At 39.3% G+C, this 72,089-nt stretch overlaps 4 protein-coding genes across 6 annotated transcripts in view; all 4 read right to left on the reverse strand.

Annotated features, from left to right (window-relative positions):
• Positions 1-4,238: 4,238 nt before the first annotated feature.
• Positions 4,239-47,398, reverse strand: LOC133590355 (alanine aminotransferase 2-like). Of its 2 annotated transcripts, XM_061942979.1 has the most exons (12): positions 47,163-47,398; positions 40,823-41,009; positions 25,067-25,156; positions 24,864-24,972; positions 19,550-19,683; positions 19,228-19,471; positions 16,051-16,130; positions 15,846-15,982; positions 15,604-15,778; positions 15,368-15,523; positions 6,369-6,481; positions 4,239-4,751 (listed from the first exon to the last, which is right to left on the reverse strand). In XM_061942979.1, the coding sequence occupies exons 1-12, from the start codon at positions 47,225-47,227 to the stop codon at positions 4,661-4,663; spliced, it is 1,581 nt and encodes a 526-aa protein (XP_061798963.1). In that variant the 5' UTR covers positions 47,228-47,398; the 3' UTR covers positions 4,239-4,660. The 2 variants fall into 2 exon arrangements, with proteins under 2 accessions (XP_061798963.1, XP_061798956.1); XM_061942972.2 differs by lacking the exon at positions 47,163-47,398 and having other exon boundaries at positions 40,823-41,391.
• Positions 44,640-47,147, reverse strand: fuz (fuzzy planar cell polarity protein). Its single transcript, XM_061942992.2, has one exon. It carries the CDS (start codon positions 46,770-46,772, stop codon positions 45,477-45,479), a length of 1,296 nt encoding a protein of 431 aa, XP_061798976.1. The 5' UTR covers positions 46,773-47,147; the 3' UTR covers positions 44,640-45,476.
• A 4,454-nt stretch (positions 47,399-51,852) lies between the features above and the next one.
• On the reverse strand, positions 51,853-55,956 carry LOC133589840 (guanine nucleotide-binding protein G(I)/G(S)/G(O) subunit gamma-5-like). Its single transcript, XM_061942370.1, has 3 exons — positions 55,790-55,956; positions 52,210-52,352; positions 51,853-52,142 (listed from the first exon to the last, which is right to left on the reverse strand). Exons 1-2 carry the CDS (start codon positions 55,868-55,870, stop codon positions 52,227-52,229), a joined length of 207 nt encoding a protein of 68 aa, XP_061798354.1. The 5' UTR covers positions 55,871-55,956; the 3' UTR covers positions 51,853-52,142; positions 52,210-52,226.
• Positions 55,957-56,130: 174 nt separating this feature from the next.
• The window catches only part of ssx2ipa (synovial sarcoma, X breakpoint 2 interacting protein a), a 16,357-nt gene continuing 398 nt past the window's right edge, over positions 56,131-72,089 (reverse strand). For both annotated transcript variants that reach the window (XM_061943003.1, XM_061943011.2), the window contains exons 2-14: positions 70,410-70,543; positions 70,125-70,288; positions 67,142-67,339; positions 66,881-66,991; positions 66,684-66,819; positions 63,404-63,479; positions 63,144-63,324; positions 62,938-63,085; positions 61,025-61,152; positions 60,732-60,905; positions 60,540-60,657; positions 58,882-59,023; positions 56,131-56,483 (exon numbers count right to left, since the gene is read on the reverse strand). In XM_061943003.1, coding sequence (XP_061798987.1) covers positions 56,345-56,483; positions 58,882-59,023; positions 60,540-60,657; positions 60,732-60,905; positions 61,025-61,152; positions 62,938-63,085; positions 63,144-63,324; positions 63,404-63,479; positions 66,684-66,819; positions 66,881-66,991; positions 67,142-67,339; positions 70,125-70,288; positions 70,410-70,452 — 1,758 coding nt within the window. In that variant the 5' untranslated portion in view covers positions 70,453-70,543 and the 3' untranslated portion in view covers positions 56,131-56,344. The remainder of the gene's footprint in view (positions 56,484-58,881; positions 59,024-60,539; positions 60,658-60,731; positions 60,906-61,024; positions 61,153-62,937; positions 63,086-63,143; positions 63,325-63,403; positions 63,480-66,683; positions 66,820-66,880; positions 66,992-67,141; positions 67,340-70,124; positions 70,289-70,409; positions 70,544-72,089) is intronic.

Consider the following 72,089-nt stretch of genomic DNA (forward strand, 5'->3'; position numbering starts at 1 on the left):
CATTTCAAAGATTGACGGCAAAAAGTAGAAAGGACAAAAGCAGTGAAGTTGTCAGGTTGTGTAAATGGTCAATAAAAAGAGAATACAACAAATCCTTTTCAACTTATATTCAATTGAATAGACTGCAAAGACAAGATATTTCATGTTCACACTGACAAACTTTCTTCTTTTTTGCAAATATGAGCTCATTTGCAATTTGATGCCTGCAACATGTTTCAAAAAAGGCATTTTTACCAGTGTGTCACATGGCCTTTCCTTTTAACAACACTCAGTAAACATTTAGGAAACTTAAGTTGTTCAACAGTCCGGGGGTCTCTGTTGTGGTATTTTAGGCTTCATGATGCACCACACATTTTCAATGTCTGGACTACATGAAGGCCAGTCTAGTACCAACACTCTTTTACTATGAAGCCACACTGTTGTAACACGTGGCTTGGCATTGTCTTGCTGAAATAAGCAGGGGCGTCCATGGTAACGTTGCTGCCTTTTCAACAGATGCTGCTTTTTCAACTTTGCGCCTTTAACAGTCCGGATGGTTCTTTTCCTCTTTGGTCCACATTTTCCAAAAACAATTTGAAATGTGGACTCGTCAGACCACAGAACACTTTTCCACTTTGTATCAGTCCATCTTAGATGAGCTCAGGCCCAGCGAAGCCAGCAGCGTTTCTGGGTGTTGTTGATAAATGGCTTTGGCTTTGCATAGTAGAGTTTTAACTTGCACTCACAGATGTAGCGACCAACTGTAGTTACTGACAGTGGTTTTCTGAAGTGTTCCTGAGCCCATGTGGTGATATCCTTTACACACTGATGTCGCTTTTTAATGCAGTAGTGCCTGAGGGATCCAAGGTCTATAATATCATGGCTTATGTGCAGTGATTTCTCCAGATTGTCTGAACCTTTTGATGATATTACGGAGCGTAGATGGTGAAATCCCTAAATTCCTTGCTTGAGAAATGTTGTTCTTAAACAATTTGCTCAGGCATTTGTTGACAAAGTGGTGACCCTCGCCCCGTCCTTGTTTGTGAACGACTGAGCATTTCATGGAATCTGCTTTTATAGCCAATCATGGCACCCACCTGTTCCCAATGAGCCTGTTCACCTGTGGGGTGTTCCAATTAAGTGTTTGATGAGCATTCCTCAACTTTATCACTCTTTTTTGCCACTTGTGCCAGCTTTTTTGAAACATGTTGCAGGCATCAAATTGCAAATGAGCTCATATTTGCAAAAAAGAAGAAAGTTTGTCAGTGTGAACATGAAATATCTTGTCTTTGCAGTCTATTCAATTGAATATAAGTTGAAAAGGATTTGTTGTATTCTCTTTTTATTGACCATTTACACAACCTGACAACTTCACTGCTTTTGTAGTTTAGTACAAAAATCCTCTCTGTTGCAGCAGTGCACTGCTCTTTTAAGGACCTTTAAAGAAACAAAAAGCTATTTAAAGATTGTCTATTGACAGGAAGGTTATTTCAGTATGAGGGGACCAGCAATTCAAAGATTCTCTATATGACACGATGCTTTTTCAAGGAACTAATCAAAGATCTTCAAAGATGTATGACAGGAGCACTCTGCTCTTTTAAGCAGCTTTGGAAATAAAACTAAAAACTAGCTTGTCAAATCTAATCCAATCTGCAAATGTGAAGTTGAGTCTGTCAACAACACAACTACGACCGTACTACATCAGTCAACTACGACCGTACTACATCAATCAACTACGACCGTACTACATCAGTCAACTACGACCGTACTACATCAGTCAACTACGACCGTACTACATCAGTCAACTACGACCGTACTACATCAATCAACTACGACCGTACTACATCAGTCAACTACGACTGTACTACATCAGTCAACTACGACCGTACTACATCAATCAACTACGACCGTACTACATCAGTCAACTACGACCGTACTACATCAGTCAACTACGACCGTACTACATCAGTCAACTACGACCGTACTACATCAATCAACCTGCAAAGTGATGATGAAAGACTTTCTAGCACACTCTATTATTTTCATACATACATACACACACACACACACACACACATATACATATATAAGTATATATATATATATATATATATATATATATATATAGATATATATATACATATATGTATATATATACATACATATATATATATATACACATATATATATATATATATATGTATACGTGTGTGTATATATATACATACATACATATATATATATAAAATATATATATATATATATTTAAAATATATATATATATATATATATATATATATATATATATATATATATATATATATATATATATATATATCAAAAAAAGGTCATTAATGTACTCTTAGCATCTTGACAGAAAAAAACAGAAATGTAGAATTTCTGGCAAATGCATTAAAAATGTAAAGAACTTAAAAATGAAATGTATGTAAATATTATGCAAAGAAACAAAGAGTAAAAGAGTGAAAGAGGTCTGAAAATGTTTGTTTGAAGACTCTTTGGACCAGAGAGAACTGCCTCAAAGTCTCACCGAGGTCTGAATAATCTTACGAGTGATAAAGAAACCTTGGAATGCACGTCTAAATCTCTTCCAAATGTTGATTGGAGCAAACACACTGACCTCATTATGAATACTTCATATAGTTACAACTACTGACCTCATTATGAATACTTCATATAGTTACAACTAAATGCAATATTCCATTAGCGGAGGATGCATGTGCATTTACGAGCCAGTCTTCCCCACAATAAGAGGAGAAGGCACTTATGGACGACAGCGTCAGACTACAATGGTGAACTCTTGGAGTAAAACCTTAACATTAATGAATAATCTGCTGAAGTCCCAAATGGTAATAACATCACCCATGGAGCAAAGAAAGGAAGCCAACATTGAAAACTGCAATGCTTCAGTTTGTCTTCACATTTTGGAGACTTATGCAGATTGCAAATAGACAACAGTAAGTAACAACAGTAAGTACCAGAAGGTAAGTACCAACAGTAAGTACCAGAAGGTAAGTACCAGAAGGTAAGTACCAACAGTAAGTACCAGAAGGTAAGTCCCAACAGTAAGTAACAACAGTAAGTACCAGAAGGTAAGTAACAACAGTAAGTACCAGAAGGTAAGTACCAGAAGGTAAGTACCAACAGTAAGTAACAACAGTAAGTAACAACAGTAAGTACCAGAAGGTAAGTACCAGAAGGTAAGTACCAACAGTAAGTAACAACAGTAAGTACCAGAAGGTAATTAACAACAGTAAGTACCGTATTTTCCGCACTATTAGCCGCACCTAAAAACCACAAATTTACTCAAAAGCTGACAGTGCGGCTTATAACCCGGTGCGCTTTATATATGGATTAATATTAAGATTCATTTTCATAAAGTTTCGGTCTCGCAACTACGGTAAACAGCCGCCATCTTTTTTCCCCGTAGAAGAGGAAGTGCTTCTTCTTCTACGGTAAGCAACCGCCAAGGTAAGCACCCGCCCCCATAGAACAGGAAGCGCTTCTTCTTCTACTGTAAGCAACCACCCGCCCCCATAGAAGAAGAATAAGCGCGCGGATATTACGTTTCATTTCCTTTGTGTGTTTACATCTGTAAAGACCACAAAATGGCTCCTACTAAGCGACAGGTTTCCGGTTCATGAAAAGACGCAATCTCTCCATCCGCACACGGACTACTATTTCACAGCAACTGCCTAAAGACTTTCAAGAAAAGCTGGCTACTTTCCGTGCATATTGTAAAAACAAGATAGCTGAAAAAAAGATCCGGCCAGAGAACATTATCAACATGGACGAGGTTCCACTGACTTTTGATATTCCTGTGAACCGCACTGTGGATACAACGGGAGCACGTACGGTGAATATTCGCACCACAGGGAATGAGAAGTCATCCTTCACTGTGGTTCTAGCTTGCCATGCTAATGGCCAGAAACTTCCACCCATGGTGATATTCAAAAGGAAGACCTTGCCAAAAGAGACCTTTCCAGCCGGCGTCATCATAAAAGCTAACTCGAAGGGATGGATGGATGAAGAAAAGATGAGCGTGTGGTTAAGGGAAGTTTACGCGAAGAGGCCGGGTGGTAAGGTAAGTATCAACAGTAAGTACCAACAGTAAGTACCAGAAGGTAAGTACCAGAAGGTAAGAAAATGTTTTTTGTGCAATAAGTCCCCTTTGGCCTGTAAGTGTTGACTGTTCAAGGCAAATGATGTATTTGTCATGTTCTGAATTGTCCAGAAAGTACGAGAGTTTCATTGTCTTTTATTTCTATTTTATTCAACTGTCATCAAATCCAAATAAGACATTTTTTGGTCTCTGCCTATTTTTGAGGTCAATGCCCTTTCAGCTATGGATTTGTCACATTTATGTTGTTTTTTTAGCAGCATCATCTTTTCTTCACTTGTAACTTCATTTTGTTTTGTTTGTTGTTTTAAATGACATGAAAAGTTTGGCACATTTTCTAAGAATGTCTTCCATTCTTATTCTTACACTTCACTTGCAGAAAACATCATTTCCAGTTGTCATGTTTCCAACACAAGAGAGCAGCCTTCTTCTCTTTAGCAGCCAGGAGGAGGCCCAAGTGTGCACGCTGACAACATTCCACATGCAGGCACTTTTCAACGTGACCAGGAACTTGGGATTGTGGCAAAAGTTCTTGGAGCGCGTTTATGAATACTGCTGAGTGAACTTGTGGTGGAAGTCCTTGACTTTGCTCAGGAGGATGTTGAGCTTGTCTGCAGGCGGCAGGATGGTCATTCTGCACACATTTCATCACAATTAACTCCTCATAGTGCAAAACAAATGGTGCTAAAGAAGAACCATTTTATAAAGTACTGAAGTTACAGGAAAAAGGGACACATTTTACCTGAAAAAAAAGTCTAACAGTTAGAACGTATTAAGAAAAAAATTCATTTTACAAAAAAAAGTAGAAATGTCACGCAAAAAAGACATTTTTTTCCTTTCCTAAAATATTGTTCAAATTCTACAAGAAAATAAGTTTTTGTCTAACAAGAAAAAGTACTCATTTGACATGAAAAGACGATGAATAAAACTTATGTTTACAAGAAAACTGTACTAATCTCATAAAAAGAAGCTTTAGTTTTATCATTAAAAAGTGGTCATTTTACAAGAAAAAAAGTAGTTTGAGGAGAAAAAAAGGCAAACGTTTCCAAGAAATGCTGCAGTGACTTGACAACAAGAAGATGAAGTTTGATCAGAACACCAAAGAAGCTCATAGTAGAAAATCACTTGAGGTTTGACAAGAATACAGTTGCAATTTCACAAGAAAAAAAGGTGTCATTCTAAAAATAAAAGTATACGCTTTACGAGCAAAAGTACACATTTTACAATTAAACTGTAAACAAAAAACTTGACAAGAATACAGTTGGAATTTTACAAGAAAAAAGTTGTAATATTACTAGAAATAGAAGTCATTTTACAAAATAAAGATTGTACATTCAAGAAAATGCCGCAGTAAGTTCACAAAATAGCTCAAGAAAAATATTCAAGATTATAAAAGAATACATTTGAATATTACAAAAGTAAAGCCATCATTTGACACGACTCGAAGGTTAGAAGTCAAATGAAAAAAAAAAAGTCATTATTATATATATTATACTGCTATTTTGACTCGGAACTTCACGCAAAAAAGCCACATTTTAATGATGTCTTTTATCCTGTTTGAACAATCATTTTTATATAACGCATCATCATTGTCTTATTTGTTGGATAGTAAACATTCTTAAAGTCTTACACTACTTACTTAATAACAAACAGCAACAGTTGGACTCATCATGCAAACAATACTTGTTGTCAATACTTGTTAATACTTGTTAATACTTGTTGTTAATACTTGTTGTTAATACTTGTTGTTAATACTTGTTGTTAATACTTGTTGTTAATACTTGTTGTCAATACTTGTTGTCAATACTTGTTGTCAATACTTGTTGTTAATACTTGTTGTTAATACTTGTTGTCAATACTTGTTGTTAATACTTGTTAATACTTGTTAATACTTGTTAATACTTGTTGTCAATACTTGTTGTTAATACTTGTTAATACTTGTTAATACTTGTTGTCAATACTTGTTGTCAATACTTGTTGTTAATACTTGTTGTCAATACTTGTTGTCAATACTTGTTGTCAATACTTGTTGTCAATACTTGTTGTTAATACTTGTTGTCAATACTTGTTGTCAATACTTGTTAATACTTGTTAATACTTGTCAATACTTGTCAATACTTGTTGTCAATACTTGTTAATACTTGTTAATACTTGTTGTCAATACTTGTTGTTAAAACATGTGTAGAAGAGAAGAGTGTATGCATGGAATCATGGATGATGTGTTCATTCCAAAAAGAGAAGAGTAGCACACCTGAAATGGAAAGTTCCATCCTTCTGGCCGAAGCCACTGCCAGGCACCAAGCAGATTCCAGTCTCCTCCAGCAGCCTCATGCAGTAAAACATGTCCGCCTCTTGCCCTTTTTCCTGCAACATCACACATCTTTCTTGTAACATCTTTCTTGTAACATCTTTCTTGTAACATCTTTCTTGTAACATCTTTCTTGTAACATCACACATCTTTCTTGTAACATCTTTCTTGTAACATCACACATCTTTCTTGCAACATCTTTCTTGCAACATCTTTCTTGTAACATCACACATCTTTCTTGTAACATCTTTCTTGTAACATCTTTCTTGCAACATCACACATCTTTCTTGTAACATCTTTCTTGTAACATCTTTCTTGCAACATCACACATCTTTCTTGCAACATCTTTCTTGTAACATCACACATCTTTCTTGCAACATCTTTCTGGTAACATCTTTCTTGCAACATCACACATGTTTGAACATGGTATCATCCCAGCAGCAACATTGAGGCAGGTGAAAGACACATCTGTGGCTGTAGGCAACTTCTTGGTCTACTTTTTCTTTGGAATTAAGCACACAAAATGAAGTCAGCTTCCAAACATTTCCCTCGCTCTGCATGCGCTGTAAAATGCTGCTGGTGAGAAATTATGTTGTTTACAATGAGGACTTTTATTGTTGTTTACAATGAGTACTATTATTGTTTATAATGAGCACTATTATTGTTGTTTACAATGAGGACTATTATTGTTTATTACAATGAGTACTATTATTGTTTATAATGAGCACTATTATTGTTGTTTACAATGAGGACTATTATTGTTTATTACAATGAGTACTATTATTGTTTATAATGAGCACTATTATTGTTGTTTACAATGAGGACTTTTATTGTTGTTTACAATGAGTACTATTATTGTTTATAATGAGCACTATTATTGTTGTTTACAATGAGGACTTTTATTGTTGTTTACAATGAGTACTATTATTGTTTATAATGAGCACTATTATTGTTGTTTACAATGAGGACTATTATTGTTTATAATGAGCACTATTATTGTTGTTTACAATGAGGACTATTATTGTTTATAATGAGCACTATTATTGTTGTTTACAATGAGGACTATTATTGTTGTTTACAATGAGGACTATTATTGTTGATTACAATGAGCACTATTATGTTGTTTACAACGAGGACTATTCTTGTTGTAATAGGTACTTTGTAGAGGTGGTATAGTACTGCATATGATACTAATATTAGTATATTGTACAAGTCTACTTCAGCCTGATTTCATTCTGCTGAAACACACTTTTGCTGATAATGCTAAACTTTCATGGTGGCTAAAAAGGCAGCAGCAGCTGTCGAGACTCTGTGGTATCACTGTGGTATCACTCTGTGGTATCACTCTGTGGTATCTCTCTGTGGTATCACTCTGTGGTATCACTCTGTGGTATCACTCTGTGGTATCAGTCTGTGGTATCAGTCTGTGGTATCTCTCTGTGGTATCACTCTGTGGTATCACTGTGGTATCACTCTGTGGTATCACTCTGTGGTATCACTCTGTGGTATCACTGTGGTATCACTCTGTGGTATCACTCTGTGGTATCACTGTGAGATCACTCTGTGGTATCTCTGTGGTATCAGTCTGTGGTATCACTCTGTGGTATCACTCTGTGGTATCACCGCTGGGTGGCAAAGAAAGCGATAGTGTGCAGCTTGAAGTCCAGTGTGTCACGAGGGACGTTGTATGGATTGACACTGTGGCTCCACTTTAATACGTCCCACAGTGGGCTCACTAAACAAGTGAATACGTTCCACAGTGGGCTCACTAAACAAGACGATAGCTTCTCTGCTGGCTGACATCCCAACGCTAAGAAAAGTTAGCCAAGATCAATGTGTGGGTCAGCTGACCTTTTGTGAGGCTCATCACATTCTCAACACTCGCATTTTCTCTTTTTGCTTTGAGGAATTTATTTACATCAGCACAGGAGCATGTGTGTATTCATTGTAATTGTCTATTAAACATGTACTTTGTAATTGTCTATTAAACATGTACTTTGTAATTGTCTATTAAACATGTACTTTGTAATTGTCTATTAAACATGTACTTTGTAATTGTGTATTAAACATGTACTTTGTAATTGTGTATTAAAGATGTACTCTATGGTACTTTTTAAGGATGTTCCAGTGTCGCAGGGGACAATAATTCAAAGTGCACTTGGGATGTAAACAATGAAGAATGAAGGGACCCCCACCACGCCTTCAAGTGTGCTTCAAACAACACACACACACACAGGGGAAATAATACTAATAAAATATCATGTTGTGAGCGTGTGCTGATTTGAAAGACAACACACTGGAACCTACATTTACAAACTCCTCTATTTGCAAAGTGTTCAGTTCATCACGCTACACATGGTCTGTGTGTGTGTGTGTGTGTCTGTGTGTGTGTGTGTGTGTGCGTGTGTGTCTGTGTGTGTGTGTGTGTGTGTGTGTGTGTGTGTGTGTGTGTGTGTGTGTGCGTGTGTGTGTGTGTGTGTGTGTGTGTCTGTGTGAGTGTGTGCCGACGTTTCTATCACTCACTTTTGCTGCCATTTTGATGACATCACTTCCTGTGCAGTAGAGAAGACACGGACATTTCTATGATTTAGGCAACATGGTTGTTAACGTTTGTGAGAGCACCATGGAGACTTTGTGTACGTGCACGTGTTGTTGTGTACGTGCACGTGTTGTTGTGTACGTGCACGTGTTGACAACTCAACTTCTCATTCCATCTTTATGTTCAGGACTATTTACTTTGTAGATTGTCACATCAAAACATGTGGAGTTATGTACTTAACAACAAAACATGTTTTATATTCTAGTTTCTTCAAAATAGCCACCCTTTGCTCTGATTACTGCTTTGCACACTCTTGGCATTCTCTCCATGAGCTTCAAGCACACCTGTGAAGTGAAAAGCATTTCAGGTGACTACCTCTTGAGTCACCTGAAATGCTTTTCACTTCAATTTGAGAAGATTCCAATAAAGATGTTAATGCATTAAACACACTGGGCTTTTCTTGTTGGACTCAAAGAACAATCTACTATTTTACAAATATATTAAATGCTTCATGATTCTTGCCACTTTTGGTGTGAATAAAATCATTATTAAATACTAAAAACAATACTATGGCTACAAGTACAAATATAAAACATGTAGCAGGTAAGACACATATTGTTAAAGATAAAACACAAATTGTAGCAATTGTTACAAAATGGAGTCATTTCACTTGCATTAGTTTGCGCTACACGGCTGCTTTAAACTCTGCTAATATGTCTTCACACCAAGCAGCTGTGTGTGCACAGCAGGGGGCTTGTGAACTACATTACCTTTAAACCATGTTTACCTAAGTTTGGAGCAAATATTGTAATACTTTAATCCTGCCACCTTTGGTGAGGCATGTTTGAAATACTTTAATCATGCCACCTTTGGCGAGGCATGTTTGAAATACTTTAATCATGCCACCTTTGGTGAGGCATGTTTGAAATACTTTAATCCTGCCACCTTTGGTGAGGCATGTTTGAAAGCAGAGCGTCACTTCCGTGTTTAAAGCGTCATCTTAAGCAATAATTTAGGTCTTTATTAACCAGTAGAATTGGCTTTATTTGCCATTTTTCCTCCCCAGGGTGTTTCTCCTCGTGCGCTATGTGAGTGTGTGAGTGTGTCAGTGCGTGTGTGAGTGTGTGTGTGTGTGTGTGTGTGTGTGTGTGTGTGTGTGTGTGTGTGTGTGTGTGTGTGTGTGTGTGTGTGTGTGTGTGTGTGTGTGAGAGTGTGTTGACTCACTCAAGATGGATGGATTTATTTTAACATGAGAATGCGCTGAAAGGGTTGACAACACTCCTATCCGCACACGTGTGACTGCTTTTCTTTTTCAGGTAGCACGGTCTATTTTAGGCACATTTGCGAGCTAATTTGTGTCACGGCCATTGCACCTGTCAATCCTGCCATGTCTGGCCGAGGGAAATCCCACTGCGTCTCTGCATCCACATACCATGGAGGAGTCGCTCCTTTTTAGGAGCAAATGTGAGCAGACATCCTTGACCATCTTAAATTGGTTGTCAGAGGAGAGAAAGCGGCTCTCTTGGAATCATTCCAGAGCATTCTCTCATCCCATAGCGGGGCCATCGCGAGCCTGGAAATGGTCGCTAATGCTAACGAGCTGACCGACCTCCGTGCTGGCGTCAACAAGCTAATTGCTAAACATGCGATGATTTGGAATGTCGCTGGTGGTGTAATATTTTCCAAGTGGTGGTCCTCCCTTAACGCATCCCACTGAGTTCAGCACTCACTTCTTTTAGGATGTGCAGAAGCTGGAAGACTAGCCCATGTTGAATGGAGTTCTCTGGAGCCATCCAATGGGTGTGGCATTGGTTTTAACTGGGAGGAAGTTAATAATCTTAGAGAGGGAAGGACGGTGGGTGATATACCATCTTCACCATAAAGGCGCTCCTCTCATCTTTCAGCAGGAGACTCATTTTAAAAAAGTGTTGACCACTTGAAGTTGAGACGAGGATGGGTAGGACGGATCTTTCATTCTTGTTTTTTGGGTCAATTATGGGGTGTCGCTATTTTCCTGCATACATCTGTTCCGGAAACAACATTTCTGAGCCCATTGGGAGGTTTGTTACCTTCACTGGTCAGATGTCAAACACTCCATTAGCCCTTGCAGATGTTTATGCCCCAACTTTGATGCTATCTTCTTCAAACGCCTGATTTGTCAATGTACTATTTAATATTACTTCAACTGTTGGCTTGATCCTTCATCACTAAGATCGGCTAAGGTAATCCAGTCCTTCATGGAGGAATTTTCTGGCGCTTTATGAATCCCATTAATTGCAATATTCATTATTTTCTCACGTCCATCAGACCTTCGGCCGCATTGATTACTTTTTAGTTGATAACAAATTCCTACATTTCTATTACTATTACTATACCTAGAGCAAGAGCTACCTGGGATCATGCTCCAATTGGAATGGACATACACTTTAAAACCCAAACAACCACACATGCTCTGCGGCGTTTTAATAAACGATTACTTTTAAATGAGGACTTTGTGGATTTTGTTTCGCGTCAAGTAGATTTCTTTATGTCCTTTAACAAGACCCCCGGAGTGTCGGCCTCTGTGCTGAAGGCGTACAATAGAGGGGGGGGGGGACATCATCTCTTATAGCAATTATGAGAAAAGACTGAGGAAGAATAAATTGACAAAGCTGTCACACCGCATATCCTCACTAGACAACTCTTACGCTGGCTCTCAAAGCCCAGATGTTTACAAGGAAAGGCTTTCTCTCCAGGCACACCTGCATGTTCTTACGTCCGATCGCACAACTGAACAAATGCTCCGCTCAAGATTGCACTTCTTTGAAGATGGCGATAGGGCCAGCAAACTATTAGCGCATCACTTACAATGTACTGTACATCGGCATCCCATCATATTACACATTCAAACTGATGGAGACGTAACCACTGATGACCTTGAGATAAAGAACGTATTCAAGGATGTTTATACAATCCTGTACTGTACAATGTTCTACCCCTGAGCTGGATGACTTTTTAAATCATCTGGACGTCCCCTCAGTTCGTCAGTCCGTCAGTCCGTCAGTCCGTCAGTCCATCAGTCCATCAGTTCATCAGTTCATCAGTTCATCAGTCCATCAGTCCATCAGTCCATCAGTCCATCAGTCCATCAGTCCATCAGTTCATCAGTCCATCAGTCCATCAGTCCATCAGTTCATCAGTTCATCAGTCCATCAGTTCATCAGTTCATCAGTTCATCAGTTCATTAGTCCATCAGTCCATCAGTCCATCAGTCCATCAGTCCATCAGTCCACTGCCATGGAATTTGAGCGACTATCACTACAAAGCGCTAACTCTTCGTGACTGGATGGTTAACTGGATGGTTAACTGGATGGTTACCCTTGCAAATTTTTAAAACCATTTTGGCATAAGCCTGCGCCTTTATTATTGGATATGTAGAATTAATCATTTAAATGTGGCCACCTCTCACAAACACTTAACCAAGCGTCAATTTCTTGAAAAAAGACAAAGATCCCTCTTTGTTATCCTGTTGAATGTGGAGTTTAAATTGTCTAAGCTTCTGTCTCCACACTATTCTTCCTTCTATTATTAATGCAGATCAAAAAGGGTTCATTTGAAATAGGCACTCCTTTTCTAATATCTGACGTATTTTCAATATATTGTGCAATTTGCCTGCCTCCAACACCCAAGAGGCTGACTTACCGACTGACTCACTTTTAGATGCGTTTAAAAGGCTGAACAAAACGTATCTATAACCAATGTTTTCTTTTTGCGCCCTGACATGTTTTGGCTCTGCCCGCGTCTGCACAACCATTGGAGAAACACTTTTAACACTTGGTCTGTGGTCACTGGCCAAAGGATTCAACCCAATCCTCCAAGTGTAACACATCAGTCATCTACCCTGAGCAAATCCAAAATGAATCTTGTAGCATTCACTACTTTATCGGCTAGAAGACTCATTGTGTTAAATAGGAAGGCAGCAGCGCCTCCTTGCCACACCCGCTGGATTAAATACCTTCTGTATGTTCTCTAACTGGTAAAGATCGCTGGATTAAATACCTTCTGTATGTTCTCTAACTGGAGAAGATTAGGCTGACATTGAAAGGTTGTTCTGCAAAGTTTCAAAAACTGTGGGGTGCTATTCTCAGATATGTAGGAGAAACTGATCTCCAAATTAACCCTCATTGAATCACAATTTAAATGTGGGTGGTTGGTGAGCCTTTTGTGTGCTTGTGGGTTGCTATATCTCTGTGAGGCCATTCATTAATCTGTGCTCTTAGTTCATTTGATTGACATGTTTTACTAAGCACATTGGATGTATGTTGGATAACTTCTTTCAATTATGTGTCTGAAAACCTATAAACAAGTGTTCAAAAAAAAAATGAAGTCAATAATGGCATTTGTTTGTGGTGCCTTTTACTTTGAAAAGTATTGAAATACATTCTGGTGCCGGTATCAAAATATTCTGAATATTCATGAAGGAAAACACGCTAAAATTCATCACGCGGGTTGATTTTCAAATAGTCCTGCGAGGCCGTTGAAATAAATCCCGGGCCAGGAGATTGACAGCTGCATACTAACAAGAAGAATACAAAGCTGGTTCATGAGCAGCAAACCTGAGAGAAACATCTCTTGTCTGCTGTGCTTTTGAGAGAAATACACTAAGTAGTACACTTAGCAGGTGTTCATGACAACCTGCTTCTTCATGGACATGACCTGCCATTAGCTTGTATACGCCCCCCAGAAAGAAGCAGGCTTTGCTACACATCTTAAAATAAATCTCTGTACTGTCAGTCAGCTCCAAGTGGAGGAGATCATTTTCCTTTTCTTCAGTGAACATGCTAACCTAGCATGACGTTGCTGTTAAAATGTGAACGTAATGTTACTGTATTACATCGATCAAGTTATACTGTATACGTAATGTTACTGTATTACAGTGGTCAAGTTATACTGGATACGTAATGTTACTGTATTACATCGGTCAAGTTCTACTGGATACGTAATGTTACTGTATTACATCGGTCAAGTTCTACTGTATACGTAATGTTACTGTATTACATCGGTCAAGTTCTACTGGATACGTAATGTTACTGTATTACATCGGTCAAGTTATACTGGATACGTAATGTTACTGTATTACATAAATATCCAGTAGATCATTTTCCTTTTCTTCAGTGACCATGCTAACCTAGCATGACGTTGCTGTTAAAATGTGAACGTAATGTTACTGTATTACATCGATCAAGTTATACTGTATACGTAATGTTACTGTATTACAGTGGTCAAGTTATACTGGATACGTAATGTTACTGTATTACATCGGTCAAGTTCTACTGGATACGTAATGTTACTGTATTACATCGGTCAAGTTCTACTGTATACGTAATGTTACTGTATTACATCGGTCAAGTTCTACTGGATACGTAATGTTACTGTATTACATCGGTCAAGTTATACTGGATACGTAATGTTACTGTATTACATAAATATCCAGTAGATCATTTTCCTTTTCTTCAGTGACCATGCTAACCTAGCATGACGTTGCTGTTAAAATGTGAACGTAATGTTACTGTATTACATCGATCAAGTTATACTGTATACGTAATGTTACTGTATTACATCGATCAGTCAAGTTCTACTGGATACGTAATGTTACTGTATTACATCAGTCAAGTTCTACTGGATACGTAATGTTACTGTATTACATCGGTCAAATTATACTGGATACGTAATGTTACTGTATTACATCGGTCAAGTTCGACTGGATACGTAATGTTACTGTATTACATCAGTCAAGTTCTACTGGATACGTAATGTTACTGTATTACATCGGTCAAATTATACTGGATACGTAATGTTACTGTATTACATCGGTCAAGTTCGACTGGATACGTAATGTTACTGTATTACATCAGTCAAGTTCTACTGGATACGTAATGTTACTGTATTACATCAGTCAAGTTATACTGGATACGTAATGTTACTGTATTACATTGATCAAGTTATACTGGATACATAATGTTACTGTATTACATCGGTCAAGTTATACTGGATACAAAATGTTACTGTATTACATCGATTAAGTTCTACTGGATACGTAATGTTACTGTATTACATCGATCAAGTTCTACTGGATACGTAATGTTACTGTATTACATCGGTCAAGTTCTACTGTATACGTAATGTTACTGTATTACATCGATCAAGTTATACTGGATACGTAATGTTACTGTATTACATCGATCAAGTTATACTGGATACGTAATGTTACTGTATTACATGGATCAAGTTCTACTGGATACGTAATGTTACTGTATTACATCGATCAAGTTCTACTGGATATGTCAACTCTTTGGAGAAGCCCATTTAGTGTGAGAAAAGTGTGAGCAAAATACTACAATCAGTTTTAGAGCTGAAGACTTACCGTTGCTTCTTTGATGGCCTTCTCTGGGATGCTAATCCGAGGGAAGGAGTACATGGCGCCCTGTACTGGATTACAGCTGATGCCAGGCACAGTGTTGAGAACCTCCTGGGTCAGTTTGGCCTTCTCTGCTAAGGCACTTAGCGTAGATGTGCGCTCCTGGACGTAGAAGGATGAAACAACCACAACACCTGAAAGACTTGTGGTGGATTGAGAATATTTAGTTGAGATTGACGTACCTTCAAGAATGTGTCGTGTGAGGGCTCGCCAGGCCGTGGCGGGTTGACCACCAGGTCCATGAGCACCTGTCCGGGAACGGGGGGGCACAGTCGGACCGACACCAACTTGGTCAGCTGGACCTTAACCTCGCTGTCCATGTTGATGATCTCCATGTAGCCACCGCGTAAGCCACACCTGGACGTGGAATATTAGGACTTCACTTGGTGGGAGAAGCGAGTTGAAGGAAGTCATGTGAACTTACTCTCCCATGTAACACTTGGAGGTGGAGTGGAAGGAGGCCAGCTCCACCGTGTTGGAGTACTCGGGCCCCATCTCAAACAGGACCTTTTTAAAGGAGTGGAAGTGGCAGCCTTCCGCGTACACGTTATCCTGGTAAACCTGACAAAGGTGGAGGACAATGGCACGTCACGTGACAGGATGTTGGGAGTCACATGATGAGATGTTACCTCATCGGCCATGAGAAAAAGGCGCTCCTTGGCGGCGAATCGGATGACATCTTCAATGCACTTCCTGCTCTGAACCTGACCTGTGGAGGAGAGGTCTGTCACTGGTGTGTTGCTGCCATCTAGTGGCTGTACTCTGTACGCCAACATGTTGTGTGTTGCTGCCATCTAGTGGCTGTACTCTGTACGCCAACATGTTGTGTGTTGCTGCCATCTAGTGGCTGAACTCTGTACGCCAACATGTTGTGTGTTGCTGCCATCTAGTGGCTGAACTCTGTACGCCAACATGTTGTCTGTTGCTGCCATCTAGTGGCTGTACTCTGTACGCCAACATGTTGTGTGTTGCTGCCATCTAGTGTCTGAACTCTGTACGCCAACATGTTGTGTGTTGCTGCCATCTAGTGGCTGTACTCTGTACGCCAACATGTTGTGTGTTGCTGCCATCTAGTGGCTGAACTCTGTACGCCAACATGTTGTGTGTTGCTGCCATCTAGTGGCTGAACTCTGTACGCCAACATGTTGTCTGTTGCTGCCATCTAGTGGCTGTACTCTGTACGCCAACATGTTGTGTGTTGCTGCCATCTAGTGTCTGAACTCTGTACGCCAACATGTTGTGTGTTGCTGCCATCTAGTGGCTGTACTCTGTACGCCAACATGAGGAAAATACCACAGCAAATCCAAAGTGTTGCATGAATGGCAACAACTTCATTATCTACCTTCTGCAATGAAGTGGAAGAGTGTTTCATTGTTGTTGGCATAGATAGACAAACCACCACACACAATTTAGAGGAGGGGTGTCAAACTCCTGTTCATTGAGGGCCACATCGCAGTAATGTCTGCCTTCGTAGGCCCACTTTTAAAAAAATCTAAATTCAAATGTGATTTTTTTTTTTTAAACATCATTTGACAGCATTGATATAAATGTGTACCAGCAATCACCTCATATTATTACATTATTGCTTATGCCAGGGGTGTCAAACATACGGCCCTAGGGCCGGATCAGGCCCACAAACAGGTTTTATCCAGATCGCGAGATGAGTTTGCTAAGTATAAAAATGAACCTGAAATTTTTAAAATGAAAGAAACTGCTGTTCTAAATGTGTCCACTAGGTGTCACAATAGCAATTCTTTATATCTTTGTAGATGATGCTACATATGTACAAAATAAACCACATCAGTCGAGGAAAATGACCAAACTACATAAACAACATCCTGTAATTTGATTTTGATATCATTTTTTATCTTGATAGATTGAAAATGAACAGCAATGAGTTGACTGAAGAACATTATCACAACATTTATTCAGAAAATATAAATAACGACAAATAAAGATAGAATACTATTAACCACAACATGTAAGTGGAACAAAACCAACAAGATTTGTACATTTTCAGAATGTGCTTGTTCTATTTTTAAACAAAGAAAACAATCTGAAGTTGTCTTTATTTTGAAGTTATCGTGCCGTGATTTTACCAGTCCGGCCCACTTAAATGAGTTTGACACCCTGGCCTATGCACTTGATTAGTAGATGTTTCCATGTACAAATGCATGGATACATCATACGTAAAGGTGACAAGCAAATATTCAACTGTTTATTTTTCTCTTTACTAACCTCTTTTTGTAATACACTATATAATATTTGGTATGATTACATAATAACGTTTAGAAGATATGCATTGTTTCCTGTCAAAATCTAAATAATTATTTTCATTTAGTGAAAAAATGAATTATTTTATTAACACACATTTCGCGATAAGGTCCAAAATGTCTGATTGTAAATACACATACTGTTAAGTTATCTTCTGTAGGTATCCTCTCCACTAACCACGTTAAACCCAGATTCCCATCTAACAAAGGTCTTAACTCATTCTCCTTCTATGCCACATCAATATGGAATGCACTCCCAACAGGTGTAAAAGAAAGGGCATCTCTATCCTCCTTCAAAACCGCACTAAAAGAACACCTCCAGCCAACTTCAACCCTAAACTAACACCCTCCCTCCACATCCCACCTCCCCGGATTGTAAATAATCAAATGTATATACTTGGTCTTATGCTTTCTGATCTCTCTCTCTTGCTGTACATATCCTACCAAGTCACACCTACACTGTTCCAATGTCCATTTCTCTGATGATGCAATTGTTGATGACTGAAGTGTTGATAACAACCAAACCTAACACCCCCCCCCCCCCCCCCCCCCCCACCCCCCGGATTGTAAATAATGTAAATAATTCAATGTATATACTCTGATGATTATCTTGTGTGATGACTGTATTATGATGATAGTATATATCTGTATCATGACCCCGACTTAAACAAGTGTAAAAACTTATTGGGGTGTTACCATTTAGTGGTCAATTGTAGGGAATATGTACTTCACTGTGCAATCTACTAATAAAAGTTTCAATCAATCAATCAATCCAATATGTTGGTCCTGGCCCCCCCACCAGAGAGTCTGAATGGTGGGCTCTAACAAAATTACCAAAGACTCTTTTTTTGTAAGTTTGTTCATTTGAGCGGGGGCGTCAAACTCATTTTAGATGGGGGGCCACATGGAGAAAAATGTACTCAAACTGGGCCAAACTGGTCAAATCACGGCACCATAACTTAAAAATAAAGACAACTTTGGATTGTTTCCTTTGTTTCAAAATAAAACAAGCACGTTCTGAAAATGTACAAATCATAATGTTGTTTTTTTACACTTACAGTATTTTATCTTCTTTTGTTGTTATTTACATGTTCTGAATAAATGATGTGATAATGTTCATCAGTCAAACAGGTGGAATTGAGTCTGGCAGAGTTTTAAAATGCTCTAATTGGTGTTAATTTTTAATCCATCAAGATAAAAGATTCATATCAAAATTCAATTACTGGGTGTTATTTATGTAGTTTACTCATTTTCCTCAACTACTGTACTAACGTGTGGTTTATTCTATAAAGATACAAAGAATTGCTATAGTGACATCTAGTGGACAGATTTAGAACAGCAGTTTCTTTCATTGTAGGATTTCTGGTTAATTTTCATACTTAGCAAACTCATCCCTCGGGCCTGATCCGGTCCTCGGGCCTTATGTTTGACACCCCTGCCATAGAGAGACCCCCAAAATGATCACATTCATGTGAGCTCAAAGTGAGAAAAAGATGGTCTTTTTCTTCTTGAACAGAGAGGGGGGGCATTTACCTGTGGGGTTCCCTGGGTTAATGATGCACAGGGCCCGGGGGTTGCAGTAGCGCCTGGCGTCCTCTAGAGCTCGCTGCAGCTCACTGATGTCCAGACTCCAGCACTTGTCCTCATTGAGGTAGTAGTTGATCTGCACGGCGCCCAGCTCGGCGAGGGCGGCCGAGTACAGAGGGTACTGGGGGATGGAGATCATGACGCCGGTGCGAGCTGCACCTTCGCCGCACACCAGCAGCTTGAGCATGGTCTGAGCAGGGTGGCAAAATGGCAAAATGTTAAATGTGCCTTTGTTGACTTTTTGAGCTTGTTTTATTTCTATCTTTACCACAATGCCATCGCTGGCCCCCGTTGTGAGGTAGATGTCATCCGGGTCGCACTCCACGCCGCCGTCCCTTTGTTCAATGTAGCGGGCCACGTCCCAGCGCACACAGTCGATGCCTTGACTGGCAGTGTAAGAGCCTAAGAGCAACAATAAAACACGTAGAGCCTAAAGGAGGGGTCAGCAACCCGCGGCTCTAAACCTCTTTCAGAGATGTGTGACAATGGAAAAAAAAATATTTTCTGCAGGAGAAGAAAGATGACACAAAGCTTCCTAATTGTTATAAATGCCACTTTTTATATTAAACATGCTTCACTGAGGAGAGGATTTGGCAAGCACTGTTTTGTCCTACTCATTTCAGCCATCCTTGAACTCATCGTAGTTTGTTTACATGTACAACTTTCTCCGATGCTGCCACAGAAAGACGTGTTTTATGCCACTCCTTTGTCTCGTTTTGTCCACCAAATGTTTTATGCCGTGCGTGAATGCACAAAGGTGAGCTTTGTTGATGTTATTGATTTGCTGGAGTGCATATTTGGTCAATCCATGACTGCAAGCTAATCGATGCTAACATGCTATTTAGGCTAGCATTATGCCTTGCTTGTAGCTATATTTAATTTCCTTTACTTATGTCCTCTGTGTATTTCATGTATATTTGCATGACACATTATCTCTATGTAATATTGGCTGCATTTCTCATAGTTGTTAGTGTGCCATGTTGTTCCAGACCACAGCAAACGTTACCCAGCTTGCAAAGATTGTAATAAATCCATTAGAAGAAGACAGCCTGCCGTTACCTTTAACTGGGACACACACATCTATACCTTTAATTGGGACACACACATCTATACCTTTAACTTGGACACACACATCTATACCTTTAACTTGGACACACACATCTATACCTTTAACTTGGACACACACATCTATACCTTTAACTTGGACACACACATCTATACCTTTAACTTGGACACACACATCTATACCTTTAACTTGGACACACACATCTATACTTTTAACTTGGACACACACATCTATACCTTTAACTTGGACACACACATCTATACTTTTAACTTGGACACACACATCTATACCTTTAACTTGGACACACACATCTATACCTTTAACTTGGACACACACATCTATACCTTTAACTTGGACACACACATCTATACCTTTAACTTGGACACACACATCTATACCTTTAAGTTGGACACACACATCTATACCTTTAACAGGGACACACACATCTATACCTTTAACTTGGACACACACATCTATACCTTTAACTTGGACACACACATCTATACCTTTAACTTGGACACACACATCTATACCTTTAACTTGAACACACACATCTATACCTTTAACTTGGACACACACATCTATACCTTTAACTTGGACACACACATCTATACCTTTAACTTGGACACACACATCTATACCTTTAACTTGGACACACACATCTATACCTTTAACTTGGACACACACTTTAACTTGGACACACACATCTATACCTTTAACTTGGACACACACATCTATACCTTTAACTTGGACACACACTTTAACTTGGACACACACATCTATACCTTTAACTTGGACACACACATCTATACCTTTAACTTGGACACACACATCTATACCTTTAACTTGGACACACACATCTATACCTTTAACTTGGACACACACATCTATACCTTTAACTTGGACACACACATCTATACCTTTAACTTGGACACACACATCTATACCTTTAACTGGGACACACACATCTATACCTTTAACTTGGACACACACATCTATACCTTTAACTTGGACACACACATCTATACCTTTAACTTGGACACACACATCTATACCTTTAACTTGGACACACACATCTATACCTTTAACTTGGACACACACATCTATACCTTTAACTTGGACACACACATCTATACCTTTAACTTGGACACACACATCTATACCTTTAACTTGGACACACACATCTATACCTTTAACTTGGACACACACATCTATACCTTTAACTTGGACACACACATCTATACCTTTAACTTGGACACACACATCTATACCTTTAACTTGGACACACACTTTAACTTGGACACACACATCTATACCTTTAACTTGGACACACACATCTATACCTTTAACTTGGACACACACTTTAACTTGGACACACACATCTATACCTTTAACTTGGACACACACATCTATACCTTTAACTTGGACACACACATCTATACCTTTAACTTGGACACACACATCTATACCTTTAACTTGGACACACACGTCTATACCTTTAACTTGGACACACACATCTATACCTTTAACTTGGACACACACATCTATACCTTTAACTTGGACACACACATCTATACCTTTAACTTGGACACACACTTTAACTTGGACACACACATCTATACCTTTAACTTGGACACACACATCTATACCTTTAACTTGGACACACACTTTAACTTGGACACACACATCTATACCTTTAACTTGGACACACACATCTATACCTTTAACTTGGACACACACATCTATACCTTTAACTTGGACACACACATCTATACCTTTAACTTGGACACACACGTCTATACCTTTAACTTGGACACACACATCTATACCTTTAACTTGGACACACACATCTATACCTTTAACTTGGACACACACATCTATACCTTTGGTCATGCTGAGCCACTCATTTCATTTCCAGGAGTTATCTCATCCTGTGAGAAGCCTCCATTTTACTCATTAGTTCCAATGTTGCAAAAATGTGTAGAATACAAATTATAATACAACATTTATGTCAACGAAGATTTGCCTCAGCCTTTGATAGTAGGCTAATATAACTAATATAGACACTTACATCATGTGTTGCCTTCATTATAACACTTATATAAGACTTTTAAGGTCATTTTGATAGTAGGCTAATATAGACACTTACATCATGTGTTGCCTTCATTATAACACTTATATAAGACTTTTAAGGTCATTTTGATAGTAGGCTAATATAGACACTTACATCATGTGTTGCCTTCATTATAACACTTATATAAGACTTTTAAAGTCATTTTGATAGTAGGCTAATATAGCTAATATAGACACTTACATCATGTGTTGCCTTCATTATAACACTTATATAAGTCTTTTAAAGTCATTTTGATAGTAGGCTAATATAGCTAATATAGACACTTACATCATGTGTTGCCTTCGTTATAACACTTATATAAGACTTTTAAAGTCATTTTGATAGTAGGCTAATATAGCTAATATAGACACTTACATCATGTGTTGCCTTCATTATAACACTTATATAAGTCTTTTAAAGTCATTTTGATAGTAGGCTAATATAGACACTTACATCATGTGTTGCCTTCATTATAACACTTATATAAGACTTTTAAAGTCATTTTGATAGTAGGCTAATATAGCTAATATAGACACTTACATCATGTGTTGCCTTCATTATAACACTTATATAAGTCTTTTAAAGTCATTTTGATAGTAGGCTAATATAGCTAATATAGACACTTACATCATGTGTTGCCTTCGTTATAACACTTATATAAGACTTTTAAAGTCATTTTGATAGTAGGCTAATATAGCTAATATAGACACTTACATCATGTGTTGCCTTCATTATAACACTTATATAAGTCTTTTAAAGTCATTTTGATAGTAGGCTAATATAGACACTTACATCATGTGTTGCCTTCATTATAACACTTATATAAGACTTTTAAAGTCATTTTGATAGTAGGCTAATATAGACACTTACATCATGTGTTGCCTTCATTATAACACTTATATAAGACTTTTAAAGTCATTTTGATAGTAGGCTAATATAGACACTTACATCATGTGTTGCCTTCGTTATAACACTTATATAAGACTTTTAAAGTCATTTTGATAGTAGACTAATATAGCTAATATAGACACTTACATCATGTGTTGCCTTCGTTATAACACTTATATAAGACTTTTAAAGTCATTTTGATAGTAGGCTAATATAGCTAATATAGACACTTACATCATGTGTTGCCTTCATTATAACACTTATATAAGTCTTTTAAAGTCATTTTGATAGTAGGCTAATATAGACACTTACATCATGTGTTGCCTTCATTATAACACTTATATAAGACTTTTAAAGTCATTTTGATAGTAGGCTAATATAGACACTTACATCATGTGTTGCCTTCATTATAACACTTATATAAGACTTTTAAAGTCATTTTGATAGTAGGCTAATATAGACACTTACATCATGTGTTGCCTTCGTTATAACACTTATATAAGACTTTTAAAGTCATTTTGATAGTAGGCTAATATAGCTAATATAGACACTTACATCATGTGTTGCCTTCATTATAACACTTATATAAGACTTTTAAAGTCATTTTGATAGTAGGCTAATATAGACACTTACATCATGTGTTGTCTTCATTATAACACTTATATAAGACTTTTAAAGTCATTTTGATAGTAGGCTAATATAGACACTTACATCATGTGTTGCCTTCATTATAACACTTATATAAGTCTTTTAAAGTCATTTTGATAGTAGGCTAATATAGACACTTACATCATGTGCTGCCTTCGTTATAACACTTATATAAGACTTTTAAAGTCATTTTGATAGTAGGCTAATATAGCTAATATAGACACTTACATCATGTGTTGTCTTCATTATAACACTTATATAAGACTTTTAAAGTCATTTTGATAGTAGGCTAATATAGACACTTACATCATGTGTTGCCTTCATTATAACACTTATATAAGACTTTTAAAGTCATTTTGATAGTAGGCTAATATAGACACTTACATCATGTGTTGCCTTCATTATAACACTTATATAAGTCTTTTAAAGTCATTTTGATAGTAGGCTAATATAGACACTTACATCATGTGTTGCCTTCGTTATAACACTTATATAAGACTTTTAAAGTCATTTTGATAGTAGGCTAATATAGCTAATATAGACACTTACATCATGTGTTGTCTTCATTATAACACTTATATAAGACTTTTCATTTTTGGCGGCTCCAGACAGATTTGTATTTTTGGTCCAATATGACTCTTTCAACATGTTGTGTTGCCTAAAGGAAGAGCATCACATGTTGTAATAAGTAATATGTTGTCCTTGTGTAATTACTGTCAATGCTTCAATGAATGATGATCCAAATGAGTCATATTGCTGTTGCCTCCAGTAAGAGCAGAAGAAGTAGCGATGACAAGCAGTGCAAGGTAAAGAAAGATCATTAATAACCCTTTTGTGCTGTCAGGAGAGCATTAATCAGCAACATACCCATACTGTGGCCGCCACATGACTGCAGAATGCGTCGCGCTCTACTTTTAGCATCCTCTGGGAATGTTCTGTCGTTGAGAAGCTCAGGATAGGAGCAGAGCGCCAATACCTTGGAAACACACACATGTGAAAACAGTCAGAGGACAGTGGACGTTATCATGGAAGGTATAAAGAGTGTGTGTGTGGTGCTTTAAGGAGCACACCTGTCTGAAGAAGGTAATGGGCTGCTGGCCCATGGCGTGTGCATCACCAATGTTGGCCTTGATGACCTCATGGAAGGGTTTCTTCCTCCCCTGTGGGACACAAACAAAGATGAGCAAGGACAAACACAAACACAAACTTGTTTTGACAACATTCTTCTGCAAATGTAAATGCTAACAGATTGTGCTCATAAAGCAGGCAGCAGTGCTGTTAAAACACTAACTCCTTTAGCTGATGTGTTCCTCCCCACACACACACACATGAAGTTGATTGAAAGACTTGAAGTGCTGTAAAATGTGTGTGTAATTAGAATGGCAAAGTTAAGAAAGAGTAAAAGTGATTCCAGATGTTCTTGCAGACTGACTTATAGAACAACATTGTTTTTATGAACTTCCACCAGCAAAATCCAGTTTTGTACCAGGAGAAACAATCAGGTTTTAATGTTCCTTCACTTGCTATTGAAATGTTATTTATCAAGGCTGGATGATTATAGCAAAAATATTGATTCATTTTGATGAATATTGAAATCACGATTAATAACATGATTATGAATGTATTTGTCAAACATCAACTCTATGTTCTTACTTCAAAAAAAGCCATTGCAAATGTAAATGATTCAAGTTAAAGTAGCAATGATAGTCACACACACACTAGGTGTGAGGAAATTACCCTCCGCATTTGACCCATCACCCTTGATCACCCCCTGGAAGGTGAGGGGAGCAGTGAGCAGCAGCGGTGGCCGCGCCTGGGAATAATTTTTGGTGATTTAAGCCCCAATTCCAAGCCTTGATGCTGAGTGCCAAGCAGGGAGGTAATGGCTCCCATTTTTATAGTCTTTGGTGTGACTCGGCCGGGGTTTGAACTCACAACCTACCCATCTCAGGGCGGACACTCTAACCACTAGGCCACTGAGCAGGTTATTAAATGAAATATTTAAAATTATTAAATATTTATGTTATTCAAATAAATTATGCGGATTATTATGACCATACCAATGCTCTTTTTATGAAATGAAAAACATTAAAAGTGCACAATCTTGTTGACCTGAACACTGCTAGTGTGACGTACAGAGCTCATAACCACATGCTGCCTGGCTGTCTCCAGGAGAGCTTCAAACTCGGGGACAGTTCATACCACCTCAGAGGTTCAGCTGTCTTTAAGAAAGCAAACATAAGAACTATCCTACAAAGTAGATGTGTTTGTGTCATGTGTGGAACAGCTTGGATGATCTTCCACTAACACACTTTAACACCAATCTCTTGGAAAATATATCACTCTTCAATCAACACATTAGATAATACTATGATCAATGGTAATTACTCTTCAATCAACACATTAGTTAATACTATGATCAATGGTAATTATTCTTCAATCAACACATTAGTTAATACTATGATCAATGGTAATTACTCTTCAATCAACACATTAGTTAATACTATGATCAATGGTAATTACTCTTCAATCAACACATTAGTTAATACTATGATCAATGGTAATTATTCTTCAATCAACACATTAGTTAATACTATGATCAATGGTAATTATTCTTCAATCAACACATTAGTTAATACTATGATCAATGGTAATTACTCTTCAATCAACACATTAGTTAATACTATGATCAATGGTAATTACTCTTCAATCAACACATTAGTTAATACTATGATCAATGGTAATTACTCTTCAATCAACACATTAGTTAATACTATGGTCAATGGTAATTACAAAACTAAATGTGGGAGATGAAAAATAATAGAAGTATAAATGTTTGTATATAGTATATTATTGGTACAAACACGTGTTTGTCAATGTCTCTACTGTGGATACATTTCAACAGTGTTTATTTATGTTGTGTGTTTGTATTATGTTGTGGAAAGAAGATGTCACATTTCTATGAAGCTCAAGATCAGAGCCCGATGTCTTCTGCTTTTACTACATCTTGTAGTTTATAGGGTTTGTCTTCTGCTTTTACTACATCTTGTAGTTTATATGGTTTGTCTTCTGGTTTTACTACATCTTGTAGTTTATAGGGTTTGTCTTCTGCTTTTACTACATCTTGTAGTTTATAGGGTTAGGACGAAGAAGTGCTCAACTTCAGCCTAAAAAACCCCTTTGGTCTGTAAAATTGTCAATTTATGAATGTAAAACTGTTTGTTTATTTTGTTGACCAATGACCGCAGAAATAATAAACTAAACTAAAACTAATTCATTTGAAAACATAAGTATTTATTGTACCTCCAAATCTTTAAATATACTTTCAAAGAACAAAGGACATCAACAAAAAGCTGGCTTCAGCTTTGTAGTTTAGTCGCTGGCAATGACAGAATAGAATAGAATAGAATAGAATAGAATAGAAAGTACTTTATTGATCCCTGGGGGAAATTCAGCACCACAGTTCGCTCACAATAGACAATAAACACTTAGGTATTTTTTACATGTGAATAATATAAATACAGTCTATTATACAGCATTATTCACATGTGAATAATATAAATACAGTCTATTATACAGCATTATTTACATGTGAATAACATAAATACAGTCTATTATCCAGCATTATTCACATGTGAATAATATAAATACAGTCTATTATACAGCATTATTCACATGTGAATAATATAAATACAGTCTATTATACAGCATTATTTACATGTGAATAACATAAATAGTCTATTATCCAGCATTATTCACATGTGAATAATATAAATACAGTCTATTATACAGCATTATTTACATGTGAATAATATAAATACAGTCTATTATACAGCATTATTCACATGTGAATAATATAAATACAGTCTATTATACAGCATTATTCACATGTGAATAACATAAATACAGTCTAATACAGTGGATTATGTTTTATTGGCCAATTATGTGACTGTGTCCGCGGTTACATGAACGTGGAAATGATATGCCTCACTTGTTTGGTTGACTTCAGCGATGATTGATTAGGCATACTAGCGCTGTGTCAAATATTAAATATCAACCATGGTAAGATCTAGTAGACATGCTCTTTTTTTCACTCATTCACTCCTCATCTGTTTCATGGTGGCAACTTCAGAAATGTTTATGCATGTCAATCATGTTTTCATTTCATGCCTAAACATTAATATTGACACCAACATCACCAAAGTATAACGGTCATAACGTCCTTCTCCGATCTAACCTAAATTGATGATGTTGGGTCAGGGCAGTGGGAACATTAGCAAATGCAAACTGTTTTTGCTAACTTCTTTTTGCTAATTTTGCAGCCGTACACTTCAGAGTATTGCAACAAGTTGGTAGTTGATACCTGCTTATTGTTAGCACCTGCTCACGTTTTAAGTAGAATTGGAGCAAAATTATTTGCAAATGTTTGTCTCAAGTTGTGCGTCCGCAATCCAATTCACGTGCCTGTGAACTAATGTGTGTGTGTGTGTGTGTGTGTGTGTGTGTGTGTGTGGGTGTGTGTGCGTACGTAAGTAGTCTGTCTGTATAATGATTGTCTGAGGGTAAAAAACAAATATCTGTTTGTCCATATTCCCTCGATAGGCTTTCTGTTAGCACGTGACTTTTTTTTACTACGTTTCTGCGGTTAAAGAGTTGTGTGTCATCTACAATCATATGTCTGTTGTGGAGCATCTACAAAGTACAAAAGCAGTGAAGTTGTCAGGTTGTGTAAATGGTCAATAAAAAGAGAATACAGCAAATCCTTTTCAACTTATATTCCATTGAATAGACTGCAAAGACAAGATATTTCATGTTCACACTGAGAAACTTTCTTCTTTTTGCAAATATTAGCTCATTTGGAATTTGATGCCTGCAACATGTTTCAAAAAAGCTGGCACAAGTGGCAAAAAAGAGTGAGAAAGTTGAGGAATGCTCATCAAAGACTTATTTGGAACATCCCACAGGAGAAAAGGCTAATTGGGAACAGGTGGGTGCCATGATTGGGTATAAAAGTAGATTCCATGAAATGCTCAGTCATTCACAAACAAGGATGGGGCGAGGGTCACCACTTTGTCAACAAATGCCTGAGCAAATTGTCAAACAGTTTAAGAACAACATTTCTCAAGCAGCTATTGCAAGGAATTTAGGGATTTCACCATCTACGCTCCGTAATATCATCAAAGGGTTCAGAGAATGTGGAGAAATCACTGCACGTAAGCGGCAAGCCCGTGACTTTCTATCCCTCAGGTGTACTGCATCAAAAACTGTGTAAAGGATATCACCACATGGGCTCAGGAACACTTCAGAAAACCACTGTCAGTAACTACAGTTGGTCGCTACATCTGTAAGTGCAAGTTAAAACTCTCCTATGCAAAGCCAAAGCCATTTATCAACAACACCCAGAAACCCCGCCGGCTTCGCTCATCTAAGATGGACTGATGCAAATGTAATAGCATAAATGCATACGTACGTAACATTAGCTTTGGATGTTGTTAGCTAATGATAGTGTTTTGGATAGTTAGCGTTAGTTATCATTGAATGTATATTCTATCATAGCAGCAACATGACTGCAAATTGTTCCTTGCTTCTCTTGAATGACTTGTGTACACGCTACCTGCACCTAAGTGTTGCCCAGACAGGTGAGCGACTGCCGTAAACATCAATCCTTTTATCCGGGCCACAGAGTTGCAGCAGTATACGCTATTGGGCTGTAGAAAAGTAGACTGACGTTGCTGCCGAGATTTTCCCTTGGAATAACGGAGCCAATTGCTTCGTTTTACTTCATTTCACTCGCTTTATTTCCGTGGGGTCTCATCACGTCCTTAAGAGCGCACTGCTGTTATGAGATGGCGACAGGTGTGCACGATATTGGGGACACATTTGTCCCGCACTGGAGAAAATTCCTGACACTTGTTTTCATGTCCATCCTTCATGCTGCTATTTTTGTCCAAGCCAAGTAAGTTTTTGTTTATTAATGCTATAGTCTTTTGCTTTCATAGTTTGTTCTCCGCCACTGTGCGCGCTTTTCGTTTGTACTTTTTGTTTGATGTATTAAATAAATCCGTCAGTCTACCCCAGGGCAGCTGTGTCTATGAAAGTAGCTTACCACCACCAGGTGTGAATGATTGATGGGTTCTACATGTAAAGGGACTTTGGGTACTTAGAAAAGCGCTATATAAATCCCAGTTATTATTATTATTAAATCATGTACTTACATTAACCTAACCCTAACCCTAACCCCAGGACCAAGTCATGACAGTATCGTATGCATGTTCCACTGAAACTGAACTAAAAAAATTAAATTAAAATAAAGTTTTAATTTTTATTTATTTTTTATTTTTTTATTGTATTTGTCTATATTTATTTTATTTATCCGTTATCATCTAGAATATATTGTACTGTATACTGTATGTATATTATTTCATTATTATTTAAGTACATTTAGCTGTCTCATGTAATCAATTTAATTTTTTCCCACAATTAATGCCAGAATCTGCATGGAAGTACTAATAAAATACTAATAATAAACATTTGTATATATTCCAGCCTGGTTCCCTTTACAGTTGAAAAAACGCCTATTCAGCAACTAAATGAGTAAATAAAGCAATTGATATGTTGTATATGTTTCTTAGGATGATTATATTGTCGTACAGCAACATAATATATGCAAAGTGAATTTGAAGAAAAGACAAGAATGATGAACGTGTAATGCCTCCACACACACACACACACACACATTACACCGACACATTTTAACCTCCCAAGTGAGGGAAAAAGCAGGGTCTGAAGTGGAAACCCCGTCAATAATAAGTATGTCAAGTTTGTGGGGGTTGGAGCAGCTGCGGCCGCTGAAGACTTTGCAGGAAGTGATGAGTCGTGAAAAAGCAAGAGTGGCAGACACGTGGACAAACAAACATGGACGGGAGAAAAGGTGGGACTTTCACCAACATTCCCCCTCAAATCAAAAACAGCCTCTTAGTCCATTCAACCTTTTCATTGCCTCATTGGTCACAGGAAGAGAGAGTATGAGCCAATGAAATGAGTCGTATGGCGTCACACCCCAAAGTCACACCAGGGTGTCACACCAGGGTGTCACCTTGGCAGAGATGGAGGAATCTTTGGGCCTCTTCTGCTTGCTGACCTTCATCAGTCATGCAAACATTGACACACTTGACTAAAGGGCCTTTTTACTTCCAAAGCACTTCAACATCTTCCAATACATTTACAAAGTACAAAAGCAGTGAAGTTGTCAGGTTGTGTAAATGGTCAATAAAAAGAGAATACAACAAATCCTTTTCAACTTATATTCAATTGAATAGACTGCAAAGACAAGATATTTCATGTTCACACTGACAAACTTTGGTATTTTTTTGCAAATATTAGCTCATTTGGAATTAAATGCCTGCAACATGTTTCAAAAAAGCTGGCACAAGTGGCAAAAAAGAGTGAGAAAGTTGAGGAATGCTCATCAAAGACTTATTTGGAACATCCCACAGGTGAACGGGCTAATTGGGAACAGGTGGGTGCCATGATTGGGTATAAAAGCAGCTTCCATGAAATGCTCACTTATTCACAAATCAAACAAGGACGGGGCGAGGGTCACCACTTTGTCAACAAACGCCTGAGCAAATTGTTTAAGAACAACATCTCTCAAGCAGCTATTGCAAGGAATTTAGGGATTTCACCATCTACGCTCCGTAATATCATCAAAAGGTTCAGAGGATCTGGAGAAATCACTGCACGTAAGCAGCTGAGCCCGTGACCTTCCATCCCTCAGGCTGTACTGAATCAAAAACTGATATCAGTGTGTAAAGGATATCACCACATTGACTCAGGAACACTTCAGAAAACCACTGTCAGTAACTACAGTTGGTTGCTACATCTGTAAGTGCAAGTTAAAACTCTACTATGCAAAGGCAAAGCCATTTATCAACAACACCCAGAAATGCCGTCGGCTTCACTGGGCCTGAGCTCATCTAAGATGGACTGATGCAAAGTGGAAAAGTGTTCTGTGGTCTGACGAGTCCACATTTCAAATTGTTTTTGGAAACTGTGGACGTTGTGTCCTCTGGAACAAAGAAGAAAACAACCATCCGGATTGTTCTAGGGTGGAAGTGTAAAAGTCAGCATCTGTGATAGTATGAGGGTGTAATAGTGCCCAAGACATGGGTAACTTACACATCTGTGAATGTTTTAATGCTGAAAGGTACATACAGCTTTTGGAGCAACATATGTTGCCATCCAAGCAACGTTATCATGGACGCCCCTGCTTATTTCCGCAAGACAATGCCAAGCCACGTGTTACAACAGCGTTGCTTCATAGTAAAATAATGTGGGTACTAGACTGGCCTGCCTGTAGTCCAGACCTGTCTCCCATTGAAAATGTATGAAGCCTAAAATAGCAACTTAAGCTGTACATCAAGCAAGAATGGGAAAGAATTCCACTTCAAAAAATGGTCTCCTCAGTTCCCAAACCTTTACTGAGTGTTGTTAAAAGGAAAGGCCATGTAACACACTGGTAAAAATGCCTGTTTTGCAATGTGTTGCTGCCATTCAATTCTAAGTTCATGATTATTTGCAACAAAAAAAAGGAAGTTTCTCAGTGTGAACATGAAATATCTTGTCTTTGCAGTCTATTCAATTGAATATAAGTTGAAAAGGATTTGCTGTATTCTCTTATATATATATATATACATACATACATACATACATACATACACAAATATAAATATATACATACATACGCGCACTGTATACAAATATATATTTACATACATATACATAAACACACAGGAAATAGGAGTAAACAAAAAAGCTACTTGATACATCCATCTATTTTTCTACTGCTTGTCTCTTGATGTGACTGAGGTGTAAAAGTCCCTCCAGCTGCACTCGGGCAGAAAGCAGAGATGGACAAATGGTAAGCGCCTACCAGAAAGAATATTTGAAGCCAGCGACGCCAAACCTCAGTTTGTGAGGTCTTTACATTATTAAAAATGTTATTAATAGTTTACTTTTCTGAGAAACAACATTTTCTAGACTGAAATAAAAAAAGGACCACTGGTGAGGACACTGCTTCTAAAAATGTCAAAGTTGAAAGACTAAACTACATTATTGTTTACGTTTATTACACTAGATGTTTACATTGTTACTTTTTAGGCACCACTGGTAAATTGTTCTTTTCAATATTTGCTTGAAACAGTAGATGTTCCTGCACAATTTTTTGCACTTAAAATACCACTTTACAGTAATAAATAATAGAACATGTGTGTGTTCAATTACAGTAAGCATGTTTATCCTAAACATTCGTGGCACTTCATTTTACACACTATAGCATTTTTACCAAGCTTTGTTTTGTTTTAGACATATACCGCAATAATATTGGACTTTGATACCGTTACATCCCTTGTTAATAAGAAATAGTAACATACTTGTCTTTAAATATATCTATAACATTATTTTAGCCCTTCAAAAAAATGACTTCCAATTATGCAAATCATACAATGACATCATCATCCCAATATGTGGGGGAAACAGACAAATAAAACGTTTGTATTATTTAAACGACTTTTAGAGGGCCTTATATGCAGAATATATGAATGTGCAGACAAAAGGCACTTTGAGGTGCATGAAAAGATGGACAAAAAGCCTCGTTGATTATCAGCTCACTGGCCATGAGGACAAAACAAACAGTAATGTGCAAAGTGCATGAGGACTTGTGAACTCGTGCAGCATTGCTTTCTTTCACTGTTTCACAGCCATGACCAAAATAAACTAACTACAGTAATACACTTTTTTGTTTGTGTAATGTGGTAACAGGCATTATCTCAACATGTAATATTTACATCATTTACTCATTTTAAGCATTACGCCGGGTGTGTCCCATCATCACAGAAGTCTCCTGCGATTTTTGTTTCGATACGTGAATCTGGTAGGAGGGGCCCATTTCTTCTCATTTTAAAGGTGGCGCTAGAGAGACAATTTTGAATTTTCATTTTCAAGACACCCAAAATATAAACATTTTTGCCATATCTGACGCGCTTGCAATGGGGAGTTTTCGTGCATATTAAGCGCCGGCATAATAATAATAATAATTAACAAAGACATTTCAATAGGGCCCTTGTGGTGCTCTGCATCGCACCTGCTGTACTTGCTCCGCTGCTCAACCTTAATAATCATGGCAGACGTCATGAGGGCTAAAAACAATTACTTTGGGACTAATGAGGATCCAGAACCTTTTATTTTGAGCCTGAATATACGGAGGGCGAGCTGCAAGTTTTAGACTGTGAGTTATAAGCAGGTTCAGCTTTAATGCATCACTAAGCATCATGTAGCAGTGTTGCTAAGTGCTAAACAAGAAGTACAAACAACGAACACAATGAAACAATCACTTACTGTACAATGTCTGCTCTCACTGGGGGGCCAACTAATGGGGTGTTTAGAGTATATATTTCAGCACAAGGCTTATACTCTCCATTCAGAAGAGGTTAAAAAAAAGTGTGTGTAAACCAGGGTCTTTTCGTGTCTTTCTTGCCATGTCTTTGGGTCTAAATTGGTTTTCAAAGATGACTTTCTTCTTGGTGCATGGCCACAACCAGTCTTCTGTTTAATTCAAATTGCATGTTTATATAATTGTTAATATTCATTATTTTTCATGTGTGGACTGATAAGACTACATGGCTAATGTAGAGGTGTATTGTTTTGCCAAAACTACATTTCACATGATCCAGACCACCAGTAAAGTTGACTAAATTGTAGGGCGGAATGATTATGGAAAACATAAGAATCACGATTATTTGGATTGATATTGCAATCACAAGTGATTACACAATTATTCATTCATTTGAAAACATAAGTATTTATTGTACCACCAAAACTAAATATTAAAGGTGAGGGGAATTATCGATTTTTTAGATGCATCGCAATTCAGACAGGGCCGATTATAAACGTCAATAATGGAAATTCTATCCGAGCAGCTCCTTTACTTTAGGGCACTTATGTTCCAGTTATGCACACATTTCCATTCATTTAATAAATGTGACGGGAATTAAGTCCAAATAAATCAAATTAAAATAAATAAATAAACTGTTCTTATTACAAACGTACTGTTTTTAGGAGTTGCAATTGACAAACGCTTATTCAGTCAAATGAAAATAAATGTAAAACTGGATTAATATACATAATTTAAAGATGCATCAATATTACATTTTTAATCGAATCGTAGCCCCTGAATCGTGATCGAATCGTGAGGTCCCCAAAAATGCCCACCTTTATTAAATGTAGCTAAAAAAACAGATATAAATTGGTAACGAATAAACATAACAAGTAAAATAATAATAGTAATAACAATATATTCAAATAACAACAGAAATATTAAAAAACAACAATACAATTCAGTTTTTCACTTTTGTTTTTAATTAAGTTTTTTACCTAGGAAGTTGTCAGGTTGTGTAAATGGTAAATAAAAAGAGAATACAAGAAATCCTTTTCAACTTATATTCAATTGAATAGACTGCAAAGACAAGATATTTCATGTTCACACTGACAAACTTGCTTCTTTTTTGCCATTTGGAATTTGATGCCTGCAACATGTTTCAAAAAAGCTGGCACAAGTGGCAAAAAAGAGTGAGAAAGTTGAGGAATGCTCATCAAAGAAGTCTTATGGCCATCAGGTGCCATCTTGCAAAACTCTTACATTTGTTTTATTTGTGTATCTCTTATGTACATAAGGTGTTATCTTGCACAGTTTTTACATTTATCTTTATTCATGTATGTTATTATTTAGTTTCTGCCATATTACTTTGTTCATAATGCTTGTGTTGCTTGCATATGCACATTCAATGTCTACTTGAGGTCCATGAAACAAAAGTGTTATTGTCCACAATAATGTCCTCAGTAAATTCACCAAAAGTTCACCGTGGAGTTACTAAGTGTGTTTAGCTGATTGGAGAGCTAGTGGGTCCATGACGATGACTTTAGTTTTGTTTGATCAGCCGTTTTACTGCTGGAAACAATTAAGGCATGTAAATAAACATTTCCAAAATGTTTCTGCAAATAACTCTTTTCACAACATATATATCTGCAGTCCGGTGCGGCTAATATATGAAAACATATTTTCTTCTAGGATTTAGTGGGTGCGGCGTATATACCAGCGCACTCTATAGTCCAGAAAAAATGGTAATAAAATGTCATTAAAGCTTTCTAGTCTATGGGCAATATGTGTATGTAAAATACAATTATAAATTGTTCTTTTGAGTGCAATAAGAAAAGACCAATGTGTTTAATGCCTTTTCATTTTCATTTCAATCTTCTAAAATTGTTCTTTAAGTGTAATAAGAAACATATGTTTAATGTATCATCACAGATTTTCTGTTCAAATAGAACCAATAATGGGGGGGTTGGTGGCAGCGGAGGTGTATATTGTAGCGTTTTGGAAGAGTTAGTGCTGCAAAGCGTTCTGGGTATTTTTTTTGTTGTGTTTATGTTGTGTTACGGTGCGGATGTTCTCCCGAAATGTGTTTGTCATTCTTGTTTGGTGTGGGTTCACAGTGTGGCGCATATTTGTAACAGTGTTAAAGTTGTTTATACTCCCACCCTCCGTGTGACCTGTATGGCTGTTGACCAAGTATGATTTGCATTCACTTGTGTGTGTGAAAAGCCGTAGATATTATGTGACTGGGCTGGCACGCAAAGGCAGTGCCTTTAAAGGCCTACTGAAATGTGATTTTCTTATGTAAACGAAGATAGCAGGTCCATTCTATGTGTCATACTTGATCATTTTGCGATATTGCCATATTTTTGCTGAAAGGATTTAGTAGAGAACATCGACGATAAAGTTTGCAACTTTTGGACGCTGATAAAAAAGCCTAGCCTGTAGCGGAAGTAGCAGACGAGTAGCGTGACGTCACAGGTTGTGGAGCTCCTCACATCCAAACATTGTTTACAATCATGGCCACCAGCAGCGAGAGCCATTCGGACCGAGAAAGCGACGATTTCCCCATTAATTTGAGCCAGGATGAAAGATTGGTGGATGAGGAAAGTGAGAGTGAAGGACTAGAGGGCAGTGGGAGCCATTCAGATAGGGAAGATGCTGTGAGAGGCGGGTGGGACCTGATATTCAGCTGGGAATGACTAAAACAGTAAATACACATATACTCTATTAGCCACAACACAACCAGGCTTATATTTAATATGACACAAATTAATCCCGCATAACAAACACCTCGCCCCTCCCGTCCATATAACCCGCCAATACAACTCTAACACCTGCACAACACACTCAATCCCACAGCCCAAAGTACCGTTCACCTCCCCAAAGTTCATACAGCACATATATTTCCCCAAAGTTCATACAGCACATATATTTCCCCAAAGTCCCCAAAGTTACGTACGTGACATGTACATAGCGGCACGCACGTACGGGCAAGCGATCAAATGTTTGGAAGCCGCAGCTGCATGCGTACTCACGGTACCATGTCTGCGTATCCAACTCAAAGTCCTCCTGGTAAGAGTCTCTGTTGTCCCAGTTCTCCACAGGCCAATGCTAAAGTTTGACTGTCATCTTCCAGGAATGTAAACAATGAAACACCGGCTGTGTTATCCGGCAAAACAGTCAGGGGGTGCATTCTACGGCCGGGGTGCGTTATCCGGCACAACACCTGCCGCAATACACCGCTTCCCACCTACAGCTTTCTTCTTTGCTGTCTCCATTGTTCATTGAACAAATTGCAAAAGATTCACCAACACAGATGTCCAGAATACTGTGGAATTTTGCCATGAAAACAGACGACTTAATAGCTGGCCACCATGCTGTCCCAAAATGTCCTCTACAATCTGTGACGTCACACGCTGACGTCATCATACCGAGACATTTTCAGCAGGATATTTCGCGCAAAATTTAAAATTGCACTTTAGTAAGCTAACCCGGCCGTATTGGCATGTGTTGCAATATTAAGATTTCATCATTGATATATAAACTATCAGACTGCGTGGTCGCTAGTAGTGGCTTTCAGTAGGCCTTTAAGGTTTCTTGGCGCTCTGTACTTCTCCCTACGTCCGTGTACACAGCGGCGTTTTACAAAGTCATACATTTTACTTTTTCAAACCGATACCGATAATTTTGAAACAGATACCGATAATTTGCGATATTACATTTTAAAGCATTTATCGGCCGATATCAGCAGTCCAATATTATCGGCCATCCCTAGTAACAACACAACTGAAAACTGAAATCTGCAGATTGCATGATGGCCAAAGCTAAAGCAGGTGCACTGGAACACACAAACTAACAGCAACCCTGCAGTGAGCCACCTCATAACGGCTGCATGGTTCAACTTTCATACTGTTTGAAACAAAAGAGCAAAAATAAATACTTGTCATTTCAATATTCATCAAAATAATCGTGTTTATCACTTTGGCCATAATTTTGCAGCCCTATTTAGTTGTGTGAGAAGACTTCTGTGCTCTGGTTCCCAAGGCAACCCAACGCCATTTTAACTGAATCCAAATAGTCAGGGAGAGTGTTTAGGCTTTGAGAAAGACGCCTGGCAGACAAAGACTGAGGAAGGATCTTCAGATCTTTGGGTACCTGCTGGTTCAACTACAGGCTGGGCCCAAAACATGTAGTGGATATTTGCTTTTTCACCTTGTGCTGCAATGTGTACGGCAGCCTGCCACATCTCCACTAACAGAGCAAGAAAACACTTCTACTTTCTCTCCATAAACACAAGTACTATGTGAAGAACGTTCAATGAAGAAGCGAAGAGAACGTTGAAACGTAACGTAAGGCTGACGGGTGTTAAAAAGAGGCTAAAACCTCAATGATTAACTAACGGATAGACTTTGCCAAGAGGATACATGTGCAACGGGCCAAGTGATAGTAAACACAAGCACTTGTCTTAGTGGATTGTTGAAGTGGCAAATGTATTCATTCAGTCAGAAGCTTTTAGCCTGCAAGCACCAGTGTGGGAAACACTCCTCTTCCATTTGCACCACAGTGATGGCAGAAGGAGCGGCAGCTGGGAAAACATTCAGGCGGCATATGTAGCACGAGATGATGACTTGTAGGTCAAAAGTTCATTATAGGTGCAGTACGACCTGCACAAGCTTATATATAGGCCCATCCAAACACTTCCGTAATAGACAGCAAACCAAAATAAGATGACAATACTGTCACATTACTGCAGGGGTGTCAAAGTCAAGGCCCGCGGGCCAAATCCGGTCCGCAAATGAATGATCTACGGACCCTGGAATGATATTTGATTAGCATTAGAAGCGGCCCGCAGGCCACAGCCACCTGCTGCTGTTTTGCACGCACCAATACTCCATCAGTGTTGGCGCTAGGAATTTTCAAAATGGGGTCCTAGGGACACCATCAAGTCATAGAAATGGGGTCCCACAGTAAATCTTTGGGGTCCCACTTTTTTGTAATGTTTTGAAAACAAATGTTAAATGTACACATTATCCCGTTTTATCTCACATTCTATATTGTGTTTTGGAAAAAGGTTGTCATAAACGTTACTTAAGTCATTTAAAAAAATAATACAAAAGAAACAATGTTTTATGCCTATGTAAATATATTCAGTGATAAACATCCATCCATCCATTTTCTACCGCTTATTCCCTTCGGTGTTGCGGGGGGCGCTGGAGCCTATCTCAGCTACAATCGGGCGGAAGGCGGGGTACACCCTGGACAAGTCGCCACCTCATCGCAGCAGTTATAAACAATCACTTTCCTTCATGGATCTAAACTTTACTGCTGCAGGTATTTGTTTTTATATTTGTATTGTAATATTTTCAGAATGTGTTTGTTCTACACTGCAAAAAGTCAGTGTTCAAAAACAAGAAAAAAAATACAAAAATGAGGGGTATTTTATTTGAACTAAGCAAAATTATCTGCCAATAGAACAAGAGAATTTGGCTTGTCAAGACTTTCCAAAACAAGTCAAACTAGCTAACCTCAATGAACCCAAAAATAGCTTAAAATAAGTATATTCTCACTAATAACAACAGTACTACCATATGAGTACCTATTTTATATTGTTTCATTGAAAATAAAACAGCAACATTTGGCTGTCATCTGTTTTAATATGAGACACAATTGTGTCAAAGTCATGATTTTTATTTTTTTTACATGATTGAAATAAGAAATGATTGCTTTATAAAGTAGTTTTATACTTGTGAGTGTTGATGACACAACACTTGATATTCTACTTTCAAGCATGTTTTACTCAATATAGGTCATCACATCTCAGCAACAAGCTGTAATATCTTACTGAGATCATTTAGGACTAAAACCCTTAAAACAAGTAAAACACTAACATAAAATCTGCTTAGTGAGAAGAATGATCTTATCAGACAGAAAATAAGCAAATATCACCCTTATTTGACATATTTCATCTTACTTAGATTTCACTTTTTGCAGTGTATTTTTGGCCAAAGTAAGACAAAGAAAACAATCTGAAGTTGTCTTTATTTTCTAGTTTTAGTGCCATTATTTTAATAGTCCTTGCAAACGTGTTGATCTTGTGTGACGTCATTGTGGCTGCAGCAGGTGTACCTAATGAAGTGGTCTGTACGCTATGCCTCACTAAATCACTCTTGTTGTCATATAGACAATCTTTGATGAGCATTTCAAACTTCACAGCGATCCTGACATATAAAAGGACAATTTTTCATTCTAAATGAAATTATTTCAGCACAGCACAAAGTATTTGAACAGCCTTGAGCGTACAAACATGTGAGTTGTGTTTGCAATTGGAGCTGCAAAGTACTCCAAAACAATGGCAATGTAAGAAAAAAGAAGCATAAAAGTGCTCATTGCCCACCTCAGAGAGCTCCTTCTCCAGCTCCACGGCCCGCTGCACGATGGGGCCCCGCACGGCGTATTCCACCATCTTCACGGTGGGGTTCATGGTGTCGATGGTCAACACTTTGCCCCGGGGCGACGCGCCGTTCTCGGTCACGCTCTCCTTCGGTAGCCCGCATCGCGTGGAGCTCAGGCCGGCCATGGCTCTGGCGGACAGATGGGGAGAGGTCAGTGAACGCATCACGGCAACACCTCCGAAACAACCGCGGCTAATGGCTAGCGTGTCTCCCCGTCCTCGGCTCCAGCTGAAGCGGGCAAGTTTACCGGGCGAGAGGCAGCCTATCCTCGCTGATGACATTTTGTTGTGTTTTTTTTTTTTTTTTGCAAGAGTTATTTGGAACTTGGAAGAAAGTTCAAGTAAGCCGAGCAAGTTCAGTCTTCACGGTCAAATCAGCGTAGATCTTTGGACTTTAGTCTGGCTGAAAGTACAACCTGGGTCCAAAAGAGGGAGGCGAGCCCCCGACAAGACACGTCACTTTCCAAGAAACTTCCCAGCATCCAGTGTCGGCTTTGGGGGGAACAGGGGGAGGGATTGGAAATACACATGGCAACCTATCCTTCCCCCACCCCCTCTTTTATGTGTGTGGACCCCGCCGTTATAGTCCTCCCCTTCCACACAGTATCCAACTTTATAGTCCTCCCCTTGCACACAGTATCCAACTTTATAGTCCTCCCCTTCCACACAGTATCCAACTTTATAGTCCTCCCCTTCCACACAATATCCAACTTTATAGTCCTCCCCTTCCACACAGTATCCAACTTTATAGTCCTCCCCTTCCACACAGTATCCAACATTATAGTCCTCCCCTTCCACACAGTATCCAACTTTATAGTCCTCCCCTTCCACACAGTATCCAACTTTATAGTCCTCCCCTTCCACACAGTATCCAACTTTATAGTCCTCCCCTTCCACACAATATCCAACTTTATAGTCCTCCCCTTCCACACAATATCCAACTTTATAGTCCTCCCCTTCCACACAGTATCCAACAATATAGTCCTCCCCTTCCACACAGTATCCAACTTTATAGTCCTCCCCTTCCACACAGTATCCAACTTTATAGTCCTCCCCTTCCACACAATATCCAACTTTATAGTCCTCCCCTTCCACACAGTATCCAACTTTATAGTCCTCCCCTTCCACACAGTATCCAACTTTATAGTCCTCCCCTTGCACACAATATCCAACTTTATAGTCCTCCCCTTCCACACAGTATCCAACTTTATAGTCCTCCCCTTGCACACAATATCCAACTTTATAGTCCTCCCCTTCCACACAGTATCCAACTTTATAGTCCTCCCCTTGCACACAATATCCAACTTTATAGTCCTCCCCTTCCACACAGTATCCAACTTTATAGTCCTCCCCTTCCACACAATATCCAACTTTATAGTCCTCCCCTTCCACACAGTATCCAACGCACCAAGCTTGGGTCCTGCACAAGTTATTGGCCCTCGACGTGGGGGGTCTGGATCTTACCAACACAGTCAATGCACAAAAGAATGTGGAAGGGAGCTGATGATGCATAATAGACAAACATGGATGCTCCTCCTATTTAGTTGAAAAGCAGACTTTGCACCCAGCAAATGAAAGCCTTTTATTGCTTTAATGACTCGCTTCCTTGCAGGGGCGCTCCTAACGTGTCAAGACTCAAGAGGGCACCACAGAAGATTTTCCAATTGGGTTTAGGTCAGGGCTCAGCTTAGGTCAAACTTTGCAAGTAAGTACATTTTATTTACAAAGCGCTGTACAAAACATAGGTGAAGTAAAACAACAGCTTCTCCAGAACTCTGCAGCCCGGATAATCAGCAGAAGCCCTTCAATCCAGCACATCAGCCCTGTTCTGCAGCAACTCCACTGGCTACCCATCAAACATCACATCCACTTTCAAATAATTCTCCTCCCTTTCAAAGCCATCCATAACCTCTCTCCATCATAGCTCTCTGACCTGATCCATGTCGCCACGCCCTCACGTTCCCTAAGATCCTCTTCATCCATCCATCTCACTGTCCCTTTATTTCAAGTGTCCACCATGGGTGCCCCAGCTTTCAGCCGCACTGCAACTCTTTGCCACCAGACCTTCGTAACTTGGACTCAATATCCCTCTTCAAATCAAGACTCAAAACACACCTATTCCTGACTGCTTATTCATTGTAATCATATTTTCTTCTCTATCTTTGTTGTTGTTGTTGTTATTGTTGTTTTTATCCAATTTGATTTTATTGTTTTGATTTTGTACGGTGTCCTTGAGTGCCCAGAAAGGCGCCTTATAAATAAAATGTATTATTATTATTATTATAACAGGGGCAACATCATAAAAAGGATACAAAGTGGATTAAAAAATGAAAGTTAAAAGGTGTATTAACTAAAAGCTTTACGAAAAAAGAAGTTTTCAAATGTTTCTTATAAGTGTCGACACCATGCAACTGAAGAGTAGGGGCATAATAATCAATGAAGTACTATCTATCTATAGCAAGTCAGTGATGTACTGAGGGGCCCCACCATGCAATGCACGGAATGTCAGGACTAAAATGTTAAACTCAATGTGGAATTTAACTGGAAGCCAATGAAGACTGGATCAAACGGGGGTGACATGGACTGTTCTGGTCTAAAGTCTGGCAGCTGCATTTTGTAGCGTCTGAAGTCTCTTTAGCGATGACTTGTTGAAAAGGATGAAGAGAGAATTGCAGCAGTCAAAGCGAGATGATCATTTCCAGATCCAATTTTGACAGCAAATTTCTCACTTTAGAAATATTTCTGAGGTGATAAAAACAGTTTTTGGTCAGGTGACCACAGAGACACTCCAAAGACTTGGACTGATCCAACACAAGTCCACGGTTTCTGAAGCAGTTTTAACAGATACACCAAGGGACTTCTTGATCAGGGGGATCTTTTTATCGGGGGCAAAACCCATCCTATCTTTAGGACCGTTCCAATCAAGTCGCGAGAAGAAAATGTTTACAAAATGTCCTAGCTTGAGTAAGACAAAGTTCTAGACATGTAAACTTGCGGACAATTAGTTGTCAATACCTTTTGCCATCTTTTTACAACCAACTTTACACACATGCTGATGCAGGAGTTGTCTCAACAACCTTAATAAGTTACAGTAGGTGGTTTTTAGAAATCTCAAGTCATGGTGGTCAAACTTTGGGGTTAAAAAAAAACAGTGCCACCACATGGTGTATTTTCCAGAAAAGAAATAGAAGAGAAAACAGTCAGAGTGCATGAATAAGAGTCAGCTCACACAATGACATACATATTATGGAGGTGGCCCTTGCAATAAGACACATCAGGAGCATTTATGTAAGGCAAGTCAATGTGTATGATGCCAACACGTGCCTCAATAAAGCTGTAATATAAAAAGATCAAAAGGAGGAAACAGAACAAAGAAAACAAGAGGCAATATTTCAGTTAGTTCTCTTTAAAAATGCCCAAAAAAGAATAGGCAGCATTGTTCACATTGTCATTCACCTTAACAGAAATGCTGGTCATAGAGAAACATTTCTTAGCAGATACAATTTAAAGAATGGTGAAATTAGAACTAAGCGTGATCATCTTTCCAAAGGCACATTTGTTATTTGTTTTGTGCAAATGTACCTGAGTCATGCATTTTCATTCTATTATAGTTCCAGTGCTAAATACATGAATGTCTTAGGCCGCCTGGGCCATATGGCTGACAAATAAAATCTCATAATTGTTAGAAAACACTCAAATACAAATGATAGAGACAATTCAAAAACAAGTTTTTCTTTTATTTGATCAAAAACTAGTGAATTGAAAGGGCAATGAATACACCGTAACTTACTCTTAACAAAATCCAAATTTGTATAATGTTGCTTTTTCTATACTAGATATAAATTGTACTTTTCATGCAAATATTTTCCATTAACTAAACAGGAGGCAATACTTCTGTCTAGAATAAAACACTTCTGTAAACAAAAATGTACAATTGTACATTGCATGCAAAGGGATCATTTCCAACATTGAGATTAATAGTCACAACTTCCAGCATCTGTGTTGATTAAAATACTTCTATTCACAAAAATATGTTGCACATTGGATGCAAATAAACTCCAATAAATAGTAACAGAAATCAAATCAGTACAGTGCAAATGTAAAACTTTCGTCTTGAATAAAATAATTATGTGAATAAAAATGTAGTATTGAACATCATATGCAAATAAAAGATGAAGTAAAACATTAGGATGACTTGTTAGTGATGTCAAAGACAATGTATTGCACATGTAATATATATCACTATATTGATGATTGAATGTGGAATCATTGGTTTGGATGTGCAGAACAACTTCTTTAGTGATCTTTCTGTGCATCCTTTTGTTTTCTAGTAGCATCATACATGGCACCTTGTGTCAATGATGCCACCAAAGAACGCTGCCTTTTAGCCAAGTAAATAAGAGGACTACGGAAGCTCATGGGGGCAAAAAGTATACCGGAGGAAGAGGGGAAAAACATTGATTTTTTAATTTTTTAAATTGTCCGCAACAGAAAACTTGAACTCATTGATATATCGCCCAGACCTGGATTATCTGTAACAAAAGAGAAGTGTTAAAAAAAAGGCACTTTTTGGCCTTGGTCTTGGTAAAAGCCCTCATTAGAAGAAAGTAGATGTCGTTATGGAAGCGAGTGTGTGTGCGGCGACAGTGTGCAGGGCAAATGTCGGCACCGCCAGAGGAAAGAGCAGGAAAAGCTGATGTTGTGGCGTCTGAAGTCCAAAGCTTTTACACTCGTCTGTGACCAAATAGCACTGCAGTGGCTGGTGGGAGAGTCCATGTACTAAGTCCTCTGTGGGGGCTCCCTCCTCCGTCTCCTCTTTTGGAGGACTTGCTTCCCCCTGCTTGAAGTAGCGCGTCATGCAAAGGATGTAGAAGAGCTTCAGGAGTTCCCAGCAGCGTGTTTTAGAGGTTAAAGCGGGATCATCTTGCAGGTGAGGACATAACGGGTGCAGCACGCTGGAGACCGAGCGGTGGTTCTCGCGGTTGATGAGGAGAAAGGCTAAGACATCCGGCTGTAGAGATACGGACGCCGGGAGGCAGCGCTCCCCGACGGCAAGGCAATTTCTCAAGATGTCCACCAGGGGCGACCAAAAGCGACCCACCAGGCCGCTCTCAGTGTGGTGTAGGGAGGGCGTGGGCCCGCACAGCACGCACACGTCAGCACCGGGCAGCAGCTGGAAGCGGAGCAGGCGGTGCGCCACGGTGGGGCTGCCTTGAGGGAGAAACACGGGGTAGTCACAGGAGGCGGACGCAGAGTCCGAGAGCGAGCGCATCAACGCGGAGAGAAGCACTATCTCCTGCGGGGCCAGGCGCCACCACATTTCCGTGGCGGCTGCGACCCGCCCGTGAACGAGGAGGCAGCCGAACTCGCTGTCCGCGGCCGCGGCGAAGCCCTGCACGGCCTCCTGAAGGAGTGGCGGCTGCGGCGGCAGCAGGCAGTCGGTGCAGTGCGTCAGCAGGCCCAGGACGCCGTCCCGCCGGTCCTCCAGCAGCTCATCGATGAGGCCGAAGCAGGCGCGCAGGTCCTTCTTGAGTCGCTCTACGTTCCTCACGTTGGCCAACTCGTCCTGGCCCAGCACCATCACCATGCAGCTCCACACGTTCTCCAGGAGGCGCTGGAGGTGCACCGGCTCCCCTTTACTGCTGCCCGCTTGGTGGCCTGCGCTGGTGGCGATGAGCATCACGCTGTCCTGGAAGACTCGCCACACCACTTTTTCACCTCCTTCCGTCTCACAGCTGGACAACAGCACGCCGTGGCCACTCCCAAACATGTGCACCCCATTCAGGGAGCCAATGATGGAGAAGGGGAGCTGCCTGGAGGCCCCCCTGGTAAAAAGGGGGACCCCGCTGCTGGCTGTGAGGCACACAAGCTGTATGGGGCCCTCCACGACCATTGACCTGTTTACTCCAAGGCTATTGTTGCTAGTGTGTTAGCTCCTAAATGTTGCTAGTGTGTTAGCTCCTAAATGTTGCTAGTGTGTTAGCTCCTAAATGTTGCTAGTGTGTTAGCTCCTAAATGTTGCTAGTGTGTTAGCTCCTAAATGTTGCTAGTGTGTTAGCTTCTAAATGTTGCTAGTGTGTTAGCTTCCAATTCACTGACTGGATAAGCGCGGGCTGAGCAGTTAGCATTAGCAGCTAGCAACAACCTCAATAAGACAAAAGTGCTGATTGTGACCCAGAAGGAGTTCAATTTGTATCTGCGGGAATAACAAGCTGGCTTAAGGCGGTCAAGGAATAAGATGCTGATTTAAGGAATGAGATGCTGGGTTAAGGCGGCAGGTTACCGTCGTTTCCACGGCAACACGCTCCCATGATTGACTTCTTCGACCGGCGGCGGAGAGCGCTTCATTAGGCCGCTCCAAACAAGCTCGACAGCCGGCCGACGTCAGTTAGGCGCCTCGAGTAAACTCTCCAGTTTATAGTCTGTTTGCTTTTTGATCTTATCTGACACCTAACATCACTTTTACTCGCTTCTCCGTTTTGCCTCTTCTTCTCTCTTTTAATGGCAGCTGGCAAGTAACCTTGTGGTGCGCATTACCGCCACCTAGTGATGTGGAGTGTGGATCAACATTATGTTGGAGTATGGTTTATTTTTTTGTCATAAAGAAATACAATCATGTGTGCTTACGGACTGTATCCCTGCAGACTGTATTGATATATATTGATATATAATGTAGGAACCTACCAGAATATTAATAACAGAAAGAAACAACCCTTTTGTGTGAATGAGTGTAAATGGGGGAGGGAGGTTTTGTGGGTTGGTGCACTAATTGTAAGTGTATCTTGGGTTTTTTATGTTGATTTAAAAAAAAAAAAAAAAAAAAAATCACAATTCAGCTAGTTTATGTTGCCATGCTGTACCAAATCTGCCTTCAGAATCAACAATGTGTGTGCACTGTAAGGGAACAGACACATACAGGTGATAGACGATTGCAATAGCCAATCAGATCATGAGTTGTTGTCAGTAAGGCCTTCTAGATGGCCTAAGTCAGGGGTGCTCATTACGTCGATCGCGATCTACCGGTCGATCTCGGAGGGTGTGTCAGTCGATCACCAGCCAGGCATTAAAAAAATAGTCCTAAAAATGAGCGATCATAAATCTTCACTATGACGTCACTTTCGTCACTTGATTGACATTCACGGCACCCGAGGGTCTTCTGAGATGACGCTGGCTGCTGCCAGCTCATTCAAATTACCGACTGGAAGGCGAGAAACACTTTATTTCAACGGACTCTGGCGCCGTACCTGTCGTCAAAACTCCAAAGACCGACTGCACAGTTGCACAATAAAAGCTCTGCTTCATCCTGCCTGCGCTACCAAAATAAGAGTCTCAGAAAGCTGGCGTGCACAAGCTAGTAAGCTACGGAGTTTGCCAACAATGTATTTCTTGTAAAGTGTATACAAAGGAGTACGGAAGCTGGACAAATAAGATGCCAAAAACCAACCACTTTCATGTGGTATTAGACAGAAAGGAGGACTTTTTTTTCTCCTCCATTCAAAAATGCGGACGTTATCATCACCACTGTCTGATTCCAATCAATGCAAGTCATCAGAATCAGGTAATACACCAACTTATATTCTTGTCTTCATGAAAGAAAGGAATCTATATGTGTTAAACATGCTTGTATTATCTTTAACCACCTTTAAGTTGTTAACAATATTAACTATTTGTGTTAAACATGCTTGTATTATTTTTAACCATCTTTAACTTGTTAACAATATTAACTATGTGTTAAACATGCTTGCATTATCTTTAAACACCTTTAACTTGTTAACAATATTAACTATATGTGTTAAACATGCTTGCATTATCATTAAACACCTTTAACTTGTTAACAAAAACATATATTTCATAAATAAGTAAATATAAATGATATATATGAATGAGGTAGATCCCCACGACTTGATCAATTGAAAAGTAGCTCGCCTGCAGAAAAAGTGTGAGCACCCCTGGCCTAAGTGATTGGATACTCCTAAGTGAGCCCTACAAGCCTTTCTATCCAGAAGTAGGAATGCATTTCAAGTTTGCAGATAATACTACGGTCGTGGGACTGATCACCGGGGGAGCTGAGGCAGCGTACAGAAGGGAGGTAGCGGTCAGGATAATAATCTCTCCTTGAACACAGACAAGACCAAGGAGATGATTATTGACCCACGGAGAAGGAGTACCCACTACACACCTCTGTACATAGGGGGGACAAAGGTGGACAGGGTGAAAACCTTTAAATTCCTCGGGACCCACATCAGCGAGGACCTCACCTGGGATCACAACACCCAACAAACAATAAAGAAAGCCCAGCAGCGACTGTACTTCCCACCCAAAATTCTCAGCAACTTCTATAGAAGTACGGTTGAGTGTCCTTACCAGCTCAATCACGGTCTGGTATGGAAACTGCACTGCTAAGGACAGGAAGGCACTCCAGCCAGTGATTAAAAGTGCTCAGTACATATCAGGAGCAGCCTTCCCCTCACTACAGGACATGTACTCTACCAGGAGAGCACACAACATCATAAAGGACAGTACACAGTCTCATCAGCCTCCTACCATCAGGCAGACGATACAGGAGCCTGAAATCCAGGACTACGAGACTGACAAACAGTTTCTACCCACAGGCCATCAGGCTTGTGAATGCTAACTTGTGAATGCTAGCCCCCCCCCCCCCCCGTTTTACTTTTGTCGTTTTGAACAAAAGACAGCTACCATGACCACTTACTGTGCCTTGTATACAGGTAAAAGCCAGTAAATTAGAATATTTTGAAAAACTTGATTTATTTCAGTAATTGCATTCAAAAGGTGTAACTTGTACATTATATTTATTCATTGCACACAGACTGATGCATTCAAATGTTTATTTCATTTAATTATGATGATTTGAAGTGGCAACAAATGAAAATCCAAAATTCCGTGTGTCACAAAATTAGAATATTACTTAAGGCTAATACAAAAAAGGGATTTTTAGAAATGTTGGCCAACTGAAAAGTATGAAAATGAAAAATATGAGCATGTACAATACTCAATACTTGGTTGGAGCTCCTTTTGCCTCAATTACTGCGTTAATGCGGCGTGGCATGGAGTCGATGAGTTTCTGGCACTGCTCAGGTGTTATGAGAGCCCAGGTTGCTCTGATAGTGGCCTTCAACTCTTCTGCGTTTTTGGGTCTGGCATTCTGCATCTTCCTTTTCACAATACCCCACAGATTTTCTATGGGGCTAAGGTCAGGGGAGTTGGCGGGCCAATTTAGAACAGAAATTCCATGGTCCGTAAACCAGGCACGGGTAGAGCAGGTCAGCAGCAGGAAGCATGAAGTGCTCTAAAACTTGCTGGTAGACGGCTGCGTTGACCCTGGATCTCAGGAAACAGAGTGGACCGACACCAGCAGATGACATGGCACCCCAAACCATCACCTAACCATGCAAATGTTGCATTTCCTTTAGAAATCAAGGTCCCAGAGTCTGGAGGAAGACAGGAGAGGCACAGGATCCACGTTGCCTGAAGTCTAGTGTAAAGTTTCCACCATCAGTGATGGTTTGGGATGCCATGTCATCTGCTGGTGTCGGTCCACTCTGTTTCCTGAGATCCAGGGTCAACGCAGCCGTCTACCAGCAAGTTTTAGAGCACTTCGTGCTTCCTGCTGCTGACCTGCTCTATGGAGATGGAGATTTCAAGTTCCAACAGGACTTGGCGCCTGCACACAGCGCAAAATCTACCCGTGCCTGGTTTACGGACCATGGTATTTCTGTTCTAAATTGGCCCGCCAACTCCCCTGACCTTAGCCCCATAGAAAATCTGTGGGGTATTGTGAAAAGGAAGATGCAGAATGCCAGACCCAAAAACGCAGAAGAGTTGAAGGCCACTATCAGAGCAACCTGGGCTCTCATAACACCTGAGCAGTGCCAGAAACTCATGGACTCCATGCCACGCCGCATTAACGCAGTAATTGAGGCAAAAGGAGCTCCAACCAAGTATTGAGTATTGTACATGCTCATATTTTTCATTTTCATACTTTTCAGTTGGCCAACATTTCTAAAAATCCCTTTTTTGTATTAGCCTTAAGTAATATTCTAATTTTGTGACACACGGAATTTTGGATTTTCATTTGTTGCCACTTCAAATCATCAAAATTAAATGAAATAAACATTTGAATGCATCAGTCTGTGTGCAATGAATAAATATAATGTACAAGTTACACCTTTTGAATGCAATTACTGAAATAAATCAAGTTTTTCAAAATATTCTAATTTACTGGCTTTTACCTGTATACGGTACATTTTTATTTTTAGCTAAGTACTGTGTGACTTGTTGAAGGGTGGACTAGCAAAGTAAGATTTTCATTGTACGACAAACTGTTTAACTGTGCATATGACAATAAACACTCTTCAATCTTGAATTTGTTGCCAGAAGTCGGAAGTGCGCTGCTATGGAAATGGAAATCAATGCCCTGAAGAAATGACAATGATTAAAATGACCAAAATACAGTAAATATTGAACATATTACATATTGTTATGAACACGACCCCAAAACAGACAAGCAGTAGAAAATGGATGGATGTCTGTAATTACATTTTATATATATATATATATATATACTTGCAGTGTGTATATAAAACGTTTGGAGGGTTTTGAAGTTGTCTTAGATGGCTTTGAGGCTACAACTGTGACTTCCATGTTTTTGTCATGATTGTGAACAATAAGCACAATTCCTATTAAAGTTCCCCTGTGACCTCACCAGAGCAGTATTAAGCCTTAACAATGCTAATTCCAGTGTATTAGAGCTACTTACCATGTTTATTCATCAACATGAGGGGCAAAATAATCCAAACCATCCGTGAGTATGATGTTTTATATTTTTCACAATTTCACTTTGTCATTTTTGAATTTGCAAAACAGATTGTAGCATCATTACAAAAAGACATTGTACAGGTGGCCCTTGTGAACTTCCCAGTGATTGTAGTAGAAATGTACAAGGATCCAACTTTAGAGTAACAAAGAATGCTTTTTATTCCTTAAATACAAAAAATTGTCCAGAAGAGTGATGACTAAAATAGAACAATAGAAAAGGCACAAGAATTAAAAAGCCATACTGTGCCATGAAAAATAAAAGCTAGCTTCCTTTCTCGGTCTTCTAATATGGCTGACAATAGATGGTTGTCCAATGTGTGTGATACACCTTCAGAGATCCTCCCGTGGCAGTGTCTTGGTTAATGGCTTGGCATGAGGAGCAGTGTTGAGGTCGACTTTTCCCTGGAGCATCCAAAATGAAGGCCTGCAAGGACAGAAGATGGTGAGGACACACATTGCACATTGCAGCATGACCAAGAGTGTGCACTCACCCATCAGCACGGTGGCTTCACAAGAAGGAGCACACCTTCTGTGGCCTGAAGGGGTTGGTGCTGGACGACACGCCTGTGAGCAGAGGGTCTTGCAAGGCGTTTTGCATGCAGAACTGCTGAAGGTCTGCAGCAGCTTGGGACACCTTGTCAGGACAAAACACAAGACTCACATTCTTTAAATGGTGCCGCTGAGAGCAATCAAATATAAAGTCACATTTTCTTCTAACAGAAAAAACCCTAAATATGATATCTTTTCACAAAACTTTGAACTAATGGCAGTTTAATTCCATCAAAAATCAGTTTCACTCGTAGGTTTCAAAAGTCCTTCGCAGCCATCCATACCGCTTGTCCCTTAAATTCTACTAACAACGCAATATTTCAATGATTTTCTAATCATTCTGAATGAAAAGTATGTACTTGGAGGCACATTGTATTAGTTTATTATTCTTCGGTCAATGGTCAACAAAATAAACAAACATTCATAGATTGAAAATGAAAATGTTGCAGACTGAAAGGGTTTAGGCTGAAGTTGAACACTTATAGCGCCTAACCCTGTAAACAATGTCAAGTACAAGATGAACTTCCGAAAATTATGAAATGTCTTTTGTACAACATATTATAAATACACAATATAAACACTGTTCAATTATATACACAGTAAAGGCATGTGAAATATCCTTTGTACCAAATTATATACTATATACAAACAATTATACTTCCATTATTATTTATATCCCACATTTACTATTTTAATTAACATTGATCATAGTATTAACTACTGTGTTGATTCAAGAGTGATATATTTTTTCAAGACATTGGTCTTAAAGTGTTTTTTAAATGTGTGACTGGAAGTGGAACATTGGCTCCCAGGGTGAAGAAACATTCTATTTGCAATAGAGAAGGTCATGGGGGGGAATAAACCTTTTATACCCATTTTCTACCGCTTGTCCCTTTATATATACATAAAATAAAACAAAATTGACATACACTGAGAATTTAACCATGAAATAAGCAAAAAGAAGAAAACCAGTTATAAGAACTGTCTGGTGTGGTTATTCACATTAGCAATTGATCTTACTCGACTGCGAGTTCATCATTAATTTGGAGCTATATCTTATTTAAAACCAAACTAAAGAGGAGAAATATAACCTTAGAGGAAAATCTCCTTTCAAACATTTGTATGCACGTACAACACTTACAACCTTTAGCATATCAGTATGTGGAATTAAATGATGGAATGGATTAAGTAAAGAAGTTAAACAATGAACGGATATGATCCAGTTTAAGAGGTTGTTCATTTCATTGATCTCCTTCATTGATGTGCATCTTTGAGCGATAGACAATTAAACCTCCGAAACTAAACACACATTTACCCTGCAATGCCTGAGAAGGAGCAGGATGAAGAAAAATCTTACATTTTCCTGCCCCCTTCAACATAATACGTAGTCTTATTTAATGGATATCATACAAACCAAACAAATATATACAAATATAATGACAACAAACAAAAAAACACAAGTGCAAAACTTCATGAAGTACAAACCGAACAGAAAAAGTAATATACACCTCACGGGATGATACAAAACAAATACAAAACCAGACAAAAAAAACAGGTAAATGAATAAATATTAAGCAAAATGTAAACACTTATGGCTGTCCATATGATCTTATTGTTCTGTCTTTATATCTTTTTTCCAATTGGAATATATTTCTACAATCTTTTATCTCATTGTAAAGAGAATTCCATAGTTGAACCTGATATACACATTTGTTTTAAACTTGTCCTTGAATACTGATGTTGGAAATGACCTTTTCTTCTATGCTCTTCATTCTCACAAGTCATGACAAACATTTGTTGCACATTTGCTGGTAATGTTTGACTTTTAGCCTTAAACATGACACATAATGTCTGTAACTTTACTAGCTCCTGTAGTTTCAATAAACCAGAATTAATAAATAATATGTTAGTGTGTTCTAAGTAATCTACTTCATCAATAATCCTTAGAGCTCTTTTCTGTAGTTGATACAATGCCTTTATGTTACTCTTATGTGTTCCCCCACACTTTATGTTACTCCTTTATGTTACTCTTATATGTGTTCCCCCACACTTTGTTACTCTTATGTGTTCCCCCAAACTTTATGCTACTCTTATATGTGTTCCCCCACAATTTGTTACTCTTATATGTGTTCCCCCACACTTTGTTACTCTTACATGTGTTCCCCCACACTTTGTTACTCTTACATGCGTTCCCCCACACTTTGTTACTCTTATATGTGTTCCCCCACACTTTGTTACTCTTATATGTGTTCCCCCACACTTTATGTTACTCATATGTGTTCCCCCACACTTTATTTTACTCCTTTATGTTACTCTTATGTGTTCCCCCACACTTTATTTTACTCCTTTATGTTACTCTTATGTGTTCCCCCACACTTTGTTACTCTTATATGTGTTCCCCCACACTTTGTTACTCTTATATGTGTTCCCCCCCACTTTATGTTACTCTTATGTGTTCCCCCACACTTCCACACAGTAGCTGATATATGGCAATATAAGTGCACACTACAATATATGCATTGCCCTATAATCTAACACATATTTGACCTTATTTAATATAAAAATACTCTTAGACATCTTTTTCCGTACATGTGCAATATGAGATATCCATGTCAGACCGTCATCCAGTATCACTCCTAAAAATCTAAGTTCAGAAACCCTTTAAATATCATTTCCATCTAATGACAGTTTGATCGTTTCCTCCCTTTTCCTCTTACAAAAATCATAAACTTTGTTTTTTTTACATTTAATGATAATTTATTGACATCAAACCATCTCTGAAGTTTAATCATTTCCTGTTCAATGTTTGATAACGCTTTTAAGTCATGTCCCGAACTATAAAAGTTGGCGTCGTCCGCAAATAATACACCTTTCAATAACTTTGATACCTCACATATATCATTCATATACAAAATAAACAATTTTGGTCCCAAAACCGAACCTTGTGGAATTCCACATTCAATCCTCATTTGTTCAGATGTATTAGCCACAAATTCCACAAACTTTTGTCTATTATCTAAATAACTTCTTAGCCAGTCTAAAACTACTCCTCTCACACCAAATGAATACAACTTGGACAATAATTTAGAATGATCTATAGTGTCAAATGCTTTTTTAAGATGGATAAATACCCTGATAGTGTATTTGTTATTATCAGTTGCTGTTGCTATATCCGCAACCTTTTTCTTATTTGTAAACGCTCTGAAGTGGGATTAAATAAGCTTTGCTTCTTCCTACTCCTTTTCGGACAAGATGTAACGAGAAATGATGTGAAATAGTGTGTTCATGTTCCAAATAAACTAAAGAAAGAAAGAAAACATCGGTTATAACAAGTCGTAGACGCTTTAAATGTAACATTACACGATACATTCTTGTAAAAAAAGAAAGCTTTATTGAGTGAAGAAGCAATGCCTGACCAGCGGCTAATGCTAATGCTAATGTTAGCACAGCGGCTAATGCTAATGCTAATGTTAGCACAGTCGAAATACTTAGTCGCCAAACAACAAAGGAACATTTCATTACCTTCACTCTGTTTATGCTTGCCTCGAAGCGGAGCTGCTGCACCACTTTTTTCATGGCTATAAGATTGGAGGAAGTGGACATGTTGGCGGTGTAATGTGTGGAAAAGTACAAGCTCGTTGGGCGGTGCGAGCTTTGAAGCGATGATCACTTCCGCTTTCAGTACTGCGCTATGAACACTAGAGGGCGCAATAAACGCTTTCAGTATTGCACAATGAACACTAGAGGGCGCAATAAACGCTTTCAGTACTGCACTATGAACACTAGAGGGCGCAATAAACGCTTTCAGTACTGCGCTATGAACACCAGCGGGCGCAATAAACGTGAACACAAATAAATACGTGTTGATTAAAAGGCCTTTATTTTGGATATACATTTAAAATACATCTTAATCAAACCTATTTGGGAACATTTGAGTGACACACTAAATGACTACTTGGTACAATCGTCTGGGCTTGATTTGTTTAAGAACTCCTTAAAGTGCTTTCTTGCTCATTTGGCGAATCATTTGTATGTTCGAAAACAAGTCATCGAAAAGTTTATCAGCAGCTTTGTTTTTTAAGCCACGCTGTTCTCATCATCTCCTAGAGAGAGGATACTCATGTCCTTGTGGTGACTTCGGTTTTTGGACTTGGCTTGCGTGTCTCTGTGGTCGCTGGTCTCTCGCCGGCGTCCTCGATTCGAATGCCTGGAGGAACTGAAACGGGGTCAAAAGGGATGATTAATGTGCAAGAAAAGACAGTTTGACACAATTGTGGGATTAAAAAGTAATCCACTAGATAAAAAAATACTGTCAGATACAACCAAACCATTGGTTATCAACCAATTGGTCACGTGGTACTCATGAGATATATACCATATTTTTCGGACTATAAGTGGCAGTTTTTTTCATAGTTTGGCCGGGGGGTGCGACTTATACTCAGGAGCGACTTATGTGTGAAATGATGAACACATTATAATATTATTGATGTCATTGACGTAAGAGACTAGACGTATAAGATTTCATGGGATTTAGCGATTAGGAGTGACAGATTGTATAGCATGTTCTATATGTTATAGTTATTTGAATGACTCTTACCATAATATGTTACATTAACATACCAGTTGCTTATTTATGCCTCATATAACGTACACTTATTCAGCCTGTTGTTCACTATTCTTCATTTATTTTAAATTGCCTTTCAAATGTCTATTCTAGGTGTTGGCTTTTATCAAATACATTTCCCCAAAAAATGCGACTTATACTCCAGTGCGACTTATATGTTTTTTTCCCTTCTTTATTATGCATTTTCGGCCGGTGCGACTTATACTCCGGAGCGACTTATACTCCGAAAAATACTGTATTTTTTAAAATTCAAATAAAATATTACAGCTATTCATCCATTTTCCTGGCAGTAACCTCGGACAATAAACTCACCTTTCATCAGCACACCACGGACATTCAAAAAAGAAGTCAACAAAGACTGTCAGTAAACTTACACCTCACCTCCTGTTATTACTGCACCAAAGCATTGTTGAAGCCAAGTGTGTCATACTCTGGCCGTGTAATTTCACTTGGCCCTTGGAGGCGATATCAAATTAACACTAGAGCTGGCCTGCCGATTATATACAGCGGCGGTGCCGCGGTAACACCGCATTCACCGCTAATTCTCATTCTTGCCAACCCTCCCGGGAGACTCCCAAATTTCAGTGCCCCTCCCGAAAATCGTCACATCCGCTTTTCATCCGGGCCAGCACTCGTTGGACTGGATGAAAGCAGACATGGAAGCGAGGGGTGTATTTTGTAGCGTCCTGGAAGAGTTAGTGCTGCAAAAGGTTCTGGGTATTTGTTCTGTTGTGTTTATGTTGTGTTACGGTGCGGATGTTCTCCCGAAATGTGTTTGTCATTCTTGTTTGGTGTGGGTTCACAGTGTAGCGTATATTTGTAACAGTGTTAAAGTTGTTTATACAGCCACCCTCAGTGTGACCTGTATCGCTGTTGATCAAGTATGCATTGTATTTACGTGTGTGTGCGTACAGAAGCCGCACATATCTTGTGACTGGGCCGGCACGTTGTTAGAATGGATGAAAAGCGGACGTGACGACAGTTCGTAGAGGACGTTAAAGGCAGTGCCTTTAAGGCTCGTCCCCAAGACTGTGGTCCGGGTGGACTACGAGATATAATGACTGATGAACACCTCCGTTGGATAATGAAGGTTGCCTCAGCTCAAAGCCTGAGCCCCAACATGAATGAACTAGCATCCAAGAAAAGATGTCAGGTATCTGGCTTGGGCACATCAGATTAGATCAGTGTGTTGCAAACTGAGCCGTTTAAAGTTCTGAATGGTTGGTTTATTCATTGTTATTTTATTTTCTAATTTATTAGCCTGTGGAAAAAGTTCATGTTGATATTTACCTCAGAAGGCTGCAAATAGAAAATAGGCATTCAATTTTTATTTAAATTGTATTTGATATGCCATTGATATTTTTTTACATTATTATTATTATTTGAAACTGGATTTTGCATGTCACTATAAAGTTATATAAGCCTTGCTTGTTCAATATTCAATGCAAAACTTGTTTGGGCCCCTATTAAAAGGTTCGCTTTAAAATTTTGGCCCACTCTGTATTTGAGTTTGACACCACTGGTTCAAGCCATCCTTCTGTACTGTTCCACATGTTTCTTCACTATGCCTTCTGGAACCAAACTCACACACATTACAAACACAGCAGCTAAATTCCTCTCAGACATCTCAGATCCAAACCACAGATCCATCATTCCACTGGCAAACAATAGTCCAGGATATCACTCACCCGCTACACCAATACATCATCCCACTACCATCAGGGCGCAGGTACACAACCATCAAATTCCCAAGGGAAAAGCCTTATCCCCGCAGCTATAGCCGCCCTAAACAGCAGGCCCGGCCGACCTGCCTGACAAGCCTGTGAATGTGTTGGTCATGTATGATGTCTTTTTGTCCGTGAAAATGATTTTGCCCACAAGGACCAATAAATCTAAATCTACTCTAATTTTCTAGGTTAGAACAGTGATGCTTGCCAAGCACAATATTTGTAGGTGATACTAGCATGGAAATCAACAAGCAAACGTTTACCTGGCATCTGGAATGAGGGAAAGTGGGTTAAAAGTGGAGGTCCTGCTGGCAGGGGCAGCTTGTGGGGAGGAGAAGGAGGTGTAGGTGGACCATTTGGACCGCTGGCTTTCAGTGGAAGACATTCTGATCTCTGGCTCACTTCCTAAATACACACAATTGTAACATTTGTGGGTCCGTTTGAAGTAATTCATATACAAAAGACAAAAGCAGTGAAGTTGTCAGGTTGTGTAAATGGTCAATAAAAAGAGAATACAACAAATCCTTTTCAACTTATATTCAATTGAATAGACTGCAAAGACAAGATATTTAACGCTCAAACTAGAAAACTTTGCTATTTTTTGCAAATATTAGCACATTTGGAATTTGATGCCTGCAACATGTTTCAAAAAAGCTGGCACAAGTGGCAAAAAAGAGTGAGAAAGTTGAGGAATGCTCATCAAAGACTTATTTGGAACATCCCACAGGTGAACAGGCTAATTGGGAACAGGTGGGTGCCATGATTGGGTATAAAAGCAGCTTCTCAGTCATTCACAAACAAGGACGGGGCGAGGGTCACCACTTTGTCAACAAATGCCTGAGCAAATTGTTTAAGAACAACATTTCTCAAGCAGCTATTGAAAGGAATTTCACCATCTACGGTCCGTAATATCATCAAAAGGTTCAGAGAATCTGGAGAAATCACTGCACGTAAGCAGCTGAGCCTGTGACCTTCGATCCCTCAGGCGGTATTGCATCAAAAAGCGACATCAGTGTGTAAAGGATATCACCACATGGGCTCAGGAACACTTCAGAAAACCACTACCAGTAACTACAGTTGGTCGCTACATCTGTAAGTGCAAGTTAAAACTCTACTATGCAAAGTGAAAGCCATTTATCAACAACACCCAGAAACGCCGCCGGCTTCGCTGCGCCCAAACTCCTTTAAGGTGGACTGATGCAAAGTGGAAAAGTGTTCTGTGGTCTGACGAGTCCACATTTCAAATTGTTTTTGAAAACTGTGGACGTTGTGTCCTCCAGACCAAAGAGAAGAAAAAAAACATCCGGATTGTTCTAGTGTCAAAGTGTAAAAGGCAGCATGTGTGATGGTATGGGGGTGTATTAGTGCCCAAGACATGGGTAACTTACACATCTGTGAAGGCACCATTAATGCTGAAAGGTACATACAGCTTTTGGAACAACTTATGTTGCCATCCAAGCAACGTTATCATGGACGCCCCTGCTAATTTTAGCAAGACAATGCCAAGCCACGTGTTACAACAGTGTGGCTTCATAGTAAAAGAGTGTGGGTACTAGACTGGCCTGCCTGTAGTCCAGACCTGTCTCCCATTGAAAATGTGAAGCCTAAAATAGCACAACGGAGACTCCCGGACTGTTGAACAACTTAAGCTGTACATCAAGCAAGAATGGGAAAGAATTCCACCTGTGAAGCTTCAACAATGTGTCTCCTCAGTTCCCAAACCTTTACTGAGTGTTGTTAAAAAATGAGTTTCTCAGTTTGAACATGAAATATCTTGTCTCTGCAGTCTATTCAATTGAATATAAGTTGAAAAGGATTTGTTGTATTCTCTTTTTATTGACCATTTACACAACCTGACAACTTCACTGCTTTTCTACTTTGTACTTTGGTGGTAGGAGACACCATGCAATGACACACTTACTGATGGATGAGGGACTGTGACCATCAGATGAGGAGCACCTACTACGGTTGGCAAAGGGGGTCATGTTTAAAAACTGATGTTTCAACCAAGAAGCGCGGTCCTCCTCAAAAGCCTTTTTCTGCAGGAAACAATCACAAATCAAGAGAAAGATAACTTATTTAAAAAAAAAAAAAAGGTGGGAATGGTCCGTACCTCTCGTCCGAGGCGGATGGCAGCCTCGGTGAAGTACTTCCTCTCCCTCTCAAAGTTCCTCTTCTGCTCCTCAAAGAGCCTCAACTCCTCTCTGAGTCGCTCCTTCTCCTCCAGGGTGTAGCAGTCATTGAGCAGCGCCGCCGTCTCCTCGTCGAAGGAGGTGTGTAATTGTTGCTGCGCGTGAGGAATCAATCAATGTTTATTTCTATAGCCCTAAATCACAAGTGTCTCAAGGGGCTGCACAAGGAACACCAGGTCAGCAAGCAGTTGACCAATCAAGTCATGAAGCTGACCTGCAGGAGCTGCTGCTGTGTGTGGATGAACTCCTTGCATTGCTGCACTTCATGCCTCATTCGCTCCAGCTCATCTTCCTGCACCTCCCTCATCATCACCTCTTTGCTGCACTCCACTTGACTTTGAACTTTAGGAAGAAAACATTTCAGTTTGTATGTTCACGGTTAAAAAGGTCCCAAGATATCTTATTTTTCAACAAGCCTCAGACGTGTAATAATACGCTCCAAAAACTACAAAATATGGCTTTGATGCTGGAATTAAGAGAGTTTAAAAGTGCTTTTAGTAAGTACTTATGGAAAATATGTGTTTTTGTGTTTGTAGCTTTCATGCTAATGAGCTTGGGCAGTTTCATCCTCCAAGAAGTTCTAATATTAGCACACTTTATCCATTTGGGATATTTACACTGTAAGTGTGCACTTGCCTAATGTAATATACAGTATGTCATATATCCCATACAACAACCTATTAGATGTCATATCACATACAACAAGGTAATATACGTAATATATCCCACACAACCATGGAATAGAGCGTTCATCACCTAGACTTGAATAACTTTTGAAATAATTAATCAATTATTTTTATTTTTCAGATTTACCAAGAAGAATTAATGTTCTAAAAGTTTAGAACATTTCAACTTCGAGATGCCAAGGACTACTGAACAAAAGACATTTATAGTTGAGGCCTATTTTCGGCTGAATTCTATCCACGCGGCTCAATTGCAATTCAAAGAAGGGTTTGGATGTGGTGAATTTCTGATCTACAGATGGATCAACAAGTTGCGAACCATGGGACTGTTGATAACCTCCATCGTAAAGATACTAACAGACAATCACACTCTGGACGACGGAAGTCATCAAGGACACCACAGAACGTTGATGCAGTCAGAGACTCTGTTGTTGGCAGCCCACGCAAGTCTGTGCGTCCACCAAGTCAGGAGCTTGGGATGAACCGGGAGTCTGTGCGGAGAATTTTGATGGCAGATCTGGACCTCTATCCTTACAAGATACAGATGAAACAAAAGCTTCCACCTGCCGACATGAGGAAACGAGTGATCATGTGCCCGTGGTTTTGCCATAAGATTGACGCTGCGCCAGACTTCCTTGACAATGTCTGGTTTTCGGACGAGGCACATTTTCTGCTGTCGGGTCATGTGAAATTTAAGAAGAACATCTTGTGGGGCAGCACACCCCCTGAGTACTGTCTGCAAAGGCCATTCCACTGTCAAGTGCACTGCGTGGCTCGCCATCTCCAAACATGGCATCATTGGACCATTCTGGTTGGAGGACGACAACGAGCGCTTTGTGACAATCAACACCGAGCGATATGTTCAGGTGCTTGGCAAATTCTGGACAGCACTTGGTCGACGAAGAGGGGTCGTCAGAGACCTCCAGTGGTTCCAGCAGGATGGTGCCACCCCCCACACCTCAAACGAATCATTGGCATGGCTACAGCGTCGTTTCCCTGACCGACTGATCAGCCGGAGTGGTCGCCGCATTCACAGGACTTGAACGCCCCAGTATTTATCTGTGGGGATACCTCAAGGACAGGGTGTATGGCAACAACCCCCAGACTATCCCTAATCTGAAGGCAGCAATCACAGCAGCAATAAGAGCGATGCCAAGGGAAGAATGTGATCGAGAACTTTGCCCGCCGGATCCAAATGTGCTTGCAGCAGCGGGGAGCTCATTTAGAGCACATTTTTTGAGCGCCAGTTAAACAGAAAAAGAGTTTTTGTGGTACAGACTTGAAACTTTAGAGATGTCTGCTACATAGACTTAACCTAATGTAGCTGAACTTTTGTGTTAATCTAAATAACATTTTGGAAGTTATTCGATTTTTATTGATGAACGTTTGTTTTGTGTCACCCTACAACGACGTAATATATGTCACACATCACATGGTGGCATACCTTGGTGGTCTAACTTCTCCATGTGGCTCCTCACTTTCCTCCACTGCTGGCGGATGCTGTTGGTGAGCTGCTCCCTGGCCTGGTCACATGACTGCTCCAGTGCTTCTCTACCGCAGTCGCCCATCTTCTCCTCTCCATCGGAATCCACCTGGAAAAAAAGGCAATTATTTGACCTTGAATGATCATCACAGAACGTCGACATCTACCATCTCCTGGCCCTCGTCGACGCTGGCTCCTCTGCAGGCCGCCTGGCGCGGACTCAGGATGTGAATCATCTCCCTCTTCATCTGCTGCAGGACCTTCTTCAGCTCTGCGTTCTCCACCATCAGGGCCCTCTGGCTGGCCTCGTAGTCGTGCAGCATGGACTTGTACATTTGCCCTTCGTGGCTGAAGAGAAACAAATGAATCACAACCTGACGTTCTAGAATAAATCCAGATACAGGGTGAACAGTCACGAGGTTGATACCCGACTGCAACTTTTGCCGTCTTCCAGTGGCTCCTTTTTCCGTCTGCTCGTCCGAGACAGTTCAGCACATCGATAGCTAATTAGGGCGAAAACAAAGGTTGCTCTTGGCAGGGAAAGATACAATAGAAAGTATAATTGGATGTGGTCAGTGTCAAGCTTGTATAGCTGCATGGATGTTCTATCCACAAGTAGCTGGCTGGGCCTGGGGCTACACGAGTGCTGCTGGCACTGAAAAGCTAAGGTTTATTGAGCAGTGAGAGCATGTCCATGTTTAGTTGCTAAATGTGTTGGAATGATGAGGAGATCATGTCATTTATTGAACACCAATGCTCTGCTTTTATTGTATCATTCATTTATTATGTCATATCTAAACTATTGTGTTGAAGTCTGGGGAAATTGTTATAAATCCCATTTACAGCCTTTAGTCACTCTGCAGAAAAAGGCCATTAGGATTGTGTCCAATGTTCACTACTTACATCATTCAAATCCACTATTCATGGAGTTAAAGCAACTTAAACTGCACCATGTGATCAATTTTAAAACTGCTCAAATTATGTTTAAGGCATCCCAAAACTCTCTACCATCCAATATACAAAACCTATTCCAGGATAGAGATGCTCACCATAGTTACAGTCTAAGAGGAAACAACAAATTATATTTTCCTAAATTTAGAACAACTTTAAAATCAATGTGCATTTCAGTGCGTGGAGTCAGTCTGTGGAACAACTTAGGGGACCAGTTAAAAACCTGTTCTAACATGATTACATTTAAAAGACTGTTTAAAAAAGAAGTACTGAAGAAGTACGAGGAGGAAAGAGAGTGATGCCCTCAGCACAGAGCCATGGGAGAGAGCTGTATGGTCAGAGAGTGTTTGGGCCTGTGTGTGTGTGTGTGTGTGTGTGTGTGTGTGTGTGTGCGTGTGTGTGTGTTTGTCTCGTCTTGTCTTGTTTTATAGTAACAGTGGTACTATTGTATTGTTAGTGTACAGGAGCTTTTCTTGTTTTTGTTTGTATAGTATTGTTCTTGTATTATATTGTTTATGTTAAATGTGGAATGAGTGAGAGGGGTTAGGATATTATAAGCATTTGCTTCATCCAACCCCTTTTCAAGCCTTGCATAAATGTCCCTGCCAAAATGTTAAAAAAAAAAAAGTGTGTGTTGTTGTACTGTGCAGGTTTGAAATAAATAATTCAATCAATCAATCAATCAATCAATCAATTGTATAGTATTGTCACAAAAATGCACTACGACAGACATTAAGTCCTCTCTGCATGGGCCAATAAGCCTTATGAATGGTTCTGATGTGTGTGTGTTTGTGTGTGGAAAAGCCGTCACCACGGCAATCACAGCTCAGCTTCACTTGCTTGTAATTGGAGTCCAGAGGAGAAAATATTTAAAGAATGATATCAGCACTAGCTTTGAAGTTGAATGACAAACATTGGAAGAGGCATCAACTTAATTGAATCTTACTGCTGCAACTCATGTTGTGTTGCATGGGGAAATTCCACCCACAATGCTAACTGCCAGGTAGGGATGGGCCTAAAATCTATATCCCGACAGGTATTGCAATAACGTTACACAGTATGATAATATAACCTTTATGGGTTACAAAGGCTTCTAATTTGGCTGCTGACATGCAGGAGTATTGTGTCATTTCCAGTTGTATTATTTGATCAAAACCAGAATGAATCTACTTGTTAAATCACTGTCAATATCTTCAGTCCTCTTGTGTCCAGTGATGTAAACAATACCAAAAACACAAGAGAAAATATCGATCTAACTACTGTAGTATTGACCATGACATTATACTTCATATTGGTATTTCTACCAATCCGCCCACTTGGGCTGCACCATTTTGAGAAAAAAACCTAGTTGCGAAGTTTTACTCTAAAATTCCGATTGCAATTCGCAATTTTTATATTTTATACATATAAATGCGGGAAAAAAAATACACCAGCGATGAAATATAAAATAACATATTTTTGTCTCAAGGTGCCACACATTTGACCAATATGCAATAATTAACTTCAAAAAAGATTTGGCTTTATCAAGACAGACTCAAAACTTTTGTTTACATCACGCTCTTAAACTGAGAAAATACAGGACATGACCTCAGTATCCTCAATGGTAGTTCCGGCCATGTACAGTATGTGATGAGAAGTGCTTGCATGTAAAACGTGTGATATAATGTACCATACCAGCAGTCTAGTGATATAATGTACCATACCAGCATTCTTGTGATATAATGTACCATACCAGCAGTCTTGTGATATAATGTACCATACCAGCATTCTTGTGATATAATGTACCATACCAGCAGTCTTGTGATATAATGTACCATACCAGCAGTCTAGTGATATAATGTACCATACCAGCAGTCTAGTGATATAATGTACCATACCAGCAGTCTTGTGATATAATGTACCATACCAGCAGTCTTGTGATATAATGTACCATACCAGCAGTCTTGTGATATAATGTACCATACCAGCAGTCTTGTGATATAATGTACCATACCAGCAGTCTTGTGATATAATGTACCATACCAGCAGTCTTGTGCAAAGCTGGACAGCCAGTTAACATCTAAATGTCCTCTAATAAGCACAAAAGGTTGGTATTTTCTTATATTTTAGTGGAGTCATTTACAAACGGTAAACGTGGTAGGCTTTAGGCGACTAGAAGCTAGCAGCTACACAACAGCTAAGCGCACAAGCCAGACATAATGTATGTAATAAGTGTCTTTCATTGAATAATATTGCAGTCTAAAACAGCACATTTGTCAATACAAACACGCATCTAATAATTCTAGTTGCATTTGTTGTGTTATTGTGACCACGAGGTGTCACCAAAAATAATTGTCAGCTCACTTCAATTTAAAGACAACATAAGTCTATTCCAGACGGGTCTTAATAAATTGGTTAGTGTTTTCCATACCTCCCATTGTTCTCGGTTCAATGAATTTGACTTGATCGATCAGTACAATGTCGGCCAATACTCAAGGCTCCAATGTTGGTATCACATCGGTGGAGAAGAAGTTGCATGGAGATAACTAAATAAGTGAGGGCTCTCATGTCACATGTTTCAATTGAACAGTTTCCAGCGAGTGTGGTTTTAGATATCACAACTTAGAAACTATACAAAATATATTATTTGAGCAGAAAAAGGGGAAGTAGTTAAATGTCATCTCTGAGTAAGTTACTTCCTGGTTCTTGCACCTTCATGAAAATATATGGACTTGGACTCAGCAGACAAATATATATTAATAAATTCATATACTCACCCAGTTTCTTCTCCTTTCTGTTGACAAGTATTTGGCTCAGGCGTTCCTTGAGCTTGGCGGATTCCCTCTCCTTGCGCTTGGCATCGTGGCTATACTGCGACGCACGACTGGCGATGATACTCTGGAGCTTCTGCACCTGCACAGGAAATGTGCACTCGCTGTACGGAACACGCCAAAGAATGGCACAGGTTGTCTACCTCCTCTTTCTCTGTCTTGAGACAGTTTTGCAGAGTTTTCATCTTGAGTTGGAGTTGCCTCTCGGTCTCGTGCAGACCCGATTTCTCCCTCATAGACAATTCCAGCTGATCCTGGAGATAAACAAAGGCCAGCAATGCTAGCATACAAACATTAGTCACAGCCACATCATGGCTAGGTTAGCATATCAGCATCAGATATAATGATGACTTGACAATGGACATGTCATTTCTAGAACGTAAGGGAGCAGCTGACAAACATGCCTTAAGTCTTGAGTTGCTCATCTGCATGTGATCCAAAGTGCTGGACTTCTTCAGCTGTTCCCTCTCCAGCTCCTCTAAAGTGCTCATGGTGTGTCTCTGGATCTGTAGCATCTCAAACATGACATTCAGAGCAGGCGCTGCACTCAGGCCTAAAGAGTTGGTCTCAATGCAAGTGGACAAACCCAGGGAGGAAAGCTCCTGCCAAAGTAGGATAAAGCCAGACCAGAAAGCATATCAACACCAATAGAATGTCCAATTATTATGAGACTGTGTACACAATAAAAACAAGGCTTCGCTACACATCGTGGAGGAGACAGAATAAAGGTTTTGGGGAGTAAAGTGTGTGGTGGTGCAAAGGGAGGTGCTGGTCATGTCAATACCTATACAGGAAGTATTTCAAGGACTAGCATTCAACTGTACAAAAGAGGAACTAGAAGAAAGGACAGGATTGAATTGTTACACTTTCCTAGACCGCTTTAATGTAAGATCTGCTTACACCACATTATCCCTGCTGCCCTATGTAATAATACACAGCGCTGTTTTATAAGAAATACACAAACAGTCTGGACTTTTGCATCTTTGTACAGCGAGCGTGTCATATAAGCTCAAAGAATTCATTTCTGCCTCTCGGCAACCAGAAGGAAAAGAAATGATTATTATTAGGGACACACACACACACACACACACACAAGTACAAACCCTGTTTCCATATGAGTTGGGAAATTGTGTTAGATGTAAATATAAACAGAATACAATGATTTGCAAATCCTTTTCAAGCCATATTCAGTTGAATATGCTACAAAGACAACATATTTGATGTTCAAACTCATAAACTATTTTTTTTTTTTCAAATAATCATTAACTTTAGAATTTGATGGCAGCAACACGTGACAAAGAAGTTGGGAAAGGTGGCAATAAATACTGATAAAGTTGAGGAATGCTCATCAAACACTTATTTGGAACATCCCACAGATGTGCAGGCTAATTGGGAACAGGTGGGTGCCATGATTGGGTATAAAAACAGCTTCCCAAAAAATGCTCAGTCTTTCACAAGAAAGGATGGGGCGAGGTACACCCCTTTGTCCACAACTGCGTGAGCAAATAGTCAAACAGTTTAAGAACAACGTTTCTCAAAGTGCAATTGCAAGAAATGTAGGGATTTCAACATCTACGCTCCATAATATCATCAAAAGGTTCAGAGAATGTGGAGAAATCACTCCACGTAAGCGGCATGGCCGGAAACCAACATTGAATGACCGTGACCTTCCATCCCTCAGACGGCACTGTATCAAAAAGCGACATCAATCTCTAAAGGATATCACCACATGGGCTCAGGAACACTTCAGAAAACCACTGTCACTAAATACAGTTGGTCGCTACATCTGTAAGTGCAAGTTAAAGCTCTACTATGCAAAGCCAAAGCCATTTATCAACAACACCCAGAAACGCCGCCAGCTTCTCTGGGCCCGAGATCATCTAAGATGGACTCATGCAAAGTGGAAAAGTGTTCTGTGGTCTGACAAGTCCACATTTCAAATTGTTTTTGGAAATATTCGACATCGTGTCATCCGGACCAAAGGGGAAGCGAACCATCCAGACTGTTATCGACGCAAAGTTCAAAAGCCAGCATGTGTGATGGTATGGGGGTGCATTAGTGCCCAAGGCATGGGTAACTTACACATCTGTGAAGGCACCATTAATGCTGAAAGGTACATACAGGTTTTGGAACAACATATGCTGCCATCTAAGCACCATCTTTTTCATGGACGCCTCTGCTTATTTCAGCAAGACAATGCCAAGCCACATTCAGCACGTGTTACAACAGTGTGGCTTCGGAAAAAAAAAGTGCGGGTACTTTCCTGGCCCGCCTGCAGTCCAGACCTGTCTCCCATCGAAAATGTGTGGCGCATTATGAAGCGTAAAATACGACAGCAGAGACCCCGGACTGTTGAACGACTGAAGCTCTACATAAAACAAGAATGGGAAAGAATTCCACTTTCAAAGCTTCAACAAATAGTTTCCTCAGTTCCCAATCATTTATTGAGTGTTGTTAAAAGAAAAGGTGATGTAACACAGTGGTGAACATGCCCTTTCCCAACTACTTTTGCACGTGTTGCAGCCATGAAATTCTAAGTTAATGATTATTTGCAGAAAAAATAAAGTTTATGAGTTTGAACATCAAATATGTTGTCTTTGTAGCATATTCAACTGAATATGGCTTGAAAAGGATTTGCAAATCATTGTATTCCGTTTATATTTACATCTAACACAATTTCCCAACTCATATGGAAACGGGGTTTGTACCTTTCAACGCTCCATAGCAGGGATTTTCAACTAAAATTGCTTTGGGTGCCACATTTCCAAAAAGCTAAAGGACCAGGCGGCTGCAATTCTCCCTTATTGCTATTAGTCTCAGTTGATACATTCTGGAGAACCAGCGTCCTCTACAGCAGACATTTGCTTTTGGTTCATTTACTTTTCAGAATAGTTGTTTGGGACCTTCTGCAAGAAAGCTAGTCAAAAGTCATCTTTATGACGGCGCTATTTTGAAGAATTTGCTGCAACAATTTGAGTATCAAGTCCTTTTGAACTGAACTCACCGGCCACAGCAAGACTTTAGTTACAGAAATCACATTACGGAAACACATTGTAACTGTCAAAAAGAAGAGGATTTAGAGCGCTGACTTGAGTTATTTCAATTGTGTTCTATGTTTGCTAGCAAGGTTCAAATGTCAATGCAAGGATCTGCCAATGTAATTACAGTGGCCCAAGTTCTTCTATACAACACTCCTGTGTTTTTAATACATCTAATCTTTGTCTTCCAAGGTTTGAACTTAACTCGAGGGCCGGTATGATGTCATTCCTGGCTCGAATTTGGCGTGTTGAATAGTTCTGGTCTATAGTCTAACATCAAGGCTAGATTTTGATGGATTTCCTGAATAAATGAATGAACAGGGCCTCATAACAAGCAGCATCCTTGTACCATGTTGATGTAGGAGATGCAGTGGGGGATGTTGTCACCCGTGCAGAAATAGGTGATCACGTTGGAGGACAGATTGGAAGGCAGCAAAGAGTGCAGCGGTGCAAGGCTGCTCTGCTTGGACGGGGGCATTGTCACATGGGATATGCTGGAAATCTCATAGTTTCCTGAGTGGGAAATAAATAAATAAAGGACATTAAATCTCTAGTGATCTCAGAAATTAATCAGGTTGCCGTTTAAATGGAGAACACAATCTAGGTCGACGTGATAGTATGAGCGGATAATTACCCGAGGACGTGTCTCCTGGCGGGGTGGTCCACCACTCCCCCATATTAGCAAAGCATCCGAGTACAAGGATGCCAGGTCATGAGATATCAGCCGCAGAGGATTCGGCGGTGATCCAGTGGATCAGAGTGGACTCTCTGCAATGGAGCATGAAGCTGTGAGATAATAATCTGGGCGGGAGTACACTGTAGTGGTTTAAAAACAACAGATGTGCAGCGACTAGTGTGGGACTTAAAGTCACATGGCAGTGCACTCAAAGTCACAATATCTCAGTTCAGTTCAGTTTCAGTGGAACATGCATACGATACAATGTAAGGCATCACACCTTTCCACTTCTTTCATTACAGCACGTCCGAAAAGGAGTAGGAAGAAGCAGAGCTTATTTATTAGTCCTACCCCTTTTCATACCATAGCAATTTTATCCAAGTTCCTTGTTCTCTGTAACAGAACAGTGAACATATAAATAATAAATAAATAATATACCATAGTAAGCAAACAAATATTAAATACATAAATAATCTTTATCTCAAAAGGTAAAAAAAGGGTTGAAGATGTTGATGATAATTGTTGTTGTGTGTACTTAGTGAACACTTGTAGTTTGAACAGTCTCTAAAAGTCAATCATATTGCTGCTTTCTTTCATTTCTTTGCTTAATCCATTCCATCATTTAATTCCACATACTGATATACTAAAGGTTCTAAGTGTTGTACGTGCATACAAATGTTTGAAATGACATTTTCCTCTAAGGTTATATTTCTCCTCTTTTGTTGAGAAGAATTGTTGTACATTTTTGGCTAGCAGGTTATAGTTTGCTGTATACATCATTTTACATGTTTGCAAATGGTTGCATTTCAATATTTGTGATTTAATAAATAAAGGGGTTGTATGTTCTCTATATCCAACATTATGTATTATTATAACTCATCTTTTTTGTAACACAGTTAGTGAATGAAGCGCACATTTGTAGTTGTTTCCCATATTTCTACACAATAACTCAGATATGTAATGTAATGTACTATATATATATATATATATATATATATATATATATATATAAAGTAAAGAATATTAAGTGATTTCTGGTCTAGAACATATTTTGCTTTATTCATTATTGACGTGATTCTTGCTACTTTATTTTTTTACATGAGATTTCCAATTTATTTTATCATCTATTATTACACCCAAAAATGTGTCTTCTTTTACCCTTTCAATATCTACTCCGTCTCTTTGTATTTGACTTTCTCTTCTACTGTAACCAAATAGCATTATTTTAGTTTTACTGAGATTCAAAGATAGTCTGTTTTTGTCAAACCATCTTTTTAATTTGTTCATTTCTTCTGTTAATATTAGTATTACCTTCTGTGTGTTCTCTCCTGAACAAAAAGCAGTTGTATTTGGGCTGAGCATTGGATTCTTGCACGGCATTACGGTAATTGTATGCAGTAAATAATTGTCCAAACTTGTGCACACGTGTGAGGGACGGTGCGTTGCGTTGAGGGACAATGGGAAAAAGCAGAACTGGCTATACATGATAATATACAATAAGTTTTTTTTTTGATTGATTGAAACTTGTATTAGTAGATTGCACGGTACAGTACATATTCCGTACAATTGACCACTAAATGGTAACACCCCAACACGTTTTTACACTTGTTTAGGTCAGGGTCCAGTACGTTAATCAAT

Source organism: Nerophis lumbriciformis, linkage group LG03 (assembly GCF_033978685.3).
Source record: "Nerophis lumbriciformis linkage group LG03, RoL_Nlum_v2.1, whole genome shotgun sequence".
NCBI lineage: Eukaryota > Metazoa > Chordata > Actinopteri > Syngnathiformes > Syngnathidae > Nerophis > Nerophis lumbriciformis.

What these genes read in the sequence shown, in the direction of transcription:
- LOC133590355 (XM_061942972.2), bottom strand. Translation starts at nt 41,161, where the DNA reads ATGTCATCAGCGAGGATAGGCTGCCTCTCGCCCGGTAAACTTGCCCGC. An exon ending in TAACCCAGGGAACCCCACAG is followed by an intron (nt 16,131 to 19,227) that starts GTAAATGCCCCC and finishes TCTCCTCCACAG; the next exon opens with GTCAGGTTCAGAGCAGGAAG. An exon ending in TTTTTCTCATGGCCGATGAG is followed by an intron (nt 15,983 to 16,050) that starts GTAACATCTCAT and finishes CACCTTTGTCAG; the next exon opens with GTTTACCAGGATAACGTGTA.
- fuz (XM_061942992.2), bottom strand. Translation starts at nt 46,772, where the DNA reads ATGGTCGTGGAGGGCCCCATACAGCTTGTGTGCCTCACAGCCAGCAGC.
- LOC133589840 (XM_061942370.1), bottom strand. Translation starts at nt 55,870, where the DNA reads ATGTCCACTTCCTCCAATCTTATAGCCATGAAAAAAGTGGTGCAGCAG. An exon ending in CAAGCATAAACAGAGTGAAG is followed by an intron (nt 52,353 to 55,789) that starts GTAATGAAATGT and finishes TGTCCTGACAAG; the next exon opens with GTGTCCCAAGCTGCTGCAGA.